This window comes from Apteryx mantelli, chromosome 3, assembly GCF_036417845.1.
Source record: "Apteryx mantelli isolate bAptMan1 chromosome 3, bAptMan1.hap1, whole genome shotgun sequence".
Classification (NCBI taxonomy): domain Eukaryota; kingdom Metazoa; phylum Chordata; class Aves; order Apterygiformes; family Apterygidae; genus Apteryx; species Apteryx mantelli.
The window spans coordinates 85,187,390-85,259,478 of NC_089980.1; positions in this window are offsets into that span (position 1 = coordinate 85,187,390).

Below are 72,089 nucleotides of genomic sequence, written 5' to 3' on the forward strand. Positions count from 1 at the left end.
CACGATCTCGCCCTTTGCAGAGAGCCTTGCACAGCCCAAACTGGACTCTTCCTTGTATGTATGCTGAGAGAAGAAACAAGAAGACTGTATGTAATAGCACCACTTCGTGACACCTGCCCTAAAAATATCATCATCAGAGTGGCTGTAACTACCTTAGTTGTGTTTAATATCTGTGAGAAGTCTAACCTCAGTTTTGAAGGGGTTATAAGTTTCTGAAAATGTCACTGGACTGAAATTTCCCTGATGGGCCTATTACTGTAGGTGCCCAGAAAGTTCAAGGAAAAATATTTCTCTTTTAACTACAAGGAAAACTCAAAAATCATTCTAATCATTAAAAAGCAAAAGACAAATATTTTTAACATCTGTGAAAAATGAGACTTCCAGGGCTGGAAAGCTGAAAAAGGCAAGACCAAAACCATTGCTCAAATAAATCTTACTTAAAATTAATTTCATCAGATGTCCACTGACATTTGGCTGAGTTACAGCTTTTCAAAAACTGTGTAGCGCATGTCTGTCTCTCCTCTGTATCAGATTTTTCTCTAGAACCACATATATCTTTAAGTCTATGTATGTTTTTGTAATAATTTGAAGTATACTGAGCATGCAATGGAAAGAGAGGAATCTTTTGTCTTCTGTATTTGCTATGAAGGATGCTCTAATGTGACTTTTCTCCTTTTCATTGAAGAAGAATACTATCTTGTGGATTGCTTACAGAAAATGGGATAGTCCATATTTGATATAGGCAGTCAAGTAACATTGTCTAATACATAGTCACCATATTTCAAGCTGAGAAATCTTTTTGTTTGTTTGTTTGTTTGTTAACTTCCTCTCATGATTTTCTTTAAAACAACATCAGACAACTTTGGAAAAATCCTGCTACAAGTACATACAATAAGAGAAAATTAAATCTATCATTGTGCAAAAACTTATGCTTAGTAAAAATAACATTTTTTTTCCTGAAAGTATTACCTCCTGATTTTCCATGTCCTGTGTTTTGGAAAAGGTCAGACTAAATTATCATATTGTTTCCTCCTGACCTTAAAATCTGTGTAAGCACATGTTTTTTCTTTCATTCTTTCTTTCCTTTTTTTTTTTTTAAACATGGCATCTGGCATTTCTCTGGTGCTTCTCTGAAGGTTCTATCTTTTCTATTTAAATAAAAGCAGAAAATCTGAAAAAGGTAAGTCTCTAGCTGTGACCATCATAAAGAAAACTTGAAAAAAAACCCTGAGTGAGATTATGTCTTCTTTGCAGACATGATGATTGGCACCTGGATTTTACTACCTGTCACAGTCTAATTTTAGGTGTGAATAGTCACACTGCAAAGCCATCTCTCTTTGTATCTGTGTTGCGCCTGAATTCTCCTTCACAATGTGCAAGGATTCTGGTTCCATACTCAGGGGCCTGAACCTTTTCTAAAACTGAGCTATTCCATACATATTTTCCAATTAATTGAGCATGTACTTCTGTGCCATAGGAGGCTTTCTGAGGAAATATGAAATAAAGAGAATTTAGGTATGGACTCAGAAAATAATCAGTATATCATCGTTCAGTTAGTTTTCCTGGAGATAATAATTCATAAAACCATGTTGTGACTTTCAGCATCATCTGATAAATGCTTTCAAATTCAGGATAATTCTCTAGCACACTCGTTGAATTTTCCAGAAACTACATTTATTGTTAAATTTTATTTGAACTGAGGAATTATTCCTAAAAAATCTTTTTTTTTTCATTTCATTCATTTCTGAGGTATAGGGATTAATTCTTAAAATATATTCAAAAATAAGCCAGAAACCATTACAGTTGGTTTCTCTGCCATGTTAAAGACACCTGGTCCTTTCTTTCTTTCTTTTTTTTAATCATTATATTTTAGTTTAATTATTCTACAGATTACAATGCTATTTGCTATTGTAACATTGATTGCAGTATCAAATCAAGTAAAAAGGTGAGGCTGTCTCCAAACTCTTCCCACATAAACTGTTCCTCTCTGTGAGCTTATAAAAACAGATGTTATTCATTTTTAATTGATGTTGTATTCAGAAAATTATCACAGGTTTTCTCTGTTTTTTCATATGAGCATGTACATGGGCCCTGCCAGTGTGAACGTCCTTACATGATATTAAATGCTTAGTCACATATTTCAGTTTTCTTTCTTCACATACATAAACCAATTCATGCACAGGCATATATTACATTTCAATATGAGTTGAGTTTCAGAAGGATGTTCAACTACTGCTACTTTAATATTTAATACTACTTTAAAAATGATATCTTTAAGTATTTTCAGTGTATAAATTGGCATAAAGTCTTCTAGACTTTCCTATTATTAAAACTCATTACTTTGTACATCCCCTTTGAATGTGCATTTGAACAAATTAGGTTTTCATCCAACTGAATTACTAAATTTATTTTCAGCTCTTTTATATATCTGCACATTTTCCTTTTTCAAAATATGTGCTATTCCCCAGAATTTATAAGGAGACATAAGATGCCTAATGGCACTGAAAGTGTTCCAATATTCAGTAAAAATTGCCACTACTTCACTAGTGGGAGGGAAATGTCTGTACTCAAAATGGTCACCATCTTCCATCATTATTTAATATAACTGAAGCCACAGGTTTCCTCCTCATAAGACAGACACTATTTCATAAAACTATCTTATCTCACACACCTACTAGTTGAAGGTGTGACCAGTGATTGGAACAAAGCAATTTTATTGGGCATTATGCCATAACTGGACCAAATGATGTTTTTTTAACGATAAGGAACCTGGATTCTAGATATTCTTTCACAATATGAATTTAAAATACATGTATTTTAAAGAAAAATAATGAAAAAAAGGAACTTTGCCATATCCAACCTAAGGACTCCTGTTTCCTTCAGATCATTTCTTGCATCTAACAAGAGAGAACTAACTAATTTTTTATTAAACTTTGCTATCCAGCAGTACTTGCTTGCTACAGGGAAATAAAATGCTACAGGAATAGAATGCTGCATATTTCATTCCTAGGCTGGTGATAGGAGCATAGTCCAGTGATTAGAGCATTGCTATTGTTAAATATAGAAACTGTTCCTTACTTTTGGAGGACATTGAGATATAAAGATTTGATCTATCTTGTAAAACTTTAATTACAGCTTCTGCAGTGTCAGTAGCAGTCATTCCATGTATAGGTAAAGGTAAAGTTAAAATCTAGGTTAAGATGTGTAGGCTTCTTTATAAGTTTGTGGAAGAATCCAATCCCATAGAGTTTTAACTTTGCTTATGTTGAAAACTGAAATGAGTGTGTGTGTTTAAGGTATAGTTACAATAATGAGGCAAGCTGTTGAATAGAGCCCACTACTGTTCATATTCATAATTCAGAAGCGCATGCATAGCTATCTTCATGCTGAACCTTGTTGTCACGCTTCTTAATGGGATATGAGACAAAGCCTATACAGAGCTGTAGATCATGCCGATGCTCACTGCCTGTGAGGATAAAGGCAGGAAAAATGACTGTAGACAGCCATTTTCCAACAACAGCTAACAAAGATGCCTGTACACATCTTTTCTTACTAGTTTCTTTCTTTTCAGCCCTGCTAGTTTGAATGTTTGTATGCACAGAGTTTAAACCATTGCTTGCCCATGGTCACTTCAGTTCCCTCTGTGCAGCTGCGCAGAGTAACAGATAATCACCAGAGTTGCAGCTCACAGAGAAGGATGTCCTGGGTGAGCAGAGCCATGACCTGCAGAAGAAGACCTGTGGTGGACACCACTGTCTGTGGCACAATTGTGAACATATGTGGCCAAGGAAGAGAGTGGATGTGTTCTGAGGATGCCAGGAGGAGCTAGCGAAGAGCAGGGTGCCAACTCACAGGAAGAGGCAGTGAACCTTTTGGTTCAGAATTAGCTGGTCAGAGCAGAAGGACCGGTGGGCACTCACTGTAACTTTCAAAGCACAATTTGAGACTAGATTAAGAGATGCATACGAATGCAAAGCAGATTTGCAGTCTGCTAACAACATCTGCCATTTTCATTATTACCTCAAAAGAGTCCATAGAATAACAGGGAAGCAGTTTTACTGTGTGACCAGAAAACCCAGCTCAAGACAGTAATATCCGTCATACCAATAATTTTATCCTCCTTTGATGACAGGATCCCCTTGTGCCATTTTGCCCAGTGTTTTGTGATCTGAAATGGGTTCCACGTGGGGTGACAATGTGAGAACATGCTGAGCTTGGTGCAGTCACGGCTCCCCAGCCGGCAGCACTTGAACCGATGTGATGACATGCACTACACCCCCAGCAGGGACTGCAGTGTAGACATCCCTTTGAGATTCCCAGGTAGGGCAAATTTTCAACAGCTGCTTTAGTAGCTAATTAGCCCTATCCATTCTTTGATATGTGGCTCAGTCACTGGATGATGAAAAATCTTATTTGCATATTTTCCACCTATGGTCTGTTTTTCTATCAGTTTAGGTTTTCTGAATATGTAATATAATGCCAGGCTTTCCCAGAGTGATACTATGTTTGAACCAGTGCTATTTAAAGAACTCCATTTTTATACAATTAAGACCCAAACCAGATGCCTCACAATTTTTTATTTGTTGACTGTATTAGGTATGGAGCTTTTACCTTGTTTTTCCTTAAGTCCTCTTTCCCAGGAGGAATTCTGAGTAGTCCAGGTTCAATAGAAGAAGAAATAAAAGCATATCAGCCAGATGGAAGTGACTTTTGCATTCTATTGACACTGAATATAAAGAAGAGATATACTATATTTCTTTATTCTTTGTTTTAAAAAAAAGGCAAATAAAAGGACTGAAAGTTAATATTCTTCTCATTCTCTTGCTGGCATTTATACTAGGTTGCTATAAAACATTCGCGCGCGAAGGGACATGCGAAGGGACCTTTGTTTCTGTTCCCTGTGGTGTACATTTCCTCAGGTATGGTCGTGACACGCCGCACAGCACGTTCCCCAGTGGCTGTTGGAGTTGCTGTGTCAGAGGCTTGGACCCAGACCGACCCTCTGACAGTAGATGCAGCTCTACAGGTCTCAGGCTGCAGGGAGTGCTTGGGGCCTCTCCGGGAGGCCTGGGCTGGCAGCCAGCTCTCCTGCAGGAGGTGTGCTGCTGTTGGCGAGCTGTGTTGTCAGGTAAGGGAGTTACGGGAGGAAGTCAGTAGGCTGCGCAGCATCCGAGAAGCAGAGCAAGAGATAGACAGGGTATTCTCGGAGACTGTGCAGCTCCAGGAGTCCCAACCCCCTGCAGCAGTGGAGTTGCCAGAGGGCTCTGTGCCATGTGAAACGGTACATCATAACATCACAGAAGAAGGCTGGAAACTGGTCACTGCTCGTGGGAGGAGAAAGGCTCCTACTCCTCCTGAAGACCTGAAGCTGAAGAACAGGTTCAGTGCCCTCCAGGATGAGGAGGAGATGGGCATAGCTGCAAGGGAAGTACCTGGGACAACAGACCCTGTGCCCTGCCGGAACGCCCGGAAAAAGCGGCGGGTGATTGTTGTGGGGGACTCCCTGCTGCAGGGGACGGAGGCATCTATCTGCCGACCTGACCTCTTGTCTAGAGAGGTTTGTGGCCTGCCGGGGGCTCGTGTGAGAGATGTCATGCAAAGACTGCCAAGGCTTGTCCACGCTTCGGACTATTACCCACTGCTGCTCTTTCATGTGGGCGCCAATGACACCAAGGGCAAACTGGAGACCATCAAGCAGGATTTCAGAGCTCTGGGGATGGTGGTCAAGGGTCTGGGAGCCCAGGTCATCTTCTCCTCAATCCTGCCAGTGAGGGGGATGGATGAGAGGAGGAGGAGATGGACTTTCCAGGTTAACGACTGGCTGCGCAGCTGGTGTTGGCAACAGGGTTTTGGTTTCTACGACCATGGGACCCTGTTTGAAGATTGACAACTGATGGCGAGAGATGGGATCCACCTCACGAGGCGGGGCACGCGGGTCTTTGCCAACAGGTTGGCCAACCTGGTAAGGAGGGCTTTAAACTAGGAAAGATGGGGGAAGGGGAGAGTTATAGTGCCAGGGTAGTTGGCAAAAGACTGCTCAAGTCAGGATGCCTCCAACAGGTGAATGCAGCCAGGGAAGTGCGCATGGGATGTGGCTATGGAGGACCCTCTTTTACCCCTCCTGGGAAACCTGCATGCTCGATCACCTCCCTGAAATGCCTGTGCACCAATGCACGCAGCTTGGGGAACAAACAGGAAGAACTAGAGATATGTGTGCGGTCGCAGGGCCATGATCTTATTGCCATTACAGAGACATGGTGGGATAGCTCGCATGACTGGAGTGCTGTCATGGATGGCTACGTGCTTTTTAGGAAAGACAGGCCAGGAAAGTGAGGTGGTGGAGTTGCTCTTTATGTGAGAGAGCAACTGGAATGTATGGAGCTGTGCCTAGGGGTGGATGAAGAGCGAGTCGAGAGCTTATGGGTAAGGATCAAAGGGCAGGCTAACAGAGGTGACACTGTTGTGGGTGTTTACTACAGGCCACGTGATCAGGATGAGGAAGTCGATGAGGCCTTCTACAGACAGCTGGAAGTAGCCTCACGATCCCAGGCCCTGGTTCTCATGGGGGACTTCAACCACCCCGATATCTGCTGGAAAGACAACACAGCTAGGCACAAACAGTCCCGGAGGTTCCTGCAGAGCATTGGTGACAACTTCTTGACACAGGTGGTGGAGGAGCCAACAAGGAGAGGTGTGCTGCTGGACCTCGTACTAACAAACAAAGAAGGACTGGTGGAAGATGTGAAGGTTGGGGGCAGCCTTGGCTGCAGTGACCATGAGATGGTGGAGTTCAGGATCCTGCGAGGAGGCAGCAGGGCACCAAGTAGGATCGCAACCCTGGACTTCAGGAGAGCAAACTTTGGCCTCTTCAGGGACCTACTTGGAGGAATCCCATGGGTGAGGGCCCTAGAAGGAAGGAGTGTTCAAGAGAGCTGGTTAATATTCAAACATCACTTCCTCCAGGCTCAAGAGCGGTGCATCCCTATGAGTAGGAAGTCAAGCAAAGGAGGCAGGAGACCTGCATGGATGAGCAAGGAGCTCCTGGCAAAACTCAACCAGAAGAAGGAAGTATACAGAAAGTGGAAAGGGGGACAGGCCACTTGGGAGGAATATAGGAATGTTGTCAGAATATGCAGAGATGCGACGAGGAAGGCTAAGGCCCATTTGGAATTAAATCTGGCTAGAGATGTCAAGGACAGCAAGAAGGGCTTCTTCAAATACATCAGCAGTAAGAGGAAGACTAGGGAAAATGTGGGCCCTTTGCTGAATGGGGTGGGTGCCCTGGTGACGAAGGATGCAGAGAAGGCAGAGTTACTGAATGCTGCCTTTGCTTCAGTCTTTACTGCTCAGGCCAGCCCTCAGGAACCCCAGACCCTGGAGGCAAGAGAGAAAGTCTGGAGAAAGGAAGACTTTCCCTTGGTGGGGGAGGAGTGGGTTAGAGATCATTTAAGCAAACTTGACACCCACAAATCCATGGGCCCTGATGGGATGCACCCACGAGTGCTGAGGGAGCTGGCGGACATTATTGCTAAGCCACTCTCCATCATCTTTGAAAGGTCATGGAGAACAGGAGAGGTGCCCGAGGACTGGAAGAAAGCCAATGTCACCCCAGTCTTCAAAAAGGGCAAGAAGGAGGACCCAGGGAACTACAGGCCAGTCAGCCTCACCTCCATCCCTGGAAAGGTGATGGAGCAGCTCATCCTGGAAGCCATCTCCACGCATGTGGAGGACAAGAAGGTGATCAGGAGTAGTCAGCATGGCTTCACCAAGGGGAAATCATGCCTAACCAATCTGATAGCCTTCTATGATGGAATGACTGCCTGGGTAGATGAGGGGAGAGCAGTGGATGTTGTCTACCTAGACTTCAGCAAGGCTTTTGACACTGTCTCCCATAGCATCCTCATAGACAAGCTCAGGAAGTGTGGGCTAGATGAGTGGAGAGTGAGGTGGATTGAGAACTGGCTGAATGGCAGAGCTCAGAGAGTTGTGATAAGCGGCACAGAGTCTAGTTGGAGGCCTGTAGCTAGCAGTGTCCCCCAGGGGTCAGTACTGGGTCCAGTCTTGTTCAACTTCTTCATCAATGACCTGGATGAAGGCACAGAGTGCACCCTCAGCAAGTTTGCTGATGATACAAAACTGGGAGGAGTGGCTGATACACCAGAGGGCTGTGCTGCCATTCAGAGAGACCTGGAGAGGCTGGAGAGGTGGGCGGAGAGGAACCTCATGAAGTTCAACAAAGGGAAGTGCAGGGTCCTGCACCTGGGGAGGAATAACCCCATGCGCCAGTACAGGTTGGGGGTTGACCTGCTGGAAAGCAGCTCTGCTGAGAAGGACCTGGGAGTGCTGGTGGACACCAAGTTAAGCATGAGGCAGCAATGTGCCCTTGTGGCCAAGAAGGCCAATGGTCTCCTGGGGTGCATCAGGAAGAGTGTTGCCAGCAGGTCGAGGGAGGTGATTCTCCCCCTCTACTCAGCCCTGGTGAGGCCACATCTGGAGTACTGCGTCCAGTTCTGGGCTCCCCAGTACAAGAGGGAAGTGGCACTACTGGAGAGAGTCCAGCAAAGGGCTGCAAAGATGATTAGGGGACTGGAGCATCTCTCTTATGAGGAAAGGCTGAGAGAGCTGGGCCTGTTTAGCTTGGAGAAGAGAAGGCTGAGAGGAGATCTTATCAACATGTACAAGTATCTGAAGGGAGAGCGTCAAGAGGATGGGGCCAGACTCTTTTCAGTGGTGCCCAGCGACAGGACGCGAGGCAATGGGCACAAACTGAAACACAGACGCTTCCATCTGAACATGAGGAAAAACTTTTTCACTGTGAGGGTGACAGAGCACTGGAACAGGTTGCCCAGAGAGGTGGTGGAGTCTCCTTCTCTGGAGATATTCAAAACGCGCCTGGATGCAATCCTGTGCAATGTGCTCTAGGTGACCCTGCTTGAGCAGGGGGGTTGGACTAGATGATCTCCAGAGGTCCCTTCCAACCTCAGTGATTCTGTGATTCTGTGTGATTCTGTGATTCAGAGGTCTTGAACTCAGAAAATGCCCATGATGGTCAAGGGGCCAGCTGTGAGTCCTTCCTTGCTTGGAAACTTTGAACTTTTATTTCCTTTACATATTTATGTCCCTTCTGCAATTATACACAGGTAACTGATATTTATGCTAAATCCTAACAGTTAATAGGTTTGAACAGTAAGTTGGCGCTTGAGTTTTAAAGAAGGAGGAAAAGACAGGAAATTGTTTTTATGAGGTATTAAAGCATTCTAAAATCGTACAAAAAAAACAGCCCCCAAATGGGTGTATTTCTCATAGTCATCTACACACTGAGGCATTCCCAAATTATAGTGGGATATCTTTCATTTCCCACAGAAGCTTACCCTGCCATGCATTAAAATAAAGTGTGTAAAATACAATTATTTCCTTTGCTAGTGTTCCTCACCCTCTGTAATAATTGCTGCACTTCCTTGCTTACTGTACTAAGTCTGCAAACACCGTTGATGATTATGTCACTGGGAAGGAATGAAGTCCCTGCTTGTCCTTACAGATGAATGCTACCGTATTTTGTACTTTCCTGTGCATTTCACAGAGTCATAAGTCTGCCCCTATGATTAACTGCAACCTGCAAGTTACTATTACCATTTTGTGATTGACATACTCACTCTTTCTGCCATGGAAATTGTATGTTAGCTGCAGTTAAACTAGAAGACCTGACAATTCTCTTAGCTCAGAAATTAGAAGTAAAAATCTTGTCCTGAACACAAATTGAGGGTAGACCTGAATCCAGACCAGTACAGCCTAGCAATAAACCACAGAATAACTTCTCTCTCAGACCGTCAGCGGCGCAACATTTACAGTTCACTAGATGACAAAAACTCACCTGCTGTGGATCTACAGCAGACCACTGTAGGCCATTTCCACACAGTTATTAACAGCTTCTTTCTGGATTGGGATGGTCTTATTCACTTGCATGTCCTAGCAAATTCTGAAAATCTCTCTTTTCTTTAGTTTTAGAGTCCTTGCTGGTTATCCTACCCCTGCAAGATGATGATAAGATGGCACATGTGTGGTTTTGCAGCCTGGCAGCTTGGAAGCAGGCTTGGCCTGCACACATCCACATGCTCATGATTATACTTACATGTAGTCTGCAGTGTGGATGCACCCTGAAGGTTGGGGAAGATTCTTTGTCTCAGAATCGATGCAGGTGTACAGGGAGAGAGACATTAGGGAACTAGCTAGCCTGGAATTCCTTGAATGTTCCTTTTTTTTTTTTTTTTTGAGTTTGTCACACATGAATGACTTTATTTTCCTATAAATTAGTTGCGTTTTTTTTTTAACTTTTGCATTGTCTGCAGCAGAACATATTTCCCCAAGAAATCTGTTAGTTGACTTTAAATATCTAAATATATTTTTGAACAATTTCCTTTGTCTACAAATCCTCTTCGACACAGGCTTTTTTTTTTAAATTAAGTATTAATTTTGTAATTCATGTATAACTTTCCATAATCATGTAAATGTACATTCTAATTAACACTGTAGAGATCAAATTATTCTGTTAATCTGTGACATACCATTAAATCTGATATTTTAACCATGATGAACTATAATTAGATGAATGTAATTAGATCAAAATACTGCCCTGAACATTTGGTATAAGTGCAAAAAATATATGGCTGCTTACATATACACCATTATGATAAATTTATTATAAAAGAATATAAGCTAGTGTATTCTAGGCTGGTTTAGCAATCTTCCTTAGAACATAGCAGGAGTAATTCAAAAAGGAGTTCTCCATCAGTTTTATCTGCATTATGCATAATGAAACTGTCAACTTGAGTCATTGGTATACTAATTTTGACTCTCTTAATAATCCTTTTGTATCATGTAATCTGTTCACTTTTTCTTTTTTTTTTTTACAATGATGAGAAGTGTATATAATTGTTGGTTGCAGTAACAACTTCTCTGTATAAAAGAAGAGATTTCAAAAATAGCCACTGCTTTCAGTAGCGCAGTTTGAGAAATCTGTTTTAGTCATCCACAAAAGCAGAAGAAACCGTAATCAGGGATCATGACATCAAACCAGTAACTTGTCTTTTTAACCAAATTATAAGCATGTAAGAATCCACATAACAAATGGCAAATACTTTAAAATATTAGGAAGACTGCAAAAGCAAGCACTAAAATGTTAGGAAATGTCACAATTAGGGCACTTTGCTTTCAGCGCTCTTACATGGATACATCATGATTCAGGCTTTAATTACATGAGCAGATAGTACTTTTTCTGAGGGAATCTTGCCTCATTTGGTACAATAATTAGAGTAAGCTCTCTAATAAGCAACATTTCAGTATTTTTTTTTCTTTTTATTGTTTACTGAGTGAACCTCTGCTTCATTCACTTTGCGCTCTCAATACCTTACTTTAAAGACAGAAATTCTGATTTTTCTCTTTGGCTTTTTCCTGTGTTCATCTTTAAAAGATGCAAATAATTCACTAATTTAATTAATTAATTTTCATGAACCCTGAAGAGGAAACAGGATATCATTATCCCCAGCTTCAAAGTTCAGAATCAAAACTCAGGAACTGAATATAAGAATACCAACTCATTTTGGTTGTTCAGCTTCAAATTCTGCAGTATAGATATGAAGAGCTCAGAGGATAAAAAGAAAGGAGAAGGTGGAGAAGATGGCTGGATCTCTTTAGGTAAGAAAAATATAACTCCTGCCAGGAACATTCTAGTTACTCACATGTTCAGTTACTGAACATGACACATTCAAGCAAATTCCTTATATTTAAAACTAAAATCAAACAACTGATTTGACTTCTTCTGCTAAAATAGAAAACTGAGAGCTCCATTCATTGAAATAGGGAATTCTGGCAGGTTGTATGTGTTGGAAAAGTGGAATGGTACTTCTCTAATTCATAAAGTCATAACCAGACCAGGAAAGGTATAAGAGTAGATGTGTGTGTGTGTTGGATTATATATTATACTGTTAAAATGATAGTCTATTTTTTCTTATGTTATATTTAATTATATGCTTTACTAGAGTCCAGAAAAGTCCAAACCAGCAAACTGTGATAAGATCTTTCAAAGATCTAGAGATCTATCAAAGATCTATATGGAAGATATATTCTCATTTTAAAATGCTTGGAAGTTAAATGCTTGTTTAAATGCTCGCCTTTTTTCCTTCATATTTTAAAGGTGTATTTCATCAGTATGCTGGAGAAATATAAGATATGTTTTCAATAATTATTTCTAACTCCCTTGTTGCCACATATACTGTGTTAGAAATAGCCAATATAGCCCTTTACACTTCCAAAAGTTCTTGATTTGAAAGAATCCTTTCTGTTTTATTCATTGTATTATTGATTTCCAGTTATTACTGAATTTTGATGTGATTAGAGAAGCTAAAAAATCCCTAATCTTCCAAGTAGTTGTTTCTAACAGTGCATTTTTGTTTTCTTATAAGCAACTATTGAAACAATGTCCTAGTATGGAATTTTCTTTTGCTTTCACTTGGGCAGTACTCTGCAAAGGCATCAGCCCCTCATATCATAGAAAAAAATGTATTATGGTACTTTTTACAAGACAAGGGATATTAACTCTGGTGTCCTGGCTATGCTTCAGGTCGGTTAATTAATTTTCTGCGTACAGTTTCTCAAAAATTTCAAATTAAAAGATTATTCTTTATTTAGACTTCTAATACAGTATGGCTTGTACATGAAGAATGGCTGGTGTTTGCTCTCCAGAAAAGTCTGCATTTCTTATAGCAGTTAAATTTTATAAAGCATTTTCAACTTTGAGGATAGAAGAATAGTAGTATAAGTATAATGTTGGTATGTCATGAGAAACTAAGGTTGGATATTCAGAGCAGCGCTTACCTGTTGGATGTATCAGGTCTCTCATGGTGAATTCAACTCTATTAAGAGACCAAGACTTAAATGAGAAATGAGTGATACAGCAACATGGCAGTGCTGCCATGTAAAGATGGACCGTGATGTATTTGAAGATTCCCATGACCTTACTGACCCCTGTGAGGACAGGAGCAATCTGAGTCCTTGAGCACTGGTGACTGCCTGGCGATGTTAAGTGCCACTCTCAACTCAGAAAGAGAAGGGATGTTACACACTCTTTCCTTTGCATTGAACAGCACAGGTGGCCCGTGCAGACCAGGGCATCTGCTGCACCCTCTGAAATGTTGCTGCAACCCCTTCACCACAAGCTCTGTGTCCTGTCTGATCCCTACATCTACTACTTGGATAATATAACTGTGAGTTACACCAATGCAAGACAGAAAATACGTGATGTAATCCAGAACAGTAAATTTACCATTTTAAAGCCAACTAGATCATCGTATAAATAGAGCTGGGATTAAAAATACAGTCATACAGATGTGTTTCATTTTGTATTTTAGGAGACAACAAAGGATAGGTATGCCATCACTGAAGGGGTTCTCTATCTCCCTCTGTCTCTTATCTTGCAAAATAAATACTCAGTAATCCTACTGCAGGAGATGCTGAAGTTCAAAATCTTTTTATTCAAAGTTATTGAGTCTTTTTCTGTGATATGAGTAGGAGGAGGAATCTGTGGAAGGATCTGAGAGTCATTAGCCAAAGAACTGATGAATTCACTTGGATTAGGTTCTACTGATGTGATTTTGAAAGAAGGTTTTTCTGATATATTGTCGGGATTGTCAAATGCCAGCCATGTCATATTGTGGACATACCATGTATTTGTGAATTACATAGTCACACAAATGAGGATAACTAGGCACAATGTGATGGAACTGAGATGGAGGAAAAAATAAGGGCTAAGGCCTTGGCTTCTTTCATCACCTGTGAAATTTGAACAGGCTTGGGCCGGAGAGCTGTCAGCTAGTCTTTACAGATGACTCTTTTCTTTACTGCTGCCATGTTGGCATGCTTGAGCTTCTGTAGCCTTCCTGGGTGTACCGGAGCTGGGAGGATCAAATATCATAAAGAGATCTGAAAAATGTTCCTGGAGACTAGAGCTGTCAGCCCATTGGTACCTGAATTTTGAGAATTAGTGACACATTCATTTTGTCTGAATCAGTCTCCAAATGCTAAGTGCTAGGGATAAATTAGCATTGCATAATGCTAGGGAATCTCGAAGCTTCACCTGCTTTAGCACAGACAATTAAATGGCTTGGTCCTTATCCATTCCTCCCCTTCACAGAGTGCTCTCTAAGTAGACAGTGATTTGAGGAAAGATTCTTGCTAAGAGAAAGGATTTGAAGACAGAGTCTTGTCATAAGAAAAAAGGAGTAAGGTAAGAAAGGTAGGAGGCCATTATGTGGCAGTTTAACATGGCTCACCAAGAGCTCGTTACTTCTCTCCTTGGAGAATGAAAGCAAGCAGGAAATAAAATCACTGAGGAGATGTAGCATAGCACTTGTTTGGGCTTGTAGTGTTTTTTTGTGTCCCTGAGGTAGGCAGGAGTAAATCTCTGAGGGCTGAAGTTAAAACAGAGGGCCTCAATGCTACCTCATGTTGCAGCCTACCTTAGTTTTAGCTTATATCAAGGCAGGATTATCTGCAGGCTGGAAGGTTAGTGGGGGGAAGGAGAGACCCCCTGCCCCTATTTATGATCTCCCCAAACTCTAATGACACTTGCCCAAAAGTTTTAATAGCATCATGATCCTTGAAGATACTGTTTGTTTTGCCTTTTTTTTTTAATATCTGGATTTTGAGACACTCAAATGTTTTACCCATCACAACTACCTGTTCCTTGTAGCTGCTGACTGAAAGTCCCCAAAGCAATACTTTGACTCAGAAAAGCTAAAAAAAGTGTTTACTACAATATGTTGTCCTTTGGAAGGATTGTTTATTTAGTGCAAGTGTCATGAATCTTTATCTGATGAAGAAGAGAAAGCAATATATTCCTCCAACGTGGACAAAAGGTTCTTATGTCATCATCTCCTGCTACAGTTACCAAGGTGGCTGAGTCTCTTGAAAACTCCAGACTGACAGCAGGTATAATTAATGCAAAGAGTCCAGTCCAGATTTATCAAGGCTGTGCAGAGCCTGACTGCAGAACACCATACATAGGAAAGCTTGAATATTGAGAAGTGTGATGACTATACAGGGCCTCTCATTCAGGTCACAGAACCTGTATGACTGACATGAGAAATAATGTATAAGAACAGGACTCTGCCACTGGAATACTACTCTGCCAGAGTCCCTGATGTGTCCAAAGCCAGCTGTACAATTTAGGGATGCCTGTCACAAGATATAAAATTCAAAAGGACCAATTCCAGCTCCATGACACACCTCACTCCTCTCTCTTCTGTTTAGGAGAGAATATAATTATCTGGGTCATATGTTGCCATCATATATAGGAAATGAACTGTGACTGCTAACATTTTCTTGTTATATACCCAGTGTCTAACAATGAGTGGTTTCTTTTCTGGTGTTTTAAGTTTTGGGGCATTTTTTTTCCTTTTTTTTTTTTTAATACTCCTGTCATAGTATAAAGGTTGTGGTGAGTGAGTGACAGTGCTAGAGACCAGGGATAGGAAAGGACAGACAGTAATATTTCTTAGGTGGCATGAGTATTAGCTTATATCACTGTAACACCAATTCATTTCATATAGCCTTTTTTAAAGTTTAGACTAAGAAAAATATTTGTAAATAAACACTTGAAAGAGAATATAAATTTCTGGAACTTTATGGGCTAATTTCACTCTTGTACCATTTATAACAAGTGCCCCAATTTCTAAAGTCCCTGTATAGCTGTTCATTAGGAAAAATGGAATGTATTCATTGACAATAAGGCAAATCATCTTAAACTGGAAAAATGCCAGAGTTTCATACCATAAGTCGCTATATGAAACTACTGTGTTATCATGAAAAAAAACCACAATAAACTAATGTCTTGTGAAGATGTAGAAAAAAAAATGTGATTACAGTTTTGAAAGTTTCATTTAATTAATCCATATTCTTTTTTGAATGATGCCAACTCTTTAAGAAATTTACAAGTTGCTTTAATGATAGCTGTGATCACTGTATTGCATTATGTATTCAGTAACAGTAGTGGAATATTGCGTGTTAGTCTGAATAACTTAAAGCTGAAAGATACATTTATGCAGTAGACAAATGCATTATGAAAGTACTTAATCTGAAGCAAACACAACTGTATATGGTCTTATTATGTACTCATTCGGATTTAGCTGTGACAGAGTATCTTAGAGAACATTCTAAGACATTAGGCAAAATTAAGTATATTCCCTCAATTCATTCTAATTTTAAGTAGGTATATCCTGCTTTTTTAAACAAAGCTTTTCCTAGGGAATACAGAAACCAACTTTAGGTGGTACACCATACTACCACTTCTTTTAGGCAAATAGCTGTATTCTGAATGGCATTTTTTTTTTCCCCTCTGAGTTTGCTTAATGATTTTATTCATAGAGTGATAATTTGTCACAGTGTGAGGCTGCCTGCTCCAGAGGAACTCAGCAGGAGCTGGGAGTCGCTGCCTCTCTCAGGTCACTCCGCCAGGAGGCAACAGCTTGTATGCCTATAGGAACTTGCTAAAACCCCCACCACCCAAAGAAATATCACCCATCAGTTCCCTCTTTTACTCTTTATTTTAAGTACTGGATAGCATCTCAAAAAAACCTCAGAGAAATAGGCAATAAATTTCTGAACAGTGATGTCTCCACCCAAATACAGATTTTAAAATGGAATGAGTATTTCATGTTCTTCTTGAATGATAAAATAATTATTTGACACTTTAATCTATAGCCACCAACAGATAACCAAAATATTAAAGAAGATGATATTTTCTGTGATCAAGGTGCTGGTCTAAAAGTCAAAAGTGATTACTTTTATTATTGTACTATTGTATTATTTTATTATTGAAGTCTGCAGTTTGTCTATAAAAGGTAACAACAAAAAAAAGAGGCTGCCTTTCCCGCTGCCTGCCTCACATATCTAGACACAGTGACTGTGCCTACATAACTACTACTTGGTGCTGCCTGACACCAATATTATTTGAAGTGTTATGGTCAGACAAACACCTATCTTTGGCCCATCTATTTTTTTGACTTAATTTCTCGAATTTGTCTGATTGTTAACTCTCAGAATTTTTTGTTAGTGGCCATTTTTAAAAACAGATGGAAGCTTTTCATCGTATTTTATCAGCCAGATGTACCAGAAGATTATCAACAGCTTAATGAATGATTCCTCCACCGTTACACAATAAATTGTACATGGCTGAATGGCTCATTTTATAAAGTGAGCATTGTAACATGTTCATTTAGTATTTCCTAATGACTTCAGAGGGCTCAGAAACATAATACTTTATTAGGAGAAGCTGCAATAAGGTGTATAATGCAAAACTGAAGATCCTAGTTGGGAAAAACTGCTTTGGAGCCAGGAATAAAAACATCTCAAACTCTTCTGCCTTGCAAGGCCTTTTGGAATATAATGTCTCTGTGTGATCTCCCTTTCTTCTCTCTGTTTTCTTTAGTTAGCAGCACTGTCTACCTACTGAAACCTTCAGCAACAAAGTATTGTTAAGTGCATAACTGCCTTAGTAACAGGTTATAAAATTATGCTTTTTAAATTACACTTCAGGGTCATTATGCCTTTGGATTTCCTGAAGGCCACAAAGATGCTAATTCAGGGAGAGATGGCCTAGGCATTCATTCTTAGAGCGAGAGACTGGGAAACCAGGCCATAGGCAGTTTTTTAAAGCAAGGAATCAGGAGTTATCGTAGACCTATGGCTTCCCTTGCAGTAGCATTACTCCATTAGGACGAATGGGAGACGTACAGGTTCAGTGACTCTGAAAGTGAGGTTATATGAACTCTGCAGGGTTCCTTGCTTTCTGTCATGCCCTCATTCCCAGTGCCATGCAGAAGCCATGTGTGTCAAAGAGATTATAGTTTCCTGTTTCCTAATGCTTTCTGTTTTCTCTGCTTTCCTATCTTGAAATCCAGAATGCTCCCATTGTTTTGGACTGTGGATTTTTCACACATGCCTCACAGTGTTTAATATGCAGCTATGTTTAGCCAGAAACATATACTTTTTTTTCAACTATAGCTTATGCTGTTCAGCACTGAAGTTCTCAATAATTTTATCTGATGTCGTGTAGCTTTTTGTACAGTTCCAGAAAGCTGTGCTTTTTCTCCTCTCTGTGAGAAAGAAGGGTAAATTACATTTTTTTCTAGCACTGACTTGTTGGGAGAGTGTGAGTTGTTTTGTTTTTCTTTATTGGCTTATCTGAAGGCAGTTTCTGCAAGAATTAATAATTTAGACTCATATTAACTTACTTCTTAAAACTAATTGTTAATTCCTGTATATCACAAGAATTACCCCAAATGATGGCAAATTCACCATGAATTGACTTATTACAAATCATGGACATATGTATGTATGTGTTATGTGTGGAAAATGAGATTTTTATAGAGACTATTTAAGTGTGGTCTTACACACTTAAATTCAACAGTTGTAGTCCAATAAAGAATTCTTAAAATTATAGAAAAGTTTGCATGCATGTATTCCATTATGCTAGTATATTTTAGTAGAATATTTAAAATCTGAGTTTATCTTAATTCTGGTAGTTCTGTAGGCCAACGTAGGCAATACTGAGTGAGCTATCTAATTTTTCATTACTAGCAGAATCATTTACTTAAGTTCCAGTCAATTACACCTATGCAATTCCATTGCAGGCCTAATTTAAAGACAGTGGGGTGGCCCAGCGTTGTCTTGGGGTTTAATTTTGCCTTCAGCATCTTTAATACTCGTGATGATGTGTGAAAAGGAAAAAGCACGGCTTTGCTTTCAGAGCCAGGGTGAGTTTGTTTGGCTGATACTTAGAAACAATGACAAACAAAGCCCTTGTAAAACGTTCACATCTGACGTGGAAGTCACTAGAACATAAAAACCATGGATTTCTACTAAGTAATTCTTCCATTTTTAGAATATATCCCTAGTTTAACTTGCAGGTGCTGCAGAATTTGTGTTTGCAAGTGATTATAAAATATTTATTTACACAACACAAGTTAAACAAATGCAAAGAGCTAGGTAATACTAAACAAAAGAAAATGCACCAAGTGTTATCTTGTTCCTCACTGAAGTTAGTGGTAAGACCTCCACTGAGAATTAGGTCCACAATGACTAACTTCACAGAATCACAGAATCGCGGAATGGCTGAGGTTGGAAGGGACCTCTGGAGATCGTCTAAGTCCAACCCCCCTGCTCAAGCAGGGTCACCTAGAGCACGTTGCACAGGATTGCATCCAGGCGCGTTTTGAATATCTCCAGAGAAGGAGACTCCACCACCTCTCTGGGCAACCTGTTCCAGGGCTCTGTCACCCTCACAGTGAAAAAGTTTTTCCTCATGTTCAGATGGAAGCGTCTGTGTTTCAGTTTGTGCCCGTTGCCTCGCGTCCTGTCGCTGGGCACCACTGAAAAGAGTCTGGTCCCATCCTCTTGACACCTTCCCTTCAGATACTTGTACACATTGATAAGATCTCCTCTCAGCCTTCTCTTCTCCAAGCTAAACGGGCCCAGCTCTCTCAGCCTTTCCTCATAAGAGAGATGCTCCAGTCCCCTAATCATCTTCATAGCCCTTTGCTGCACTTACTCCAGTAGTGCCACATCCCTCTTGTACTGGGGAGCCCAGAACTGGATGCAGTACTCCAGATGTGGCCTCACCAGGGCTGAGTAGAGGGGGAGAATCACCTCCCTCGACCTGCTGGCAACACTCTTCCTGATGCACCCCAGGAGACCATTGGCCTTCTTGGCCACAAGGGCACATTGCTGCCTCATGCTTAACTCGGTGTCCACCAGCACTCCCAGGTCCTTCTCAGCAGAGCTGCTTTCCAGCAGGTCAGCCCCCAACCTGTACTGGTGACTGGGGTTATTCCTCCCCAGGTGCAGGACCCTGCACTTCCCTTTGTTGAACTTCATGAGGTTCCTCTCCGCCCACCTCTCCAGCCTCTCCAGGTCTCTCTGAATGGCAGCACAGCCCTCTGGTGTATCGGCCACTCCTCCCAGTTTTGTATCATCAGCAAACTTGCTGAGGGTGCACTCTGTGCCTTCATCCAGGTCATTGATGAAGAAGTTGAACAAGACTGGACCCAGTACTGACCCCTGGGGAACACTGCTAGCTACAGGCCTCCAACTAGACTCTGCACCGCTGATCACAACTCTCTGAGCTCTGCCATTCAGCCAGTTCTCAATCCACCTCACTCTCCACTCATCTAACCCACACTTCCTGAGCTTACCTATGAGGATGTTATGGGAGACAGTGTCAAAAGCCTTGCTGAAGTCAAGGTAGACAACATCCACTGCTCTCCCCTCATCTACCCAGGCAGTCATTCCATCATAGAAGGCTATCAGATTGGTTAGGCATGATTTCCCCTTGGTGAAGCCATGCTGACTACTCCTGATCACCTTCTTGTCCTCCACATGCTTGGAGATGGCCTCCAGGATGAGCTGCTCCATCACCTTTCCAGGGATGGAGGTGAGGCTGACTGGCCTGTAGTTCCCTGGGTCCTCCTTCTTGCCCTTTTTGAAGACTGGGGTGACACTGACTTTCTTCCAGTCTTCAGGCACCTCTCCTGTTCTCCATGACCTTTCAAAGATGATGGAGAGTGGCCTAGCAATAACATCCGCCAGCTCCCTCAGCACTCGTGGGTGCATCCCATCAGGGCCCATGGATTTGTGGGTGTCAAGTTTGCTTAAATGATCTCTAACCCAATCCTCCTCGACCAAGGAAAAGTCTTCCTTTCTCCAGACTTTCTCTCTTGCCTCCAGGGTCTGGGGTTCCTGAGGGCTGGCCTGAGCAGTAAAGACTGAAGCAAAGGCAGCATTCAGTAACTCTGCCTTCTCTGCATCCTTTGTCACCAGGGCACCCACCCCATTCAGCAAAGGGCCCACATTTTCCCTAGTCTTTCTTTTGCTCCTGACAACAAGAAGCCCTTCTTGTTGTCCTTGACATCCCTTGCCAGATTTAATTCCAAATGGGCCTTAGCCTTCCTCGTCACATCTCTGCATACTCTGACAACATTCCTACATTCCTCCCAAGTGGCCTGTCCCCCTTTCCACTTTCTGTATACTTCCTTCTTCTGGTTGAGTTTTGCCAGGAGCTCCTTGCTCATCCATGCAGGTCTCCTGCCTCCTTTGCTTGACTTCCTACTCATAGGGATGCACCGCTCTTGAGCCTGGAGGAAGTGATGTTTGAATATTAACCAGCTCTCTTGAACGCCCCTTCCTTCTAGGGCCCTCACCCATGGGATTCCTCCAAGTAGGTCCCTGAAGAGGCCAAAGTTTGCTCTCCTGAAGTCCAGGGTTGCGATCCTACTTGGTGCCCTGCTGCCTCCTCGCAGGATCCTGAACTCCACCATCTCATGGTCACTGCAGCCAAGGCTGCCCCCGACCTTCACATCTCCAACCAGTCCTTCCTTGTTTGTTAGTGCAAGGTCCAGCAGCACACCTCTCCTCGTTGGCTCCTCCACCACCTGTGTCAAAAAGTCATCACCAATGCTCTGCAGGAATCTCCTGGACCCTCATAGATCCTCTTGAAAAAACACCTGTTAACTGTCCTGAGAATAAAATGTCTAACTGCTTGCACTGTCACCAGTTTTCCAAAGAAATACATGGTGTTTAACTACATGGTGTTGTTTAATGATTTAAAAGGATGAATTTAAAGTTAAATTAGCCTCTTGATACCCCTTTAAAGACTTACAATAAGGGTATCCTATGGAAATTTTGGGGCAAGACAGAAGTGTGTGCACTTGTCAAACTCTACTGTTTGTAAAGCACTTCCATGACTGACTTCTCCATGTCCCATTCCTACTCTGTAAGGGTCCTGTATACCAACGTCCCTTTTCCCTTTTATTTCAGGGACCACTCACGATTTTTCTTTCTTTGCTTTGTTTTCACTAGAGGCATTTATCACACTTTGCTTCTCCGTTCTTCTCATACCAGGCCTCTGCTTTTCACTTCACTGTATGATGTGCTTCCTTATACCACTCACACTGTGTTTTGTCCCCTTCTTTATTCCCAGTTTCCCTCTACCCTGCATGTATCTGTTCTCCTGCTTCGCTTGAATGAAGATTCATCATTCTCCTTCTCACAGACCTGGAGCTTTGGCTCCCCACTGCCAGCCTTGCTGTGTCCCCAGTTCTTTCTCAATTCCATGGATTTCTACCTGTCAATTCCTTAATTTCTATCTCTACCCCAGTTTTCTCCTCTCTGCTATGACTCTTTGGCAGCCTCTTCCCTCTCACTCCTCTTCTTGATATTTTTTTCCTTCCTCTCTGAAAAATATTTCATTCAGTAGGTCAGCCTAAATAAATCTATTGGGAAGATGGGTAGAAGCAAGGTGGAAGCATTGTTTTGCCGCAAGACATTAATTTATGTCAAGAGCCCCATGCTTTTAGCTGCAGATAATTGTAAAGGTGTTTGTTACTTCTTAAGTAAATAGATGGCAAAGACTTAATGTGTGATAAATTTTCCCTCTTTATGTTTTCCTTTTTTTTTCCTGAAAAATCAATACATTTTTTCACATAGACTATTTTCTGAAATTTAGGACACTGATCACACATGGTATGCAAAAGTGTGAGAAATCTATCAGGCTGAACCAAAGGCTTTATAAGCATGGCTGGTCAGTGAGCAAAGCTAATCTTGCTACCCGACTTCCTCCATTCATGGGTGAGCAGTATGTTACAGGTACTTTGAGTGAAAAAGATGTTGTCCTCCTCTGTTCTTAGTTTATTCACTGAGGCTTTCTTCTCACAGATTGATTTATGAAGTTTGCTCAGATTACCTTCTCACTCTTCATGAACAAGTCTGTCTTTCTGTTCATTGTTGCCTTTTATCTTGTGATAGTTATAGATAGTAGGGTTGGAATTCATCTCACCTAAATTTAAACATCTACAGTATCTCAGTTAGATGTCCCCCTTTAGGGAAAGAAAGACACATTTTTAGGGTATGATTCGTTTGACCTGTTTCAGACGTCTACTTCAGAAAGAGACAAAACATGCCATAGAAGTACCTATTTCTCTTCACTAACTGTAGAGAAAGCCTAGTGAGACTAGATCAAATGTAACCCCTTATTGTAGTGCCTACTTTTAACAAATTAGAAATCTTACTTTAGTGATTGGAGTTAATTAATATGACACCCACTTCTATAAAGAGTTGGCATACAAGTCATTTTTATCATGTATACCTTAACTTGAGAATGTGTTCCTCTTTTTTCATGCAAGGTAGAACATTCTTATTTGTATCTTTTCCCACAAATGAACCCTGCCTTCAAAGACAGCACACTGTTACAAAGGAGTTGGGAAAAAGGGAGAAAAAGACTGACAGGATGAAGCAGAAGAATAGCTGCAGGAATTGCATGAAATCCAAAGTATAATTTATAATGATATTTTACAAACCAAATGTAATACAACAAAGATAAAAACATTTCCAATGACTAAAACAAGCAGATCTTAAAATGGGGGGGAAAAAAAAGTCTCTGATAGTTTCTTTACTTTGACCAGGTTTGCCCTTAAAACAATTTGCTGACATAGCTGGGTCAGGGAGGGTGAGATTTTTTCACCATCCTGACTGACATAAGTATGATAGCAACTCCATGGCTGTATAAATTCTTTTAAAACAGCAAAAAAGCCATATTGCAGGTACAGCTTATTCTGTTCCAGGAAAGGGTTTCCTTTGCTGTTGCTCTGTCTCCATCAGTAGGATTTGCAATGGCAAATAGTAGTAGTAGTATATGGCTCTATCAGCACACCCTTGTAAATCTAGAGGTTTTCCTGCCCTTCAGAAAAATCAGCCCTTATATTCTTGCTTTTTGGTAATCTTATGAATCATTTCCAATGAGCAACCCTTTTTCTTAAAAATATATCCATGTAGTCTTCCGACAAGTTCATCTGACCTTTGGTTGAAGACCTTTTCTGCTATACAGCCAATTTATACTGGTCTCTTGAGTGGTCACTTATCATATATGTATATTCATTCAATAAAGATGCGCTGTCTAGCTGAACACGTGCCAAAATTTTATGACTTGCCCTCTTCATCTCTGCCTAACAGTATGAAACTACTTAATAATTTCTGGCATACTGTGTTTTGTCACTATGTATGACCTGAATGTATTAAGACATATGTTATACAAAGCCTTTACCTCTTCCTTTTCAGTGGGTGGGAGAAAGCCAATTACTTATCAGGAAACTGCCATGTTAAATTCTTGGGGGTATTTAGTTCCAGAATACTGTAGTACTTCCATATTTAAGGCATTTATTTTATGGTATCTAGGCAATAACTTGTTTTGTGACCTTCTGCAGCATTCACAGAGGCATGGCATTATGGGAGGAAGGTGCGTGTTACTCTGTGAGCTGGACAGGACCAGCTGTGCATTTTGCATGCTGTTCTGAGTCTATCAGCTCTCACTCATGTCAGAATACAGTGAGGTTGCTAAGCCTTATAGTTTTACCAGCTTAGGGAAAGTACACCAGTGTAAGCAAGGATGGGGTTTTAAAATGCTGTAAATCTGCTGCTGTAAGTCCACTTTGTAAATTCTCTCATCTTGACAGTTTAAAGTTCTTTTTTTTTTGGGGGGGGGGGGAGTAAATTGAAATTACAAAAAAAAACAGGACAAACTTGAAACTTAAACCATTAAGGTTAGCATCTCCAGTATGAGAGTGTTCATATGAAGAGTTATATCGGTGAGCTACACTGTTGTAAGAACATCTGTGTTCAGACAAGCCCTTAGAGAGGAACATTTTATATCTCACCAAGCCTCCTCTGCTGTTCCAACTGTGTCAAAGCTGTGATGCTATGCTCAAGGGCCGATCCTGATTTGTACACTGTGCCAAAATAAGGCCCTGTTGTAGATGTGATTATAACAGGATTTCCTGTGTAAAGTTGTCTCAATGGCTGGCTTTACTCTGTCTATACAAAAAATAGCTCTGCTGGTAGAAATACCTCCCCAGTTACAACTTGCCTACAAGCTGCCTGTAACAAAATAGATAAGCACAGTAAGGCTGTGGTTACTCAAACTTTTCTGCCAGGAGCAAATCTTGTTTAAATCAACACTGCTCTCAGCCTTCTCATAGCTGTTTGGACTCACTCTTCCATCAGATTATACTGTCTCCTCAATTACTCTAGCATGACCATTTGACTGCTCTCTACATTAAATCTATAAAAATGATCTAGACTAAAGTTAGAGCAGTGGATGTGGTTCTGCAGAATAGAAGCATGGCACTGTTCCAGCTGACCTGAGACTTCTCTGGGATTCGTGCATTTTAGCAAGGAATTACTAATCTTTTTGTGAACCGTAGCAAAAGGTGAAGTGCAAACTCAGTGTGATGAGAGTGTAGCCTTGTAAAAAAACAACAGGGTCCCACTTGCTGAAATCTCATTTAGTTACGTCTAATAGTTTGTTGGGCTTTTTGGTTTTTTTTTAATGAAAGGTATGCAGAAAATCTTGTATTCTGCCAAGCCCTTAATGGTGTTTGCTCTTCTTACTAAATATTGCAAAATCCCTCTGGGGGAACTCTAATACATAGCCAACATAACATTACATATATTATCCTAGAGATTCCTCACAATTTACTGCCTCTGTTCTTTCGCCTTACGTTTTCTGAGTTAACTTTTTCATATCCAGCAGCATATGAGAAGAAACACGTTTTCTATGCTATTATTATGTTACATTATTGCTAATTGTCGACTGTTGTGTCATTTAGGTCAAACACTATAATCCACACTATCACTGTTACAAGCCAGGACTGAAACAGAGGAACAAGTTCCTGCACATGTCGAAGATTTCTGTAGGCAGTGAAAATGGCAGGAACTAGAGATATGCCATGCCACTTATGCCAATTCAACTGGAAGGTTTAATTACCTCTAATTGTGTTACACTGTAGAACAGCAATACAAACAGGTATTTGCTGTGTTGCTGTTGGCTAGAAGAGCTGAGGAACTGACCAAAACAAGATAAGTTATTGCAAACAGCATTCTGTCTGGCACCTGGGGCTCTTTAATTAGCCAGGAGACCAAACTCTAATGAGAACAAATCGCAAGAGGAGACAGCTTCCTCATTTTTCTCTCTTCTCACTGAGCACTTCTACCGTGGGTAAAAGGTAGCATGAGGTAAAGTTCATATAGAAGCTTGGGATTTTTCAGTCCATAACAACCAGAACAATTTTTTTTTATTTTTCCTTTTTGTATTATCCTTGTAGTCCTACAGCAGTATATGGAAGCTTTAGGCCACAGAGAATTGAACTGGCAAATGGGTCCTTCCTGAGGCAGCTATGAGCTCTGGCTCCTCCACATTTGTCACTGCCCCTCCATCATCCCCAGCTCTGACTGGGAGGTGACAACTCCTTAGAGAGCTTCCAGGGCAAAATGAGATAGGCTACTTTAACAACTAAAACTGAGCCAGCTCAGAACCGAGCCAGCTGCTTCTATCAGTAGCAAATTAGGGAGCAGTGGTATGAACTGCTCTATTGACTTTGTGGCAGGGGCAAAATTTTTGACCAAAGTTGAAGAAGCAGCAAAAAGAGACAGGTTCTCTACAGATCCCAGCAGATAACTTTTTTCTCCAGTAAGCATCATAGCTGAGTTGTGGTTCAGTTCTGTGTAATTTGTTTAGCATTTAGTAAATATGATATTGCTGTACTGTTAATACACATATAAAATAAGTGTATGAAGAAGAGTCAGCCCCACATGTAGCCAGTCATTTTGAGGAATATTAAGCAAAGGCTAACTTGAGCCACAGAAAAGCTGGTCTACAGTCATCGAGAAGAGAGAGACCATTCTACGAGTTTGACTTCTGATCTGAATCACTACCTTAAGTAATTACTTATCTAGGAATCCCAGCCAATTAGTTATTTGCTTGTATCACTCTTTTTTTGAGAGAGATGCATTTATACAATTGTAGAAGTGGACTGAAATACGTTAGCAGCACAGATTAGGCACTAATTAAGCTGAATTTAGAACTATGCTCGTGCTAAATTTGTTCTGGTTGTAATATTTGCTCTTCTTCTATTTGATGGCAATCAAATGTCCACACTGACATTCAAGCTTCTAGTATGAGACTACTTAAGACTGGTGCACTTCTTTTCTGAGAAAATTTGCATATCTCAATGAGTCATTGACCATTCCAGCTATCGCATGCAAAGAAATAAAATAGTTGGTGATATCACTGTCTTTCCATTCTCCTCCTTTCATTCATTTTTACATGACAGTGAAGTTGTTAAAAAAAAGGCATATTTTGTTACCACTTCTGGATTCGTGCTTGGACAACAATTCACGTTTTCCAAAATGAGAGCAAAATAGCTTGTAAAATACTATAATGGCTTATTTTGCAGTTACTGTCCCAGCACATATAATTGTATGAAATACAGAATATTTCAGAGTCAGCCCAACAGTGAGTCCAAAATATACAGGTACTTTAGCAATACATCCACTGCATTCATTCTAGCCATACGGGTTAGGTGAGACAGTGCTGTTCAGATAATTTCTCCCCCAACAAACACTTGCAAAACAACTCCACAGAAGATCCTCCTGCTTGAGGCAGCATGACTTCAAAATCTCTCCCTTTGCTTAGCATTTAAGGCAGGATTTTAGTGGCAGTGACCAAAAAGATCTTGCAGATTCAGGGTCTTCAGTCTTTACTCATTCTGTTAGAAGGACAGAAAATCACCTTTCCACCTCTGTGCTTAACCAAAACAAACAAACAAACAAACAAAACCCCCCACACTTCTGTGGAAAGTGCTAAAAGGATAATCTGGAGTTGTTTTGCTGGACATGGTTTATCTGAGCAAATTTGCTTCATACTTGAAGAATGATGTGATTATATGTAATTTGGCTTCCTTTTCCATTTCAGAACTTCAGTCAGACAAGAGAGTTTCTCTGGCTCATGGATAAGGACTAGATCAATTCCACTGGAGAATTATTTAATTGGATCTTTACAGCAAGTAACCAGTCTCTAATAGCATTACTTTGATAGAAACTCCATTAAAGGCTATTTCTTTTCTCTTAAATATCTACTTTATAAATACATTAGTACCACTGCTCAGACATGTAAGCTTGCTCAAGTAAAGGTTTCTGTGCCTGAAATTTAAATACAGACAATACTAAATTATTCTAATATTTATTTAATATTTAAATAGGTGGAGTTTTACATGTAGAAAGAATACAAGAAAAATGTTTGTGAGAAACAAGCCTCCGTTCTTTACCTTGTAAGCAAGTGTTACTAAATATCAGTCAAAATTCTCCATTTTGGACTGATGCAATATGTTAGTTATTCACTACTTGAGATTTGCGCTTAGAAATCACAAATAGAATTAACTTAATTGACTTAGTAGCAAATATTTATGTGTTAGTAGCAAATATTTATGTGTATCACAAGACTATCACAGACCTAGGCATTATTTGCAAAACAGCAGAGTTGTTGATAAGCCTGTTTAATGTCTTTTGGCGGGCTTTTCTGAGGAAACTTGCACAATATTGTGTCTACATTATGCTATTCCCACATCTAGTTAATGAGTTTCCCATTACTGCCACAGGAGGTCCAAGAGCTCCTTAAAATCTCTAAATTCAGTCAGAATTCCCAAATGTAAATAGGATATTCAACTATAAAGTTGTAAGGTTCAGGAAATAAATATTTTCTTTGTTTTGTCTTTTAAATAAAATTAATTTAACCATTCGAGGGACTCTGTAATTTGTCTGTCTTACCTAAGATATTTTCTTTAATATGAATATTCTTGTAGATTCTTATAGATTTTTTAGTCTTGTGGTCGCGATTCACCTGTGTATTTTATTACTTAAGAGAAAAGTTCAGCAGAGCTTTCAAGAAACTAAGTCTCTTTTGGCGGTCTTTATTTTCATATTTTTTAATTAGAATTTGAGTCTTAAGTTTAAGTAATTTCTCTGATTAAATGAATCCTGTAAACTTGAGAGCACAGAAACTTGAAAGCAGTTCAGCTTGAAAACAGATCACAGGACTTTGCATTTTAGCAGTGTGAGTCAGCACTGTATATATCGATTCCAAACAACGCAAGAATTGGAGCCACATGATGGCAGTTTTGAAATGCATATTGTTGATTAGAATGGGTCATTTTGTTTCTGTGGCAGAATGAACAATACTGGACCACTTCCAGGCCCTTAAAACAGTTAATGGCCTCCCTCCTCCAACAGATGGCCACTGTGTTCTTTTCATGGGAGAGTCTGGACCCGTGCAGCTTACTGCATCACCAGTTTGTTGCAACTAGTTGTGCCACATACAGCTGGAAGAGCCACTTCCACAAGCTGATGACATGATGGTGTAGTTTATACAAATAATTTTCAGCACCCAGTCAAACTACTGTAATGAAAGGATTCATTTCTAGTGACTTGAAGAAAGGGATGCCGTCAAAGAGGGTCAGTGATTACCAGTTGCTCATTCACTGATGGCCTAATTTATTTTGTATTATAATAAATTTGGTAATAGTTGATAGAAAAAGTCATACACACATGCCTATTTCCATTTATCTTAATGGCACTGCAACATTAGATTGCAGCATGAATGAAAAGCTGGTGTGTTTTCAAAGCTTTGGCAGCTTGCGGTGACCTTCAGGAGAAATGAAATGCTCTGTTGGCTAGGGAAACAATTGAGCTGAAACCAGTCAGGCGCAGTAAACTCAGAGATAGTCTCTCCAAATTAAAAGCTGTTAGAAGCAGCTCAAAACAAGGCAAAAAGTGAGACTATAACATCTTCCTGTAAGGTGATTTTATGTGCAGATTAAAACAGGAGAAAAAAGGCAAAGTTCATATCTAAAGGAATTCCCATTAACTTGAAGAATTTGGAGATTAGATTGGACATTAGTATCTGACGGTAGCTGATGTATGAACACACTCTAGAAGCCATAACCTGTTGAAAAGCACTGAGATAAATTTAGGCCACTGACCTTTTAGCGCATTAGGGCATGAAATAAATCACTGGCTGCAAGTAGTAAATTTGCTACAATCAGAATGCTTTCCAAGTACTTCTAGTTATATAATTTTGCAGTCAAGAGCACTGTGTATCTGGAATAACCTTTTAATATTTGAATTATGCCTGAATATTATGGACCCAATCCTGCATTGTTGCATATCCAAAATTCTTATTAATGTCAATGGATGTTTTAGAGGATAAGAAAGAAAAGGTCAGGCTTTAAATCAGTCATAATGTATTCATAAATTCACAAACTGATAAACAAATAAAGATCCCAGATTAATCTCTAATAAAATTCCACAGATTGTAACTGGAATGCCTTAGGTATACATTATTTGGCGTTAAAATATTGTTCAACAAGATCCCTTTCTTTATCACATGGGGATTGCTTCTTAGGTGGACATGAGGCTTCATGTATCCTGAGAAGGCCTGCACAGAGCACCAGGAGTAGCTACTGCTGCAAGTTCCAGGCCATGCTTCAAAGTTTTGCTGGCATAAGTGCGCCAAGCTGTATTTAAGAAGCTATGTTTTCATCTGCTCTAGCAATACACAGCTGTATCAAGTCACTTCAAGTGTAGACAATGCGTTGGCTTTCTTTCTGCCCTTTCCAGATCCTTTCTATGATGATATATAAATGCTTACACAGTGTTAAAGGAAGAGAGAGTGATGATTACATGTATTTGGAGGAAGGAATTATACCTTCTTGTCTCCCTGTGCATTTTCCTGGCTCTGATCCCACTTAGACACGTTTCTTTTTGCAGAAGAAATAATAGTATAAACACTATGGCACATTTTCATCCGTAAATGTCAAAGTGTGTTCCAAAATGTAGCAAAAACTTCGTTCTTTCCCTCTATAGTTTGGATAGGTAGACCACTGATTGGCCAAGGATAGGCTTTTTCAGAGGTTCCCTGGTGCTGCTGTTCTCCTGAACGTTTGTAAGAGCTAGTGGTGTTCAGCATCTTTCAAGACCAGAGTTTGGAAAAGATAGGGTGAAGTACTGTCTCATTGCAGTATGAGATAATGTTGATTTTAGTACTGTTAGGCTCAGTTACATCCTCTTTGTTAAGAGAATTTGAAACTGTATGGAAGGAGCACAGCTCTGCTTTGCCTGCTGGAGGTCAAAGCTCCCTCACTTCACTGGGTCAGCAGCATTTTCTGACCACAGCAACCCTGCCCTGGGCCTCTTGGTGGCTGGAGCAGTGAGTACTCTACCTTCTCTTCCAGAGAACTCTTTCAGACATTTTAACTGGTGGATAATCAGTTTTTATTAAAAGTAACTGATTTATTGAGCCATCTTTTGTGGTGTCCTGGGTAGAGTCTTGCATATCAAAGATCTCACTGAATGACAGAAATTATCTAATTAGCAAATTGTTTTTATAAGGCCTTTTTTTCCCCCCCCTTCAGTCTCCAAGAGGTCTGTCTAGTCATGTCTGACTTGTGCTGTTACACTCTCAGTACATTTTTCTTTCCCTGAAATATATATTCAAGGCATATGTTTTTACAGTGCTCAGGGGAGTACTTCTCCCCAGACACAGCTCTGTTGTGAAACTTTCATGGAATAGCATGCAGGAAGTGATTTTTCTGCACAAATGTCTTAGCAAACCGGGAAGGCTGAAATTAGCAGGCTTCCTTCATTTCTGAGGTCATACTAGCATCTGAAGTGATGAGGAGAGGTCAGCCACCCTACACTGGGTGTTTTTTAAAAAAAGAAAAAAAAAAGCCCTGGGAGTTGAATTCAGTTTCCTAGTTTTCTATTTTTAAGATCAGATGCGCCATGAAATCTGCGCTTATTCCTAATAGTCTTGCTTGCATTTGAGATGCCATCCACTGCTAGGCCTACTATCATACAGTGAGATCTCTTTAACTTTACACTAACATGTCATGCAATGGAAATCTTTTTATTTCACATTATTAATTCGGAAAAAAATAAGCCTTTGTCTCTATATTTTTTAACTGACTTCCAGTCTGCTTATCAGCAGCTTTTTGAATTACTTCACAAAATTACAAAATCTTTTCTTGTAGCTCCTTTATTTGGCCTTTCTACAGATATTGACTTATATGACGTCCGCAGAAACTCTAAATGCAAAAACGTCATGCACTGCCACTCTCAGCATATTGTTGGAGTTCAGAGCTCTGTAGAGCTTACTTGGCGCTCTGCATAATCTCCTGTTTGGTAAAGATATTCAGATAGCATGTCCCATTTATAAAGAATGTTCTCAGAGCCTGGGTAAGTAGAGAGTGGGAGGATATGGGAGGATACAGTGATACTAGCTGACCTTGCATGCAGTGGTCAAGGACATAAGCAAGTTACAAACATTGTAAGGTACACAGAAAGGAAACATAGAAGAGGAGAAGGAAGGTTCAAACCAAAAATTAACATAAGAAAGATGAAAACTGAAGATCTTTCACATTGAACATGATCACTGTACATATATTCCTTTTATCTGAAGCTAATTTTTACAGGGCGCAAAGAAGAGTTTTTTCATCCTGTCCTCCACTTCTTTTATTGGTTATTGTACTCTTCTCGTCTTTTTTTTTTCTTTGTTTTTAGTCTTTTTATTCTTCATCTTTTGGGGATATTTTTTGAAGATGTGTGTAACATGATCCTTTCATGTTTTCCTGCCCAGTTTGGTAGCCTGTGAACTACCAAAATTTAATCAAGCTTTCAGATTATCTGATGTTGCTTCAGGTGCATATATCATTGCAAGGAAAACAAGTGTTTTATCTGTAAATTTTCAGTATTACCTGTATCATTATCCAGCAATAAATGAGAGATAAAGAAGTAATTTCCAGTTAGGGGATCATTTGTCAGTGTTACTGGAGAAAATATTTGCAGTTGTGATGTCCCTCTCAAATAGCAGATTTGATAGTTAATGTATCTTTTCATTGGATCAGCAAATTACTACTAAGCACACAGGTTTTGCAAAAGAAAAGACAGATAATACCCTCCCTGTTATGTCCTTTCTCTTAGGCACACTGACAAGTGTTCTTCCTTAAGAACACAGGGTACAGACAATAAAAAAGGCCACAAATTGAATCATAGGTCAATACAAATTGAAAGTCTGCTACGTGTGCAAAAGAACATTTGTCCTGAACACACATATGTCAAGCATCCGTAATTTGTTCTCACATTGAGAATGTAAAGACTACTGACAGAAGCCCAGGTTTTCTGAAAAGCAACACCTGAATAATAACTCTGATGTCTTCTGCAAGTCCAGCTTCTAATATCCATGAGAGTCCAATTTTTATGAAGTCCTGAGCATAGACCTTTAAGAATAAATTTCCTGATGTGTGCCAATTTTGGCAAACAAGATTTTAGGTACAGAAAAAGTTAGTGTTTGAAAATCTGCATGTAGACAGAATTCTGAGTTTAAGATCCCTAATATACTTGGTCTCAAGTGAAAGAGAAGATTTTTTTTCTCCTTTGTTGAAGTACATAACTCAGACTTTCTAACTTGCAATCAGAAATTGAATTTTGGTACAGGGCTTTTAACACCCTTGACAAGTAGACCTTTCTGCATTATTAAGTATATTACAATCTTCAGTAGTTTTCTGAAGAGGATCACCACTAACAAGAAGGCTGACACTATCTTCAATCTTGCACATGTATAGTAAGTGAATTACATGAAGCATACAGTCCATGCTCCAAGGGAACATTAAATGTGTATAATGTGCTTTTAAAATACTTGCTTTATTTGTTTATTTATTGATGTAAATGCCTTATTTTTGTAGTGGTGTTTATTAATTTAAAGGGAAGTACTTCCGTGCGTGAGTGGAAGTATTCTTTTGGAATCCCCAGCAGAAGCTACTGCACGTTCCATTATTTAAAGCTGCTCTACTTCTCCTTCATGTTCCCTGTTGTCCTTTGTGAATTCACTCTCTCTCTGTTGCATACTTTTTTTGAGAGGAGAGCTGTCCTCCTGCTCTTACTGATCTGTAAATGAGGAATCAGTACTGGAAAGTCAAGCAACTAAATTAAAATCTAAACCCTTTGCCTTGAGGGTTTGAACGTACCCGGTATTATTTACTCTTGTAAGCAGGGCAGAGCTGGGCTGACTTAGCATTCAGAAAGGAAACATGAGATTCCTCCTTTAGCACAAACCAAAGAATTATGGTGAAACACTTGGTAAAAGTCAGCCTACCAAACCTGGAGGAGCAGAAAGGCTTCATTTCGTCCCTTTGTCACTATTAAACAAATAGTGGGAATCCAAGCAAAAAGCTAAAAGGAATTCAAAACAAAAACATATCTGAAGTGGCAAATCAAATACACACAGCTGAGAAACAGGTCTGTTATTGCATTGTCTTTAGCAAAATATCATCATAATTAAAAGACTTCTCTAATCAGTAACCACACAGAAATTCAGCCACCTTCAACCAAGACTACTCATTCATTTCAGAGGAAGAGAAGGAAGACAGGAAGATATGTCCTCTCCTCTTCTCTCCTGCAAAACCTTTCCTACAGACCTTCCTGAGCCCTTCCCAGAGCCACCCCTTCCTATTGCTCATCCTTCCACCAAGAGTCCTCTTCCATGCTGATATTCTTTGTGGTCACTCTTGGCAGCTCAGATATGACCTTAGCAGCTCAGGCTCATGACAGCAGAGGACTAATTTATTTATTTTTCATTTCCAGCTGTTTAAGCTATGTTCCTGTTTTAGATGCAGTAGTTAAAAAACTAAATTTTTCTGAATCCAAAATGAGCAGTGGGCAGCATCTGAAAGGTTTCTAAATATGAAAAGAAAATTGAATTCATCATTTAGTAGCACTAATTAAAATTTTTGTTTGTTCAGTGCCTTCATTGTTTATTTTAATATCAATATTTTATTAGACATTGAGAAAAAACCTGCAGTTCTTAGTAAAATGCAAATTCAGTTTTTGTTCCTTTAAATAAAAATGCAAATTCCTTCTTCCCACTTATCTCTTCAAAAAGAGAGCACAGCAATAAAAAAAGGAATAATCCCTTCCACCACCTGCATTTCCTTCTCAAGTCTTGTCCACACAGTAAAGTTGTACAGGTATAACCGAAAAGGTGAATTATAATGAACTTACTAAATAGGTGAGAATCTGTCTGTGGACATTAGTTTCATTTTAACATTTTATGAGTCATTTTATTTTATAGGTCAGCTGGGACCAGACTTATGAATGAAATCACCCTTGCACTGATATAAGGCAATGGACATATGAACAAAGACATTGAGGTCAAGGCATAATCCAAACTACTCCACAAAAACTTCATGCAAAAAATGTCTTATTAGCCGTCATTCAGGGCAGTGTGGGCACCTACCACTTTGAGAAGCTGCTTCATGACTCTAAAGTTTCAAGTTCTTCAGAATGAGGATGTCATCCCTTGTCACAAATTAATGTGTTCATATGCTTAAAGATTAAAGGATATGTCTGCAGTGCAGCTATAGAGGCAAATGCAGTTTGATATGGAGACACAGATCTAGGATTAAATAGTACAGACTGAATATTGTTAGCAGCAACATAAAGCTTGAGGTAGACTAATTTACCTTTTTTGTATGAATGCAAAGTATTTAGATATGGTCTTTTTGAATGTCCATGCAGGTGCCTACCATATCTATCAGCTTTGAAATATTAGCAAGTAACCAGGAGACAATATGTTCCTAGGCATCAGCAACACCATGATAACTGTACATTGTGCATGCTCCATTGCCTCATGATGAATGTGAGGTATTTGATATGTTACTCTTCAGTAAGGAGGGTAAGCTTCTTGACATATACAGAAGATGCTTCAGAGTAAGATTATGTATAAGAACATCAAAGCAGTCAATTCATAGGACTACATTTGTGTGCTAAAGCTTTATGCTAGTTAGAAATCCAATTTAAGTTAAATCAGTGCAATTCTGCCTTGTAGGCAAGACATTAAGATTAGCGCATTAGTACTCACTAAAAGCTACATTGGTACAACTAATGATTTATACAGTCACCCAGTGTAAATGGGCATGTATCAGTTCAACCCCATATGGGAAAGGAATAAGTCACACAAGTCTAAAGCCAGATTTGCATCACAGGTTTTGCCAGCATGACTGCATCGGCCAAAAGCCTGAGAGTGCACACTCTGGTTGACACAGCTATAGGAATAAAAGCACCTAAAAGCAAATAAAGAAGCAGTTAAGCCAAGTTTTGCCAGTAGTAGTCTACATTCAAAGGTGTTACATTGCTGGCCACTCTAGATATAACACCCCTAAGTGATGCAGTAAGGAAGGCAGAAGTGCTAGTTCAAGAGCAGTTATACTGGAAAAAAACTGTTTTGATAGTATATTTTATTCCATGCAAGGAACTGGCTTAAGCTGTATCTGCAAAGAAAGCTGTTATATCAGAATGATCTATTCTTGCACCACAAAGGAGTGGCTGGTGTAATTCTATCAGTGTAGCTCTTATCACCAAACCTGTTAAGCACAGCCAGGTTCCCAAGATAACTTATTTATCTTGGGAAGAGGAAAGGTGTGCTGAAGTGAAGTGTACTGGCTGAAGTACATTTTTGCTGGTTTAAGTTGCCTTCTCAAGAGGAGTATTTTGCTTGTCATATTCTAGCACAAAGTGCTCCTATAGTAGCACTGACCTTAGACAACTTTTTACCATCAAGTGTTCTTATCTGCTCTTGTATCAATAAATCTCTCTCTACAAAAAAAGTTAAAGTACTAGTTGCTGCAGCTGTGTAAAACTGTACAAAAAACTCTGTGCAGTCCAGAATTTAGCTCCAGATAGTTTTCTTGGGCAATGGCTGAAATTTTCTGTGGATTAGCACAAAAGTGTTGTGTTTGGTCCTGTTGGTTAACTTCCTGTATAATATAGGGTATTTGTAACTTGTTCTTTACTGGAAGAAGTAAAGATCTGATTGGTGAGACCTAAGAGAGCACCTGGAGCTTCTGCTCTCCTCTGCTGTGTCCTCCTTTGCCTGAGGTCTTACTCATGTGCTGCATTTTGAGAATTCCAAATTTTTTTATTCAAATTTTATGTAAAACAACTTTTACAGAGATACGTAGACATATAACTATTGGGAAGATACATATAAATAACTACAAAATGATTTTTTTATCATAACATCAAGTTTGGGGGATTATTTTTTTCTTGTTTGTTTGATTTTTTCCAGGAAAAAAGTCACCTGCAGGCTGATTTTAATTGCAATGGTAGAAGAGAATGCTCAAAGGAAACTTGTCTCTTCAGAGACAAATGTTTAGTTTTGGCAAGAATTTTCCCTTTTGTGCCTTTCTTCCTCATTTCTATCCAATGTTTATCAGCTATTACTTTAACCACCATGTCTTTTCAGGACTCTTGCCCTTAAGTGTTTTTCCCTGGGCTGAAGGGTGCTTGAATAAGCTAGCAATATTATTGCACCAGATGACGTTTACTCAGTTGTTCTGGAAGATGAGATACTTTATCTCAGTTCTCACATTTATCAAATTGAAAAAAAGAGACATCCTCTGTCTTCAATGGCATAAATAGTCAGGGTCCTGTGGTTATTGTACCTCTTTGAAAATAATCACCTACTATGATGATTACATGATCTTGGCATTTCTAACTCATACTTCAGATGCCTTTATAATTGACTGTATACTTTTGTAGAGTTACTATATTTTTATGTATATTCCATACCTCAGAAAACCCACACTCCAGTAACAGCATTGGCCCTTTAAAGTAATGCTTGCCTTTGAATAGTCTGTACAAAATCAGATGCATTGGCAGGAGGGGCTTCTTGGAGAGGGGGAGGACTCTGTGGTAATCATCTTCTTCTACTCCTTTCAGTTCATATGCATGAAAATATTGTGCCTGTCGGCCACCACAACTTGGGTACTTCGTCAATAATTATGGATTAGTATAGTTCACATGATGCTGGAGGAATCATATCAAGGATAAATAAATTTATACTGTTTTAACTGTAGGAACTATTTATACTGTGATGTGTTTAAGAACTATTTATAGAGTCTATAAACCTTCTTTACTCAAGCAGTTGTCATTTGTGTTTTGTGTTGTGGCAGACTTTTCTCCTGGAAGGAAGTGTAGAAAATTTGGAAAAGTCAGTTTGTTAATACTAATGAATGGACTATTCATCAAAATTTAGCCAGTACTATGTTTCCATTTATACTTAAAATACTGTCATGAGAAGTTTTTGTTTGTTTGTCTTTTAACATAAATTTTGCTGAGGGATTTTACAGAATCTCAGCCGGTGAGGTTTTGCATCCTAACCTGAAACACTTGTTGTAACAGCTCCGCAAACTGAGGAGTCCCGATATATAGACCAACGACTTTAATTGTGGACATTTTATTTACTATTAGGTAGTGGCTGAAGAGTTCTATTGCTTAAAAACATTAAGTGGTAAAACAAGTGGGAAGTATTACTTGTTGAATCACTTCAAAGTTCACTGTAATATGACTAGTTTAAGTACCTTGCCAGAGATTCACTATTGTGTCTACTACTGTTCATAGTTTTCCCCTTTGAAGACACTTGATAACTGAAGCAAATCATCACAGGCTTAGCAAAGCAATTTTTAAAACAATCACTTGGGGATAGACAAGAAATGGATACAGATCTCTGCAAAAATAAAGGAAATGTGTAACAGTGAGAAATATAGAATGGAACTTTTCCCTGGTGCAAAGCTGATCAGGTATATTCTGGATTGCCACTGTTTCTTGAGTTTTTAGAGATGGGCTGCCACGAGGATAGCGTACTGGATCTTACTGACCAGTAATTTGAGATGGTGTAAAGAATTTTTTCCTGTGATCAGTCTTATTCACATACCTCAGCCTAAACTGTTCATGAGATTAGGAAGGAATGAATCATACAGTAAGATTATCTGGGCATATCAAACTTAATAAAATCCCTGTTATTGGGAAGGTTTTGAGTAACTGTGGCACCTTAGTTTCTTGCCTTGCCCACAACAGGTTAATCACCTGCAGATTGGAACAGTTCAGCCTAGTCAAAATACTAGTTTCTAAACTGGCAGATGAATGACTTTTAATGGGCTGTGATATTCAGGAGGTAGAACTAGATGATCAAATGCTCTTTCTGGCATTAAATTGCCTGAAATCAATGACACATGAGCAAGCAGTGATGGTGAACTGAGTTACAGATAATTTTCATAAAACAATACAGAAGTCTCATACACTCTTCACAATCAGTCAGTTCAAGGAGAAAACTGTAAGCTACTTAAAACTTATGTGAGAATTAAATAGTGTCATTTTTAATTCAAGCTCTGTAGAATTTAACTGCAGCACACTTTGTGAGCACAGTTAAAAGTAAAACATAGCCCTTAATCTCTTACAAATGTTTTTAGCAGTCCAGAGAGTTCATTGGTATCTTTTGCCCTCAGCTATTTTTGCTCAACCAAATGCTTAATGTGTTTTTTAGCCATACAAGTCAATTTTATACTAATGGCAATGTGGGGAGACAAATGTACTTTAATTATTGTGATATTAGTCTTATAAAAAGCCAAGATGTCACTAATAGAGAGGTTTTTGGCAGGCTACATTACTTAGGAAAAACTCATTTTGATCTGAATGTACTGACTGTCTTTAAAATCAGCCTTTGGAGTCCTTTTAAGCCAATGTCTCCCACTTGTGACTCAAAGTAAATGTGTGAAAATGGAGTAACAATTCAACCTGTTCAAAGCAAAGACTTTTTTGTGAATTGCAAAATAGAAGATTTTTTAATAGAGGTCAGGGATTAGATAACTAGAATTTTAGCAAATTGTATACACATATTAGAGATATTTTTAATGCTATGTTTAATTTAAAGGAAGCTCTTTTTTGCTTTGTAGAGAGATCAAAGTATTTTGAGCTGCAAGATGTGTGAATAGGTTACTCAAAGTAAAATTGTTTCAGAAGCTGCAGGCAGTTTTTAATCTACCTCCCTTCTCTACCATAAAGTTAACGTTGTTCAGTCAATTCCGGGAAGGCTCAGGGGAACAAACCAAGCAGTTAAGTGGCTGTAGAAGACAGTGGTTCATCATGGGGATTGCTACTCAGTTGTATGATAGACGGAAATTAACTTGTAGGTGGTTTCAAGGGTGTCCTCGTAATTTAGGGCCTCAGCAGCCCTAGCTTGTTTCTTCCCATAACTGGGACCTTTCATTATGCTGGCGGTCTTACTGCTGTCACACTGTATACTCCCTGTATGGGAGCCACACTTGAACTGCTCAAAAACCGCAAGTTAGTCACCCATGAATAAATCAGCTTGATTTGGGGGCCACTTAATTTCTCATTTATGTCAATCTAAGATTCTTGTAGTTCAGCTACAGCAACAGTCAATCACTTGATTTCCAATTAAGATTTTGATTGTGCCACTTTGCATGGTGGACGTTGCAGACAACAAATCCCCATTCCTTGTATCATATCCTAAAATAACTTCAAAATTAATCCCTAGATGCTAGGTAGTTTCACTCTCTGCTAGAAAATACTTAATTGTAGAGTGAAGTTGATTAATAACGGGAGTCCATGAGAACCACTGCATATTGGAAATGTCTTTCTATAAATGGAGGAGAGGGATTTAATCAGGACAGACTGGCAATTTCTGTGGAGATAGTGTTCTGAGGTGATTTGTCCTATCATTAACGTTTGATGAGCAGAATAGAAATATATACATCTGAGTTACCACACACTTACATAAACACCGGCTCAGACAGTTATACTTGCAATTACATTGCACAGAAACACACACACACACATGCACACACCACCTCTTCACAGAGAAATGGTATTCTGGGAAATGACAGAATTAAGATGTTTATGCCATCTTAATTCAGTTCTCCAGAGTGTATTGGGATAAGCAATCACATGATTGCAGCCTGTTTTCCCTGCACTCTTTCAGTGCACACGACAGTTGCATGTTATAAGAAACTGCACTGTACAGTTCTTTCTCCTCACTGTGTAGTCTGTGTCTTTATCCAGTATTTACTGTGTACTACTTACGCCTATTCTGAATATGGTATTATGCTTTTCCTCATGTTGTTTTTCTACTCAGATACTCGTTACTGTTTTGTCTGATTGATTCACATGTATTCATGCATCTTCTCCATAATGTCCTGCAAGATGTGGGTATATTCTTAGTTCCATTTTACAGACAGGGGAATGGTGTGTGTAGAGATTGAGATTAAAAATGTCCACTGATTTTGGAAATCCAGTTTGAAGTGTTGAAGACCTGTGGGGTCTTTTTCGCAGCATTTGCCAGCCTTTTACAGCAGTTTAAATTCTAAAAACCCATCATTTTTTACAACTGTAATTGTCAGTGCTTCTGCAAATCTGGTACCAGGAAAACAAGGAACATCTGAGCCATCTCTTCACCCATTTGGTATCTGTTTTTTCCTATCTCACTCTCCCCTTTCTCTCCTTTCCCTTAGATTCCTCAGCTTTCAGTTTAGCTTGGCCATTTCAACATTTTATCCTGTTTGCATCTCTCCACTTCTTATATTCCTGGCACCACATCTGCTTCGTCTTTGGCTTTGCAGGTATTCCTGCTGAGTGAGTTATATCTCTGAGGCCCACTGGGGCTCAGTCAGTCCTTGCTATCTCATGGACAGACTCCACAACTGAAACCAGTCCCCATCTCCTAACCCTTCATCTGGGCTTTTTTGTTGACAGCCTCCTGCCCCATGCCGAAATTGTTTGCTCAGTTTACCTCCTCTCTTCCCAACCACCTTCTTGCTTTACACGCACGCCTGCATCAGCACACACACAGGCATGCAGCGTGCCCAGCCCTTGTCACTTGAATTAAGCAGCCCCCTTCATGCTGCCAGGAATGACTCTTCTCGGTGCTCAGTTCATGTGTTCAGATCTGCCCTGGGGATGGGCCACACCGCAGCCCAGATCTGATGCGTGTCTACCAAGAACAGGACCTTCAAAAAGAAATGCAGCTACGAAAATCTAATTTACTACGTATATGGTTATTGATTTTTTTTTCTCCCCACAAAAATGTATGCTTTGGACATAAGAAAAGGCAAAAGACATCTTTGGCACAAAGGTTGTATCTGTATGAGATTTTAGGGTCTTGCTCCTAAAACTTTATAGACCCTGGAATCTATAAAATGAATTGTGCACACTGGCTTTTTTTAGCATTGTTGTTTGCCTAAATTCTTTCCATCAAACAGGTGAAATTTACCAAATATTTCAGTCTAAGGCAGATATTTAGCATGAACACTTTAAATCATTATCACCCAAGTCTGAGAAGGTTACAAACAAATGAAATTAAGGTTTTATTATGGAAAGTATTAGACAACTTTACATTCTCTGTGATTGAAGCAAACTTCAGACTTTCACCTGGTTAATAACTGTAGAGTTAATGCTTATGCAGAAGGCATAAAAAGAATCAATCAACCCTCCATGGACCCTTTTGAATGGCTCAATAGCCTTGGCACGAATTTATAATGTGCTGTTGCTTTTTGAAATGCTGTACACATGAGAGAAGGCTGGGGCAATGATCCTGCCCCACTTACAATATTGCTAATTCTTTTTCTTTTTCTTTTTCTCTTTCTTTTTCTTTTTTCTTAATATCACATGCCTCAAGAGTGATATTTGCAGGGTTGGGTTTTTTTGGTTTTATGAATCTATTTGCTTCTGGGTTTCTTTCCTTCAGTCTCTAATTTAGTGCAAATTCTTTCAGTAAACAAGAATATGATACTGCAAATGGAAGGTTGTGTTTTGGGGTAAGATATAAGCAGTGTAACAAATGGGGCACAAGTCCCAGCTTTACACACACCTAAAATCTAGAGAATGTTTATACATTTAAAATGATATTTACAAAAGCTCTGTAAATTATAGATACATACATGTTCTCATCACTTAATTTATCAATAATACCCAACTTCTTTTTTATGTTGACACTCTTAGTAGCCAGAAAGATTTGAAACTGCATATATTAGTTATATATAAGAGGACCAATTTTTGGTATTCAAATATGACTCTCAAATATCTAGCACTCCTGAAACTGTTCCTTAAGAATTCAAAGGAACCTCAAGTAATCAGATCTTTCACTTGTAAAAATAAGTCATGTTGTTAAAAAAAAAAAAAGTCTTCTGTAAAGATTTGCTCTCTAGAGAAACAATCGAGCTAGAAAAGGATTAGCCTTTTAAACAATGCACTCTTCTGTGCTTCATAAGCTCCTATATGAGAGCTGCAAAATGTAGAGTATATGTCCAGATTAGCTCAAACTTCTTTAGATGAAACACTGAAATCACTAACTCTGTGCTAATCTATCACAATTATTTTGAGTATTTCAGGTATTGATATATGGGACTTTCCAAAGTAGCTTGATTTTTCGTGAACTGTCTATCTGCACTTGGGGCCTGAAATTCAGCCCCAGACACCTGAAATGAATACCCAGTATCACATTTAACAACATAGGTGAAGCCATATTTTTCTGTAAAGCTCACTTTTCTTATGATGAATATCATATTGCCCACTCCATTGCAACAGGTTTTTACAGTGTAACTCCAATGATATGGACACAAGCCAAGTGTACATAAATGTGGAAATTCAAGTTCAAAATGTTTTGGATTCCTTCTTCTTCAAGATGAAGTAGGTATTCATTTATGGCTTTGTAATCACTTTGCTAAAAAGAGTATTCATGGAAATACAGGACCGATAAAATGATAGGACATTGTAGCACATTTTTTGCTACTTCATAAGTTACGTAAATAAACATTTTTGTTAATTTGAAAAAATATATATTAGGAATATAGAAATAACCAAATATTTCAGACCACTTCACTAACTGGTACAAAACAAGACTAAAGCACCCCAATCCTCAAGCTCAGATAAACTATGCATAGGACGGTTGTGACAGGTTCTTGACTAATCTGTTCCTGAAAATCTTCAGCAAACAAGATTCGATAACCTCCCGAAACAGCCTGATCTGCTGTCCGTCTACACTGTTCAAAAGTTTTAACTAATGCTTGAACTAAGCCTGTAGTATTTTCATGCTCCTATTCCGTCAGGATGTAAGATGTGTTCCTTCCTCTCCTGACAAGTTGCCATGCATTCCTGTCTCCCTTTGAGACCTGTCAGCTATTTATGCCAATTCAGCAGTTTTTGTGCCCTGACAAGCCAGTGAAACTGTATGTTTTTATTTTAAGTCAAGATCTCTCTTTCTTTCTTTCTTTTTTTTTTTTTAAGAGCATTTCACAGATCCAGTTTAGAGCACAGCCACATTGAGTTGAATCAGCACAACTGAGGAGAGAAATCTCCAGGGGGGAACGGGAACGAGTGGCTTAAGAGAGAGAAGGTGAATAGTGTACTGGGCTATTATAAATGGCATGGTTAATGTTAAACCACAGTCTGCAGGTTCCTCATTATAAGATCAGCCCATTACTTTCATCTCTGTTCCCAGTAGATTCCTGATCAGAAGTTAAGTTAGAGACCTTTGAAATATAAAGCAGTTAGGAGGTTGTAATGCAGGCGCAGGAAGATGATGGAGCTGAACAAATGTAACCACAGAGTGATCATGAAAGAGGTGGTCCCAAACTACCTGCTCCCTCTTCCACTCATCTTGCCCTCTCCCTTGTACAAGTTCTGGTGCACCTCTAACCTCACAATAGGCTTATTCAGCTCACTAATCTGACAGAAAATTACTCACTCTTTTTGCTGGTCTAATGAGAAGCACTGATTCATCCAACTGTCAGACACGCCACAGCAGGCAAGTCAGCAGCGTGTAGCAGGGTGCAGGAGTGGGGAGCTGTGCTGCAGCTGGGTGCAGCCACCCCATTAGAAAGCTCTGGAACTCCCTTTTCTCACAGGTAACAGCAAAATGCTATTCAGCCCTTGTGTTAAATAAAGCATGTGCTAATAATGCTCTTTTATCTGTAGGGCATATTACAAGCAAAATCTAAAGAACTGTAAAGTTATGACTGCTGGGGTTGAAGCATAGTTCAGTCACACTTTACTCTCATTTGTGCAACTAGACCAATTGACTTCAGGTAAACTCTGCAGAGTTAATAATTATGCTGGAAAAGACTAGGGAGAGGGTCATTATTTTAATCAATAGAATGAAACTAATTTTGCTTAAACTCAAGAGGAACACACTGCAAAACAAACAAAAACTCTCAACAAAAGAGGAAATGTCAAATCTGAAAAGAAGTGTTTGAAGTGAAGTCCTGGATGTGCTTCTTTCCCTGAAGGAAGTGAGAGACTTGAGTTCAATCCCATGTCTTGCCCTAGGATAAGTGTCACCATACCCCCAAGTCTTAATTTAGGATTTTGGTAGCTGGGTGGCCTCTCTTATTCATCGTGTTAGACCTAATCAGCTGTGAGGGAAACAACACAAGTCATCAGGTCAGAAGGAGAAACACTGAGAAGACCTCCAGTCTGAGTAGGGCATCCTACTCTGAGGCCCTAAGAGGGTAGACCTGGGCTCTAATCCTGAAGCTTTTATGTTCTATTAAGAAATAGGAATAACACTGCATATACCAATACCAATACCTCACATCCTCCTTCCCTCCCAATTCCAGCTTTTTATTATAAACATTGGCTTTCTTTTTCTCCCTCTTCACCTAATGTTTGAATTTCTTTTTGCACGAGATGAGTGTATTTCTACACTCCTAAACCTTCAAAAGCTTGAGCTCTGTCTTTGTGCTTGGGCTACCTCGTTTTGGTCAAAACATAACAAATACGTATGTCAAGAAACACATATAACTTCCCAACAGGCTTGATCTTGCATGAATGATTAATGAGGTGCTCTTTTTTTCTTTCTCATTTGACTTCAAGTTGCTGGCAACCTTAACAGCTAAAGGTTATGCTTATTATTTATTTGGTTGATATTTCACATTTGTCCTCAAGTTTCTATTTTACTTGGGAAAAGTGGATTGTATGTATGGAAAGTAATAGCTAGATATAGTCACTGATTTATTATTTCTCTCCTTTGAAATTTTTGCTAGAATTAGATTGGTAATGTGGATAGTTCTTCCTATAGAGTTAATGCTTTCTGTTAGACTGATTTTACACATAATGAGATTAAAAAAAAAAAATCTAGCTTGTTGAAATCTTGAGGTTGTGGACTCTGTTGCTGAAGTGACAGAGAAAAATCCGTATTTATATTGTACTTATCTGTGGCAACTACACTACATTTTGCCACAATTACTGGGTGAACTTTTCATTGTGTGGGAACTAAAACAAAAACTCCTGCACAGGAAGTATTTCTGCAGCAAAACTAAAGCAAAACATAATTTCAAAAAAGCAACAGAAAAAACTGACAAAATAAAGATAACTCATCTGGCCTCTCAAGAATAAGATTTTAACAGCACAACCGATTCTGCATGTAGTATTAGCCTGTTACTTATTTGCTTGCTTGTTATGGCAGGATTCCCTTATATGGGTAATAATGCTTTCCACACTCATGTAGGTAAAAAGGTATTTCTTACATGCAAAACTCATTTTTGTTGTTGAATCAATTAATTACTATAATTCAATCGTGTTTCACAAACATGTTTCTTTTCAGTAGCTTCAGAGAGACACTGATTATGTTCAGTGACCAGATTTGCCCCTAGATTGAGGCTTACCTTTTAACAAGCAGTATACTCCATCTAGTAGTCTACTCACCTCCGTACAAGCAGTGTAGAGGAAAAACTTCTCAGTCCATGAAAGCCATACTGCTGGGCATATGAGTGATGAGAGACGTTTTAGAAGCATGTCTGTGATGATTGACATTCCTTGTGCATTTTCAGATGCCATATGCTTAAATATCAGTGACAGGTAAATCTGGATGAAAACTTTCATTGAATAATAGAGGAAATATCTCCTAATTTAAAAATAAATAATATTATTAATCAAATGTCTTTTGATTAGTTTGACAGAAGAGAAGATATTTAGGTCATTCCCTTCTGAAACAGAAAATGCCATCACTCAGCTTTCCTAGAGCAAGAAAGGAATAAGGGGCTTGAGTAAAAACACCAGACTCAGATCTCATCCAACCAACACAGATTATACTGAGTAGCAAGAAGAGGTATTTAAAGCTCCCTCTAGTTTCCACTGACAATAGCATTTGTCTCCTATTTTCATGGCTACAGGTTCATAGTAAATATTCTACTATTATTGGGCAGACATATTTAGACATGTCTTTTGCAGCTCCCTTTTGCAAAACAACTACACCTGTTTTTCATGGATAAGTATGCAACTGTAGTGACCTTTGCCATTATCACTTAAATCAGGGTTACTTTTGTGCCCTCTACAGATGGCTAACTGATTCTGTCTTCATGTTATGTGTATGTGTTAGGTACAGTTGACTGGAAAAAGTAGCTTGCTATCAATGCAGGCTGCATCGAAAGACCGTGAGTCTATGAGAGGGACTGTGAGTACATACAGGGGTAAGTGAAAAGACCCTCCCTCCCCCTGGCTTCTCTTCAGTCTTGGACCAAATTTGTTCCTCTTTTTTGAGGCAGCACATGTCTCTTTCCTCTTCTGCCTTTGAGGTTGTTAGCTACAAAATGCTGTGATCAAAAGATAGAACTGAACTGCCAGTACCCAAAGTCAGATTTAACTAGTGAAGAGAACCTAGCAGAATTCAACAATTAAATATTAGGACAGGCTCGGTCTCCAGCAAAATTCATTCTGAAGTCAAGCTTCTTGTACTAAGAATTTCTCACCCAAGGTAGCCAAACGCAGTTCCAGCTTCTCGCTCTGCACACACACAAATTTTGGAAAAAGAATCCAAGAGGTAGATGAGAGCAGAAAAAATACTTCCAAGCCACATTAGTGTCGGAAAGTTTGTTTGTTGTGTAAGATGGTACAGTGATTGCAGTGCAATAAATTCATAAAATATAAAATACATGGAATTTCCAGTTGGGATATTCTCACTCTACACATAATGATGAACTAGAGATTATATGGATTGTTCTGGGTGTTGTTTCAATTCTGGAGGAAGTATATAATGTTGCAAAATGTCACTTTAATAATAATAAAAATAAAAAAACAGATTCTATTCCTAATATGTATTTGCATAGTGATATTTCTGTTAGGATTTTTACTGGAAGAAAAAATTGTATCTGTAGTGTACAAATTCTTTGTTTAGCATCCTCTTGTTATCTCTCAGTTTTCTGAATCAAAGTCCAGTTCTATATAGGATTCTCACATGATTATAACTAAATTCAAATGTTGGATTTTACTATTAAAGTGACCATTCATTAAGCAAGGAATTGTTCCATTTACTTAATTGCTTTAAAATTTCCTGAAGCATTAATCAGTGAAAGATCATTTTTACTGATCATTTTACTGAAAATAACTTTATGTTTTCATTTAATATGTCTACCCAAAGATTTCCAAGATTTATCTTCTAATACGAGTGCAGACTGCTGTTGCTTCCTTTGAACTATATTTAATGTTATATTTGAATAGCAATTTTACTTTCATTGTTAAATACTACCAACAAGGATTCTTTATTCCCTGTTGCCCCTAGAGAACTGAAAGAAAAAAACAGAGGTAAATGACACTCAATAATCCTGATTGCTTATTAACAAAAGTGGATAGCTGCTTAACTTATGCAACCAAGAACACTTGGTAGTTAAAATCTAGCCTATTGTACTGTGTAATACATGCCATATGACAATATGAACATCTTTAAACATTGAACGAATATATAACTTATGTATTTTCATAGTTAAAATGGTTTTCTGAGGGCTGATTGTGTGTCAGTGAGTATATAAATGCTGGTTAAAATATATTTTTTTCTTTGTTATGCTGTCTTACCTGATTAGGTTCTTAGAGAAGAATGCAGGTTCAGCTTTATGCCAAGTTCAAGGTGAAAAGTGTAATTTGCAGAGGGCATTTAGAATCAAACTCTATTCCTATAATGATGTTTTCATAATTGCATCTGGAAGAAATCTTTGAATCCTCCCTTCTAAGTCTAATCAACTTCTAATGACTGCTAATTATTCAGAGGCTACAAAAAGAACAATAGCTTAAAGTATTTGTCATTTTAAGCCTGCAGCACTATATACAGCAGTTATTGTTTTTGGTACAGTGAACACTTTTAAAAGCTGATTCATGCAGTGTTTAGCACATCTTTCTACACTGCTTTTTGCATGTTAATTAGATTGAGTCTAAAAATGTACTAGCAATAGCTAACTACAGGAGAGGATTTATATATATCTTATCCCGTCATGCTGACACTGTACACATGTATGAAAGAGAGAAGAGAAGGAAGGTTAAAGTGAAGAGCGACTTGCAATTAACTACTGGATTTTAGTAACAGATAAAAGTAGCCTAGAAAGTTGCATCATCACACAGAGAAGGCTACAGTGATTTATGCAGTCATGAAGGCTTTGTCAAGAAATCTGTAGTTTATCTTTTTTAACAGAAGTTGATCCTTACTACTTTAAAATGAAGCCAAGAACAGTTCTGAATAGAAAAAATAATGTAAGCAGAGGGGCTGTTAAATCTTGAACATTGAAAAAGGTTTGGAAGCTGGACAAAATAAATGTAGATTTCATCTGCACTCCATTTAAACCTAACATCCTTGTATTCAGCTTACCATAGAAGCAAGTTGCTACTTATAAAAGAGTTCATTTTGTTATACTGTGATGAGATCTGCAACAAAACTCCACTAAGCCGGATGAGGAAAGAAGAGCTTTTGGAGGTTAAGGGTCCCTGTCTAAGAAATTCTTGAGTTTTTTTTCCTCTGTATTTAAAATAAGGAGATGACCTTTTGCTAATAACAATTGCTGTCCTGCACATGGGATAGCTGTTCTAGTAGCCAGAGCACAGGTTATTGTTCTCTTTACAAGAAAAATTAAACTCCAGAACTTCACTCAGAAATCACATGGCAGCTCTGGCCAGGGAGTCTGGGGATACTCTTCTGACAGAAAATACCACTTAACCTGTCAGAAACTCTCTGTACTAGCTGCATTTTCAATCTTAAGATACAGCCCAGTATAGAGCAAGTTACAATTTTCTAGGGCAGAGAATTTCATTTAAATCAAATGCAAGTTAGGTGTTTTGCTCATTTAAACTGAATGATGTCCTTGGTTATTATTAACACTTTCTAGTATAGCTGAAATTAAAAAAAAAAAAAAAGAAGAAGTCACAGACATCTGAAAATGAAGAATACCTGCAGAGATATCTAGAGAATCAAGAAAATTTAGAGGGTAAAGTTTTTGCAAGGTAGCAAAGAGAGAAGAAAGAAAGTGCCTTCTTCTAATTAGTCAATCTTCTCCAAGGACTCTCAAAGTAACTTAACATTTAATTCTCAGTTTTGGCTGCTCTTAAAAATTTAGGTGACAGAATAGATCTCACAGGTATGCTCTATACAAGATCACAAATTTACTGCTGAGCCAAGCTCTGCACTTGTATCTTTCTCCTTAATGAAAACCAAATTAAGACTTTAGAATTTGGTCTATGATTTGTCAAGAATAGCCCTTTTTATGTTGGGTGATTATAACAGATATATTGCTAGGTAAGGGATAAAACACATTAAAATTTCCAAAACTTTACGACTTTTCCTGAGAATTCTCATTTAATTTATTTTTATTGATGAATTCTTATTGCACCTGTCAGTTTTAGAAGGTGCATATATTTTAGTATTTAAAAAAGTCCATTTAAAATACAGGGTTATTTGTTGATGATCTGATGAACAATCAGCTTACTTAGGAACCTTTGATAAAATGAATTGTTACGGTTGTCTCAGAGTTAAGACGACTGTGAGACTGCCAACCAAATACAAATGCAATCAAATTTAAAGGTCATGCAACTGTGGTGATATAAAGTGGCTGAAATGTTTGTTTAGTGTATAAAAATATGAAAGCATTCCAAAAATGGGATAAGTTAAAATCAGACTGTAGACTGTGTTTTTCTGCAACTCTGAATAAAGTTGTGTTTTGATTACCTTATCTCAGAAATGAAATATTACAGCAGGGCAGAAAAATAAAATGCTTTATAAGGAAGGCTAATTAATTGACAGCCAGTGGAATAAGGGAGATGGTCGTTGTCTGGTACAACACAAATGTTTTCTTTTGACTTTGGACCTGAGTCACTAGACTAATAGACCTACTATAGATCAGGTGGATGAAGCTCTTTGTGAGTATTCGTAATGAGTATGTGGCAGAATTACCCAGTGGGATTACCAATATGAGGTTTTAACTATTGATAAAGAATACTGCAGGGATGTGGATGTTCAGCAGGTTCTCAGAATGTGTCTGTGACAAGAATTGGATACAAAAATTCAAGAAGGGATTTAAAGGGAGAGATTTTTCAATACTGATTCCAGGCAAAAGAAAGATGTGCATTGATACAGTGAAAGCTGAAGATTACTTGTGTGAGAGTGACTGTGAATTGAGAGAGTTCACAACTTTTAGGAAGAGATCCCAAGGAGCAGAATGGCAAAATAAAAATAAGCAGGCAAAGTCAACAAACACTGAGAGTTGAGAAAGAAGTTAAGACAGTTCTTTTAAGAAGCAATTTTAAAAGTAGCAGTTCAAATTGCCCCATTACTAAGGAATCAAAGTAAAAGACCAACTTGGCTAAGTGACAAGGTATTTATTCATACACACACACACACACACACACACACACACACACACACAAACATGCACGTGCACAAGAAAATGATAGCTGTTTATTGACATAGAAGAAAAACTAAGGAAAGGAGAAAGTAGATTGGTTTACCATGAATGAAGTGTAGGAACAAAGAAGAGACCACAGGGCAGAAATACAGTTAGGAGGGACACCGAAGCATCACAAAAAAAGCCCAAACAAACAAACCCCCCCAAAAAACAAAAGTTGTCAAGTATATCTAAAATAAGATGAACAAGTCATATCTGATATCAAAAAGGAGAGAAAGCTACCAGTAGATGATGCTAGGAAGGCCAAAAAGTTTAATACTTTCACCAAAAAAAAAGACCATTTAACACATTGATTATCAGTGACAAAGATCAGGGTAGGACAGAAAACAAATAGGTTGGAGAATATTAAACGAGTAGCATTTGACGTCTTACTAATGTTTTTACATTAGCTGGCCTTAAAGACTTTAGGAACCAGCTGTTGAAATGCTAGAATTATTAGCTCATGGTTTTGAGAACTTTTGGAAGACAGGTATGGACACATGATATATGCCTCTCTCTAATAAGGGGAGAAGGAAAGAACTCAAAAATTATAAACCTGTCATTTTACATTCTAATTCCAAAGCCCAAAATAAGTCTAATTGTTTCTAAGTACTTGGCTGATAATAGAAAAATGAGTAGAAATTGGCGTAAATTTGTAAAGAAGACACTGTATTTACTTTTTATTCCTACAGAACAGTGAGCCCTATGAAGAGAGGGTAATGCTTTAGCAAAGTTTGTGACATTATCTCTTATGATGTTTGAAAAAATGAGCTTTTTTTTTTCTATAATTCCATAATAAAGTTACATAAAATATGCACAGTCATCTGGACATTTCTATTTGCCTTTGGTTGGAAGATTTGAAATAGATACATTTCAAACAATATTTAAAAAATAAAATTTCTAGAACTCAATGCTCCAAAATCATAAGTGAGATTCAAACCAAAAAATATAGCAAAATAAAATTAGTTTGTCTATCATTATCATGATTTCAGAGATAAACTAATTTAAATTTAGGACATGTAGGAAATGTTCTTTTGCTTAATTACACATACATGTATATGTGTGAATATGTAGCTGAAGTGGATTGTCTTCTTCCAAAACACGTGGGATTGATCACTATTGGAAACATCTCTTCTATTTAACCTAGAAATTCTATCAGTCAAGCTAGATACATTTTGATTGGATGCATCAGAATGAAATTTTCTATTGTTTGTGTGTACTTGCTGAGCAGTACTGTATGGAAAAGAGAAATCTCAAATGCTGAAATCTTTTTCTATGGGAGAGCTGCAACATCACTTCTCTTGTCTGGTATCAGAGATGCCTGCTACCTAACAACCATTTGGGATTTGTGTGAAACAACATAGCCCAAAACACAGGCGGCCTTTAATATGTTTTACACACAAACTATTTTTTGTGACTCAGATTCATATCACAGTCTCCAGAGGTGAGATGCAAGTAATTGAAATCAGGGTTCTTAACACTTTTGATTTGCATTGGACCATGTAATTGATTTGTTGTTGATGCAGTCAAAGTCTAGCCATGCCAAAATCTGATTCCCTTCTCCCACGCTGCTTTTCTGTTAGTTTGTTCTCTGAAACCATTACTCTGATTTTTTGATATCTTTGATGACTTACAAGAGAGAACAGTAAGTTGGGCCAAAGTATTTGTCAGAAGAAAATTTATTTCACAGCCTAAAAAACTCCTGTTGGGATGATTCATCAGAAGCATGTTTTCCATTTTATTTTCCCTTAAGATCATAGTTCTTAGGAAAAGCAAACAAGCAAACAAATAAATGGAATCACTTTTTAAATGTATTTGTCAACTGGTTACTCATTAGCAAACTACATTCACTCTACCGCTACTCACTTGTCAAAATCAAGAAGACATAGACATGAATCACAGTGGCATGTGAAAGACAAACAGTTCTGTGGAGTATTTATGGCAGAAGGAATAACAAGAAAAAAATGGGACAGAAAAGTAAGATAAATCCCAGGGGAAAATATCTGACTTTCCTGTTCATCCTGTTCACTTGTTACAACTTATTTAATTTGGTATATACAAATGAGATTTAAATTATATTACCTGTAGCCTAAAGCCATAAGCATTTATTTTAATTTATAAAAGGATAAACTATATTTTGCTGTCTACTTAGTTCTGTGTTATCTAATTTTTGGTAAATATTGACTAAAGAAAGAACTCAATCTACTTCCATTATTCCTCAATGTTCTTCTCTTCTAACATGAATACAGATGAAATAATATTAATCTTTTTCAAAATCTAGTCTATGGTCAAAATCTAGTGTATGGCTCAATGCATGGATTTAAGTTCTTTAGCTGTATCTGGAAAAACATCTATTGATGATTCCTTTGGCAATTTGGTTTATACAAGGTAGTTACAATTACACAAAAGAAGCCTCTTTTGCAACTGTCAGTATTCTGACTTTATATTCTACTCACAAAAATGATTTGGACATGTTTTACATCATTTTGGAATAGAAGGAAATTAAATAGTTACTATTCAAGAGTCACTAATTCAGAAGCAAATTGCGTTTTTCTTCCAGTGAAAGAGGTTAGAGCCAAAAGCGTATTGCAGAGATTGTTGTGGGTTCTTGGTTTCTACTAAGACCGTTAGCAGCCACTGGTGATTACTCAGGACAAAGATACTAGATTTATCATAATATTTAAACTACTCATTGTAATAGGGAAACTATTAAAAAGTTTGGCATGATCCTAATACACCAGAAACCATAAAGTTGCAATACAGTTGAATTACCCAGAGAAGAATACGTTATAGAAGATAAGAGGGAAGCTTAAAAACATTCTATGAAAGATGAGAGAAGAGCAGAGGCCTCACATTCTAGTGAAATTTAATAAGGAGTATAATTCTGTGTACTCAGGTACCCCTAATTTGAGTGCAAAGTGTTGCTATGAGTTTTGTGAATGTGCTGGAAGTAGACCATTCCCCAACAAAACTGTAGAACGTGCTTGTACCTTTCAGCACGTGGATAAGCCATTAGAAGCAACTGAACAGTTCATAAAATTCCACTAGCTGCTATATTGCCTGTGTAATCCAGCTGTCTCCAAATACCTCACTCCTCCCAGCTTGCTTCCCTTTCTTAAACCGTCTATATTTCTACTGTTACAGAACATTCCCTACCTTGGAGCAAATAATGCTGAAGTAGGAGAAAGGAGAGATTTTTCTGCTTAGGAAGGTCATCACTAGGGATAGTTGGAAATATTCTATCCATTTTTCTTCCTGGAAAATATTGGCTTTATGCCCAAGATGTGTGGTGTAATTTGATCAATAATATTTTTAATCACTGAAAAAATAGAAGCTCTGATCTATTTTTGAATCTTTTATTTTTGGTAAAGTTGTGTAACTGTTATTCAAACATGTTTGGAAAACTAGCCACATATCCTCCCCAAGCCAAAGGAAACTTTTCCCCTATTGTTTTTCTAAGAAAACCTAAAGATATTATCCAGCTACATTTAGGAGGAAAAACAATGTTCAAAGTTTCCTACATTAAATAATTAACAATTTTCAACCATATCTGATTGTGATATTGCAAATAAGTTCTATAAAATTCTACACTCCAAGGGTTTTGTTTGCTGGTGTGTTTATTTTCTGAATATATTGACACTGTAAGTTCTGTGATATCTGTTGGGTATGAAAAAATTTCACAACTTCTAATGCCACCAAACCAGAGAACACTGCCTAAAACAGGAACCCTAAACTAAGGGGTTAGGAGCAAAAGTAGTCATTTAATTTAAAAACATACTTAAAATAACTTGGAAAAGAGTAAAAAGAGCAGTTTGTTTGTTTGTTTTTTATGATGTCTGAGATAGAAAGCCTATTATTAGAGCACATATTTACCATTAAAAAATTCCAAAGCTATAAAATAAAACTAAAAAAGCCTCTACACAGTGCACTAGATAATCTCAAAATCCTCACATTTTACTAAAGGTGAAAAAATCCTAAATATTATAAAGTCTAGAATACCCTAAATATTATGTTCAGTTTAGTATCCTTCTCATCAGCTTCTCTCTTCATAGCTTTCCCTTCAGCTGCTTATAGTGTTTATAAACAGTAACACTAATTACTAATTGGAAGTTAAAGAACAGACCTTGCCAGTATATTTAGTCCTATGATACTTCCAGCCTTAAGTGTTTGTAAGCTCTCTAAAGCAAATATTTCTCAAGTTGCTTCATCTATTCAGTTGAGGAGGGCTCTGACTGTACATTTAGTTTATAGGTGGTGAAAGCCGCATTAAAACTTGACAGAAGATGTTCAGTTGCAAAATATAGACATCTGGTGCCATTTTAGATGCTCTAAGTTTACCACCCAGTGTCCACCTCCTGCTGGATGAAGGTATTCCTTAGGTTTACATGGCAGCATTTTGTAAATGTTTGTGATACCACTAGAGGTGTTTCTGATGTCAGTAGATCACCCTGAGTGTCATTTAGATCTAATAACAAAGGTTTATATAGTAATATTTTTTTTGCAAGTAATTATTAGAATAATTTAAAAGGCAAATGGATAGGTCACCTTAAGTTCATACCAATTGGTTTGCAAAAACATTTTCTAGGTCTGCCATAAATTATGGCCTTGATCATATTTATGTGGTTAAAAAAATTATGAAATTCTATGAGTGAAAAAAAAAATCTAGTTGTGTGAATAGGAGAAAGGTTGGAGACCTGAGCAGCCCTAATACAGACCTACCTTACTATGATATAACTCAGGTGAAAACAACTCAAGTCCTAGATATACTCAAAACTTACAGAGAAAAAGACAGTTTGTCTGGATCTTAATAATTGGGGCATTAGAAGTTCAAACTCATTTCTTAAATTAAAAACCAATGCAGTTTCTGAACTGTTGTACGTGTGTGTTCATAATAGGATTTGCCCCATAAGATTCAAGGAACAGCATTCGTAACTTGCTTTAGCTTCCAAATGATCTCACAAATATGTCACTTCACACAGGCTGTATTTTGGCAGCCTCATCTCAAGGTGACAGAAGCACAGTTAACTGAAGCAACACTCTCGTCTGAAAGAAATGTTCTCTTTATCTCACCACACAAAGGTGGAAGAACTCACTGTTACTTAGCTGCTATGAGAAAACTTAAGAGCAATAGAAAATCTGGCAAGCTTCACGCGTTTTGGATACGCATAACCTTATGCAGGCAGGTACAGATATGGTGTTAGCCACAATTCCAATTTGTTTCTTTCACTTTATTAATATCAGCATTCATCCAAGTTCCAGGGTCCATATGAGTACTCTGCACATATTAAAGACAATAAATTCCTTTTTTTCTATCCCTTTGAGAAGCCTCATATTCCATATGATGGACAGGAAAGCAATTTAGTGTAGAATTAATAGTTGCAGTTATCTTAAAGTTTAACCTTCCACATCCTTTAAGACATAGCTGTCTCTCAAAGGCATTTAAATAACCATTCTCTTTTACCTTTATGTTTACAACAAAAGCTAAAAACTCAGCTAAACAAAATAAATAATTGGATAGCCTTCCACCTTTCCCTTCAAGCAATAGCCACATTGTGGAAAGAAAGGATAAACTAGAAAAGGACACACACCTGTATGTGAGCTGCAATTAGAGAGACAGGTGTTGTCTCAGCCACAGCCTGCAAGGAGGATCCTAAAATTCAATCCCTGCCACTTAAAAGATTGGACCTGCATTATATATTAGCATGATCAGCAATGTGCGACTTGAGTCAGCTCTGTGCCCTTGCAGCAATGAAGGCTAACCACATGCAGGCTGCATTAGCAAGTTATGGCCAGCTGGTCAAGTAAAGTGACTGTTTCCCTATAGTTGGTGCCTGTGAGACTGTATCTGGAGAAATGTGTCCAGTTTTGGGCCCCCAATACATAAAAGACATTGGTGGAGCAAGTCAAAATGATGGTCGCCAAGATGATGGGGCTGGAGCATGTGATGTATGTGGAAAGGCAGAGTCTGTTTAGACTTAAGAAGACTAAGAGAGGTGGTGTCTTCAACTGCCTAATGGAAGGATACAGAGAAGATGGAGCCAGGCTCTTCTCCAAGGTGCCAAACAAAAGGATGAGAGGCAAGGGACACAAGTTGCAACAGGTGAAAGTCCAGTTCGATACCAGGACAGATGTTCTTTAAATGAAGGTGGCCAAACATGGCACTGGTTGCACAGGGCAGCTGTGGAATCTCATTCTTTGGAGATATTCCAAACTGTACTGTATATGACCCTGAACAACCTGATCTAAATTCAAAGTTGGATCTAACCTGAAGTTGGTCGTGCTTTGAGCAAGGAGTTGTACCAAATGAACTCCAATGGTCCCTTCAAACCTAAGTGACTGTGTGATTCTACTATATAAAACTATGCTTCCCAACTGATCTTCCTTTATAATCTTTCTCTACCAGTGCCCTTCAGTCTTTTTTCTCTGTAAACTTATGAAAGACCTCTTTGTTTCCTCTCACAATAACTTAAAACTCTCATAAAAAAAATCCACAAATTACTTTTTTTGCTACCTCCTGTTTTTTTGTTGTTTTGTTTTTTTTTAACACACACAAAATTGAAATTCTCAGTCACTTTCTGTTGTCAATGAAAATGCCTACAAGCTATATTCAATTTGTCTCCAGATAAGGTCTTTGATTCCAGACAAGTCAGCTATCCAGGCTGCCTTTTTGACCTAATTATATGCTGCAAAATCCAGAGTGCATCCTTTTCTAAAGCACATTTGACAGGCTATGAATTTATTATCTGTTCCACATACAGAACAGGGAGAAACCAACTTACTGGCCTTCTAATAGCTGATAATAAAAAAATGAAAAGTCAAAGTACTGACCGTACATTCATATTTACTGTCCAATATGTGGTCTGTGCAGTGTGAAAGAATAATGGAAGGGAGAATGAAAGTTGTTTGTGAATGTTTAAGGGAGATCGTCTGCTAGTATAAATTATTTAAACACCCCTGGAGTCAATAGAGCTATGAAAATTTGCAGCAGCTAAGGACCTATCCCTTCCAAGTCTTAATTTTTTTGTATTTTAGTAAGATTTTGAATCAAAGCACATTAATGATCTTCTTTGGAGCTGAACCTAGGCTCACTGAGGTCAATGAAAATTTTCCCAGCAATGGCAAGGGGCTTTGTATCAGAACTATTGCATATTGCATTGCAATTGTTACCTCAATTCTGTGAAAATGACTTTTTTATTTGGAAAAAAAAAAACATACAGGAGCTCTAGGATATGCAGAAGAATGTTTCTAACAGATGTAAATGTAAGAAGCTAATGTTAAGATTGATTCAATGCTGCCTTCTCAATTTAAAGAATGAGACCTCATTACGTCAAACTGATGCTTTCTGAAAATCATCTTTATGGAAGATGCCTCTCTTTTTGGTCACATTATGCCAATATTTCTCTCTCTCTCTCTCTCTCTTTTTTTTTTCTTTTCCTTTTAAGAGTCAAGTTTCTTCAATGAAGTCCTAATGGATACATCTTTTGACGGCAGTGTTAGCAGCAAAGTGACATAGTGATAACAAAGAGGATGTTCAGTATCCCCCTGGAGACAGTATCCCACACAGGGAGAAAATAAAGTTCAGTCAGAGAAGCCATCATGTTTCAGATATGGATAATGGAAGAAACAGCATTAAAAATATTTTCTGTTCTTCCATAGAAAATAGACCTAGAAACCTACCTCTTTCTTTTTTTTCTAACTATGAGGCTAACTAGAATAGCTTCCCAGGTAGCCACAAGGGAAAGAAAGATGTGATTAGAGAGGAGGCAGTATTTCAGTTTTCTTTTTTTTTCCCAAGACCAATTACACTTTAGATCATAATATTTTTAAATGTTAAGTGATAAAACTGCCATATGAAAGCTGGCTATCACGCCACATAGAAGCTTGTTAAACATAGTCCTTTTTTTTCAGTATAACATAAACACTTGACACTAATTTCACATTAAATAGATGAGTCATGAAAGAAATAGAATTGAAATTTGTGCGCTGTCAGTGCTCTGCTGATATATAACTATTAAGAGAATGATGGACATATTAAAACAGCATGAAGGGGAAACCTACATTTGCTTTTTAAGGATATTTCCATCTAGAGTATTTCTGTATTATTATTCCTAGTATTAGCAAATTTTATATAAATGAAGACTTAAAAAAAAAAAAAAACTTCAAAAGGCAGCTTTGTGAATTCCCTTCTCTTTTAGGAGAAGTCTCACATGGAAACAGCAATTGTGTCCTCTACAATGGCTTTAGGTATTGGAGTGGTTTCAAAGTTTTTCTAAAAAAAATCCTCTTTAAGCATAATAAAAAAAGAGCATTTGAAGCTTTTGATTTCAATGGGACTATTCTCAAGGACTAATGTCTGCAGGATTGGGGTGACAGTTTATTAGCCCCTGATGTCAAATTGTGAAAGAACTCTCTTGGCTGCCAGACTTCCTCCTACTAGTAAAACTTCACTGCAATGGATATCTTTTTTTTTTTTGGCTATTTGTGGAGTGTGTGTGTCTGTAGTATTACATTACAGTCTTGAATAATGATATATATGACAACTTACATAGCAGATATAATGATCTTTTTCTAAATAAATTATTTGAATTCTTACTCTAATATTGATATACTTTGTAAAAATTAACAAATAATTATCAAAAGTATGGATTCAGAATTCTGTGACTAAGAAGGAAGTAATGGGGCTTTTTTTTTTTTTCTCCCAGAATGTACTTGTTAAAACTATTAAGGTAGCACATAAATTCTTCAAGTAGAACATTATTTCAGCTAGATTTTGTTTCATAGAGTATTTTGTAGGGAAAATTGATCCAGTCTGTTGCCTGCAGAAGACTAGTTTTAATTTCCTCAATTCTTTCTCAGTCTTTCAGTCAGCAGAATTCAGATATCCTGAGTTTGTAAGGACTGAACTACATTTTAATGGTTTCCTTTTTCAAAAGATTAGGACAGATCACTGGATTTTGAAGGGATTTAAACGCAGTCTTGTGTGCTAAAAGGATGACTGAAATGGGAAGAAGATGCTGAAAATGACTGGTGTCAAAATGGATAGTACTTTACGTTCAAAAGTGAACAAATAAGACCTGTGTTTTCCAGCTGTGGCAAAGTCTGCCTGGTGCATGAGCACGGCAACCAACAGAGTTACAGGTCTGTTTTGTACACATTGATCCAGAGAAAGATTTGAGTCTGCCTATTCAAACCAATGCCAGCTGTCTGCAGTACCCCAGGGACAAATACGCCAGATGGAGATTGCCAGAACACTATAACCATGTCCCTTCCCTACCAATATGTTCCTTTACGCCACTGGGACTTGGGGAAAGCACTTGAGCTAACTATGTCACAGGGGAACTCCTCCACTGGGGCTTTCCCCCCGCCCCCCTTTGTCCAGAAGAAGCAGTGGAAAAGGGAAAAAAATGAAGTCAGTGACTACATGCCTGCATCTATCTGACCATATTTAACAGTATCTTCACCAAAAGTCTGGCACAAATTGATTGCAAATTTCTAAAGGTGTTGCAAAGAGCGTTGCAAAGCTGCAAATTACAGTTTCTCCTTTGTTCTTATTCTGACAATGTTTTCTTAGCATTTTATCAGTTAATATTGTGTTTCAGCGTGTTGTCTCTGTGTTGCTTATTTTGCTAAAAAATAAGACTCCAATATGGTCTCATTAGCATAGCCTGCAATTTAATTACAGTTTAAATGTTCTATGTATGATTTTTCTCAGGACTTAGTTTTCTGAATTTTAATTTGGTTGCACTGAATTGCTCTTGATTTCCAATTCATCAGGGAGTGGACTATATAAAACCACTAGTAAACGTGACCATTCCTTACTCCTTTCCACTTTTATATACTACACTTCATTCCCTGTACTAAAGGGAGCACAGCTTTAGTGCAGGCTAAAGAGCCATGGATGTCCAGGTGATCCTCTTTAATGTTCCTTAACTGTTGACAGGAGAGGACTATACCATGGGCATTTGGTCAGGTTTAATAGATTCAGCTGTTAACACAGCCAGTCGCCAATGAGTGGCTAAAATACTTCATACAAGCTTAGTTCTTTTTTGTCATTCTGGGACTTTGGCTTTCCCCATTCTTAAAAGGTTCTTTTCTAAGTTTGCAGCTACCTGGAAAGCACAGATGTTGTTTCTTCTTGTCCCTAGCATGGGTGCATGGGAAATTGTGATCTAATAGTGTGTCATTATGTTAAAAAATTCTGCTGTCTGCTTCTGAGGTGCACAAGACAAAGTGACTAAGCCTTCATGGCTTTTCTTTTAAGTAGCTGTTTGTTACGAGAGGCAAAATGCATCTCTGATATCCAGCCATATAAAGGCTTTTTTTTTTTCTTCCCTTCCCTTCCCTTCTCTCTTCTCTTCCCTTCTCTTCTCTTCCCTTCTCTTCCCTTCCCTTCTCTTCTCTTCTCTTCTCTTCTCTTCTCTTCTCTTCTCTTCTCTTCTCTTCTCTTCTCTTCTCTTCTCTTCTCTTCTCTTCTCTTCTCTTCTCTTCTCTTCTCTTCCCTTCCCTTCCCTTCCCTTCCCTTCCCTTCCCTTCCCTTCCCTTCCCTTCCCTTCCCTTCCCTTCCCTTCCCTTCTCTATATTCAGTGAGAGAGAAGGATAACTGCAACTCTCCATAGTTATCGGGACAAACATACTGTGTACTCCTGATTGGAAGACAGAGATTTGAAACAAAATAAATATGCTTCTAAATAGGCAAGTTATCTCTCTTGCAGATTAACTCTACCATAGAGGACATGATACTCTGTATTTTATTGCTTCCTAATGCAAGTCACCATTTCCACATCACTTAGCATATCTGAGATCCACAGCCAATAGTGTGTTGATAAGTTTTCTTTTCTACCTTTCATTTTAATTGTATATTCTTATAGCTACATATGCTCTGTGTTGTTCATGTTTTGGATTGTCTGGGACCCTCCATTATTCCAGAAGATCAAAAGCTAAGCATAATGAGTCTGTGGATGTGTGTGCATTTGTACCAAAGCAGTAATAGGCTGTCTTACTGAACATGTTCTTGCAGGAGGTTAGAATGGCAAACAGCAGTAAATTCCCAGTGAGTCTGTCCAACATACAAATGTTTGCCTAGTGAAACTACTTTTACTCTGTATTACTGTGAGAGAGTTAGAAATTTTCCACAAAGAATACAGACTTTTGAGGAGAACATGTTCCCATTGCTCCATTCATAAAAAATAAAGAAGCCAGGAGCTATTGAGGGGAACTGTCTTAGTGAGAAGTACATGGGCAAAGTTGCAAAAGTCCTTGAGGACCCGGGCATGTAGATCATCTAGAAGCCAGTGGCCTATGGACCTCCACATAGAGAATGTCAAGGAATACGGCATATTTGTATATTTACCTGCTCATATGTATTTTACATTCATATGGAAGAGTTTGCTGAAGTTCTACAGTCTCCAAATAAGCCCATTTCAAGACAAGAGACTGTATGATGAACTCAGCCTCTATTGCAGGCCCTAACTGATTAGCAGCATTCAGCTACAATGCTAGTGTCTCTTGCCCTGTTGCAATGTTCTTTCCCTCATTTTGGTAAAAAGAAAATAAGCAAGCTTAGTGGCAAATAGCAAGGTATATTATGGTGGTAACTTAAGACTTCTTTACACACTGTTGGGTTTTTGTTTCCCTTCTACCCTTTTCCTTGTGAGCGGTAAGCTACTGGAGAGCTATGTGGATTGTCGGGCTCTCTGCAGGCTATTTCCCATTACTTCACTTTTCATTTTGAAATATATGCAAACTTCCATCTGTTTCTTGAACAGAAGCCTTCTGAGATCTATGTATGCATGAGATTTTCATGCTGAAGAGGCAGGTTTCTTAGGTTTGTATCATTTTATGTAAATGCATTTTGACTTTGGTTTTCCACATTCACATACTCATCTGACTGGAATGTTGTGTTTTGGGTGCCACTCAATGTAATCATTAAACTTCTATAATGTTTGTAATGCAATTAGACATCAATGTTATGTACAAGTCAGGGCACAGCTGATCAACAATAAAATCTCAGGTTTCTGTTTTCAGCCAGAGTGTATATGCCTGTGCTATACAGCAGATGTTTCTGCCTTTGAGGCAATTACAGTGCTGAGCTATTTTAAAGACAAAATATTCTACATGAACAAGTAATTTCATAATTAATTTTACTTTCAGCTTTTCAAGACTGTTCTTTTTTGTCATTGAGGAAAATCAGTTACTACCACAAAAAAAAAGAATGTTCATATAATTCTTGTTTCATCAGATGGTGTTTCAGTAGCAAATGATAATGCATTCTGACCAGAGGTGCCTTTTGGAATGATTCTTACCTGACACTAAGAGGCAGGATGTAAGTCGGAAGACTAAAGGCTGTCATTATATAACTAAGCAATGCATGTCAACCTGACCCCATTAGAGTGCATTGCTTAGAAAATTTGTCTCTCTCTGAGACAGGTGATGTTAGCATGACTTTTCTTCTGCCTTCTCTCCCCTGCCTGTCCATATCAACTGTGTTTAATAATTAAGCCTGGGACAAGACTCTCTCAGTTCAGAGACCCTGTCTATGCAACCTCTCCTCAGAACCATCTGTCAGATTTGTTGCTGTTTTAGGATAAGCAAGCTACTTGGACTTCGGTAATAGACGCTCAAGTTAGCCTTGTGTGTACAAGAGGCCACTCTGCAGAGCAGAAATAAGTGGTGCTGGCAGCTCATTGTGTGTGCTTCTAGCATTTCTGGAGGAATATTTTTATAGTTTCTTGCAATGTGGTAAATATGAGTTACTGTGGTGACTTGTGATAGCACTTTCCTATTCTGGTTGCCTGAAGTGAAGTCGGGGGAAATTCTGGAATGGCAAAAGGTGTTATCAGCTCTTGAGTGCCTTAGTCTGTTTCCTCACTGCAAAATGAGAGCATTACTGGCTCAAATGAATCCCCCTCTGGATTTTAGGCAGTCTCATTTGATCATCCAGGTAGCATAGGTTTAAACACTAACAAATTTGGGTGACATTTCTAAAGTGCAGCAACACAGTACAAAACAGGGCAGTGCTGAGCTGAGGCGCACAAGCTCCAGGTGAGCTGAAATGTCTATGTAGCGCTATGAGAGGTATTTGGTTGGTTGCCGGAAGCTGTACAGTTGCACCAAAGTGCCAAAGGGAGAAGTAGAGCAAACTACCCTATGTGTATGGCTATATTGGTACAATTAGAACATCTCTGGTTCCAGAGGTAGATCTTTTTTAGCTCAAAAAACTCAGCAGAGCAGTGTGACACTACACAAGTATACTTTTGATGTTAGGCACTCTTTTCACATCCTCACAACTCTCACTGCTTTGACTTTGACTTTTTCTTTCCCTCCTCAGTGGATGGGTTTTTAAGTATGCTTTTCATGCAGTTTTTAAAGTGATGTGATTTTTTTTTTTTCATTTGTGAGCTCTTAAGGGTTGTTGGGGTACAGATCGTAGTATACAGAATAATTATTGTAGTATAAAAATTACCAAATGAACATTTAATCTGAATAATGTGATCTTGTGGATACAAACACACCTCTGAATGGGGCAAAGTAAATTTTGGGTCTTGAAATAGCTTCTTTCATTAGATCAGCAGAAGATAGTGGTGCTGCAGAGCTTTATCAATCTTCCCTTAGGGAAGAAGGGAAAAATCACTAATGCTGACAGCAGGAGCAATTGTTCTGTGTGGCCTTATGGATTTAAATTTCTTTTTTATTGCTCCATTGTGTATGTTCACAGTGTGCACATTCCTGAGAATTTGTGTTTTGGACTGTAAATGCAGTTTAGATAATATAGCAACATTTTCTGCTCGTCTGTTGCTAAAGCAAAAATGCTTCTGAGGTTTTATCTCTTTGCAATATTCCAAAAGTTCTATATTCTAAAAAAGTGGTAGTGGCGGGGGTGGGAGGAGGGAGGGAAATTTCAGGACTTTATAGTTCTGGTCCTCTTTTATGTAGGTCAAAATTTCTTTTTCAAACAGATGTATCAATATCTTCCGCAAATATTAAGGGAGTATTGATTCCAGCAGTCAAATAGAGGTCATATCAATTAATTTAAGGCCCAAAGCTGAAGTTTTGGTGTCACTCTTTCCTTCCTGAATGCTATTCTTCTTGGAGAATAGAAATTAGTAAGTGAAGTGAAGATGGAAGGGTGGGAGTATAAAGAAGCAAAAGTGTTTTTGGAAAACATTACCTGCATATCCTTTGTCTAAACCAGGCAGTAACAAATCAACATTATTTCATTAGATATATGTGGTAGAGAACAAACTTGTAAGTGTTGTGTTTGCATAACTCCGAATCAATGAATGACTCAATATCAAAGACTTTGTATTCTGTTTCAGGAGCTGCTGTTTCAGGCACAGGCTAATTCCTGGCAGCAGCCATTCATCCAAATGTAATTTGTAGACCAAAATGAATGGGGTTTAGTCTTAATAGGAAGGAAAAATAAGTGTGTGGAAATAGGAGAGAGCTCCTCTGTCCCCCTCCCCGCAAAAAAAAAAACAGCTTTTGCTTTGAATTAGCTTTATTAATTCTGTATTGAGTTAAGTGCACTGTCAAACTTCTTGTCCAAATTGTTCAAAACAGTATTTGGTCAAGTTGACAGCTACTACAAAAGCCTTTACTTGAGTCCAAATCATCTTTTCATTGCTGCTGAAGTGCCTCAGAGAATATGAAACAAAATTGAATAGGTTGCATTTTATAACTATTAATGAGCCTTCTTTCTAGGTATATAAACTGTCAGAAATGGTAAAACATTATACAAAGTCTCTGCCTATTTAATATTTCCTAACCTTGCCAGATCCCATCAGCTTTTGACATTCATTCATGTTATGTCAGTTTTAATGCTGTTGAACATGGTACAAGATTTCCCTTGGCTTTAACCTACTTTTACCATTTATGTGAAGTAACTTTCTGTTAAAATAAATGAAAGCTATTTTTTTCCACATACTTTGTAGCTTATTTTTATTTTTCAGATACATGCTGTATTGTAACTTTTTTTTTATTTTTACTTTTCCACTAATTCTATTGTTATTCTTGAAAAATTTGAATAAATTAATATATAACTGAGATTTTACATAAATAAAATCTAAATTATCTTCTGCAAAAGACAGACTAAGTCCTAATTCAAGAAAGTCTTTGAGAATGACCTTAATTTTAAGGATATACTTAGGTCTTAGTCATGCCGGTTCACTTTCCTGGTGTAAACCAAATTTCAATTCAAGTTTAAGGTAAACTTAACCACATACCTATATACTCTGCTAATCCAAACTGTTCAAAAATCATGAACCAAAACTTAAAAATCATTAGATGTAAAAATAAGTCAAAATAAGCCAGCAACATTTGCACTTGTTTTTATCTGTTTTCTGTTCTTATATACTCTGATAATATTTTACATTTTTAACCACAGCTATCAAGGCTAGCAACATGCTTAACAACTGTAAATTAATTAAGGAAACAAAACTTCCAGAAGCTAGTCCTTTAAGAAAAACACATCAGCTGACTCGTGACAAAATATGGGCACTCTCAACACAGTTATCTTCAAACAAAATACTTGATGGTGAATTATAGCTTACATCGATTAGCAAAATGAGGAAGCAAATGTTTTAACAGACTGCTTCTACTAGGCTAGCCTTTTTCCTAAGCTTCTCTTAGGCTGGATGTGAATCAGCTCTGGTCCAGAAACTACAGAACTATGTCTGTGTGTCGCTAACTTGCTCTGCTGTGTCTTGCTGTCTCCCTCACTTGTGAGGCTGGTGGGTAAAATACCTAAACTCTCTAAAAGAGCAAAACTGAAGGGTTTGATGTTTTGCATATTTAATCTGAAAATTCTGGTAATTCACATTTCTTTCCTATTATTTTAAAAATGTTCTGATTCTCATTAAAATCTGTACCCTATGCTATAGTTGGTATTTTTGCAGTACTGACTGCCTTGAATTGGCTTCATTTTCATTAGACAATGGGTAACAAATCACTATGCTGAGGAGTTTCACTAGCAGCTACTGTTTTATAAATGCATGGCCATTAAGTATTGCAGGATCTTACTTTAAAAATAGTTCTTTTCATATTATGCCATATGATACAAAAGGGAGAATAAGAGGTAATTATGTGATGCTTCACAAATCTGTATTTAAAGTGCTTAAAAATTGGGATGATGTTTTCCATTGTGAATATTCATAGTGATGACAATTGATAATGAAAATACACAGTGAGTGGAATTAAATATTCTACATTCTTTTGCATGTTGTTTTTTGTTTGTTTGTTTGTTTTGTTTTTTCCAAACATCTAAATAATAGCTTAGATTTCCAATAACATTTTTCCTATTTATTTCTCTTTCGTGTTGTGGTTATTTTTATGGTGATCAAAGAAGCCTAGTAATCCTGATTTAAAAGTACTAAACTGGAGGATTTCCTTCTCCCAGCTCTGATTCTTCTGTGATTATGGTCTATTAATGTTCCCAAAGACTTAAAAGTGTTTGTGAGACTGAGGCTTACTTTCAAACCAAATAAAACAAAAACAGTGGGGAATACTGCAAAGAGTGAGCATAAACAATTAAATTATTTTGTCAGCACAGGCTATGACCCCATTGCTATTTTGTATTGGTTAACGATTTCAGGAGTGTGCACATCAGCTGAGTATTCAAAAGTCAGACGTTAGCAAGGGGCTCCTGTCAGCTCCCACCATCTCAGTATTGCCTGAGGGTGGGATTTGTTCCACCTAACTCCAACTGTCAGAAAATTAGATGTCTAAAAAATATCAGTCACCTATTATCACAAAAAGGATGTTGAGACAGATTCATGTACATAGAGATTTATTAGCAGGGTTTGGAGCTGGTGGTATACATTGAATCTAATAGAGTTGCTTTGGGGGAAAAATAAGAATGACAGAGGAGAAAGAGAGGAAAGGGAAAGGCTTGCTGAACTTTTAGGTCAGGTAACTCAGCATTTTTCCTAAAGAAAGCTAGGAGTGAGTCCTACTTTATGTATACACATCTGGCAACATGATATTTCTAATGTAAAGTAATGTTATATCTCTTCCTTCACAAACCCTTATAGGCCGTGCTACTGGTAATACTATATTTGCTGTTGGTATACTTGCAATTATCTTTACCTTAGCAGCTTTTAGTAGAATACTTCTATTTATGTCAAAATGACGTATTGTTTAAGGAATTGATTCTCTTCTAATATGATCTGAGAAAAAGACCTTGTCCACACGCAGCAGCTGTAGCACTCTGTCTCTGCCAGGAGCCTGAAAAGGGCCTGTATGCAGTAACTGAAAATGATGCCTAAATATTTCAGCAGCTCATGCCATTATGTCATCAGTTATTCCTTGCCTTTCGAGGCTCATTCCTGCAGGGTTTAATGAACCGCTTACACCGGTAGAACGGCAATCCCATTAGCAGCCGGACAGGTGGGACAACTTCAGCAGAAAGAATACCTTCCGTCACTGAAATAGCTACAGAGACAGACATACGTCATGTAGAGCCAGCTAAGAAACCATTGTAGCATGATTGCTGACTATAGCGCTGAGTTTTTGTTCTCTTCCCTGTCTTCTCCCACCTGCTATATCCGGTTTTTAAGTTGGATTTGTCTTTTGACAGAATATCACTCATGCAGATTGCTGTCCTGTTAAGGTTATTCTGATATATACTCCCTTTGTGCGACTCCCTCTCTGAAGATCAGGCTCTTTACCCAAGTCTGCGAGGTTGAGGAACTGCCTGCTGCTCCAGCTATGATTTCTAGTTCAGAAATGAAAGGAATAGCAGAGTGAAACTAGTCCCCATGCTTTTTAACATACAGTACCTCAAGTATGGCACACTGGCTCATCTGATCTCGTGTTGCTCATCTCTGCTTCATTTAGATGGCTGCTCTCATCTTTTGCAGGGTGTTGCATTAATCTGTAGTTCACAATACCCTGTCATGCACCTGCAAACACATGGATGCCAACACACTCTCTTGCAGCTGGGAATAAAGCTTTGATAGATTGACATAACCAGTAATCCACATACCAATCATTTTAATGTAGTTCTGTGGCAGTTTCTGTTCCTAAGGAGTATGCATCTTTATTTGTATATATACTATTTCTATCAGCAGTAAGACATACGCCTGATGACCAGTGGTGAGCTTCGCCAGTTTGTCTGAAATATGTAGATAGTCTTCAGCTGCCGTGTAGTAGCACTTTTTAAAACATTTTTGTCAAATAGTTATCAGTTTTGCAGGTATAAAGATTTAACAGAATAATGTTTTTTGACAGCTTAACTAAGTTTGAAAGCATCAAGCATCGGCACTTAGATAATGACACTGGCAGGGATGTTTTTATGGCACTAAATGCCAATTAAATTACTGATTTCATAATTATAAATCAGCATGTTACAGCAGATAATTAATGTTGTCACACTCAAGCTGAAATACTTTATATAAGCATAAGTCTTTCCTCTGTTGATTTGCTAATTCAGGAACCAGAAAATATTGCATATCATCTTTTAATATTTTAAGCTATATCTTTCAGGATTCTTGCTCCTGCCTGCAGCCATAGCAGCACACTCTGTTATTTAATGGCTCAGTTTTACAAATGTGGAAGTGTTCAGACTGGATATAATGATCTCCAGAGAGATAACTGTTCATATAAAATTAAGGCTAGATTTAGGGAAAAAAAATTAAAAATAATAATAATAGCCAGATTTATCATTTTAACCAAAAAAAGCCTCTTGGAAGAAAAACTAGTTGGCAAGTCACAGTAACAAGAACTCAGTGCAGCTAGTTTCACCTGCACTGACAATTCTTTGCAACCATTGCTAGCTAGTATGAAGCTGCTCTAAATTATGAAAGAGATGATAGAGAGGTAATCCTAGAATAAGGAAGCTGGAAAGCATAAATACTGTCCCCAGTATTCTTGGCTAAGTGGACTTACTTGTGGTCAAACTGATGGAGTCTTCCCATTGATAAGTCACACTTATAAATGGATACCAAACCTTACTGTAGAATAGAGGGCAAACTACATAATAAAAGACTATTTTCCATCTTTGGGCAGCAAATAGGGTCTGATAACATTTTTATTTTGCTCTAATGCCTGTAAGTCTGGATCTCAGCTCAGGTAAAAGTTTTATTCAGAAACAAAAAAACTAATGGTGGTTAACCGTGCATCAGACCAATGCTTCTACTTGTAACCGCAGATGTGTTCAATTGATTTTTGCTTAGGAAGCAGGAGGTCAAGTCTTGAGGCTGTTCTTCTTGATGGTATTAAAATCACAGCTTTCCCCACCTAGGAAAGCATCATCAGATGAGTGAACTTTCTGTGTGAAAGCATCTTCCAACTGTCTGTTGAAACTGGGCCGCTTTGCAACCAGGAATGCAAAAGTGGTGAGCCTAGAAGAAGAACAGTACAAGGAGCCTATTTCTGGTTTAAAATTAAAGATATTCAGTTGATATTAGCCAGATTTGGGATTCCAGCCTCTGCTCCCTTCGACTATTTATGCATCTTGTAGCCAATACTCTTGTATAAAAGCAGACCACAGCTGCCATTGTCACTGCTGTAAGAAGAAATGAAGCTTACATGAGCCTATCCAAAATTCCACATTCTGGATTGTAAGGGGATCAGGCATGCATGGGATCAAAATACAGTCAGAAGTCTTCTTAGGCGACCATTTGTCTTCACCATCTGTAGCAGCTAATACAGTCACCCACAGTGCCTGTAGCAACTGTCCTACTTTGCTTTACTTTCCTAGCTACTTTATTTCTTAGTTTTCTTTCTTTCCAAATTTAAGAATTCTGCTCTTAAAATAGTACTACTTTCCTGGCTGTTAAATAGGATCTTGAACCTTTCAAACCTTAGTTTTGGAATCAGGGAACTATGGGACTGCACATTATTAAAAACAGTGGAGAGTGGGACCTGCCAACACAATTGCTCACTTTTGCACCAAGGAAAATCAAAGGGAATACTTTAGGATTTTATAGATATAAAAAGACAGGATTGTATCGCCTTAGGGCTTTATGATAAGTGCATGAATCTGAAGAGGCAAAAAGTGAAAATAAAACTAGCCATTATATTAGAATGAAGTTTTCATTAATAAAGAGGTAAATTATTATTTTTTTTGTGAAATGTCTATATCTTCTTTAGCAAATATAGTGGAACGTGAATTGTGATGCTTTTATGGGTAAAAAAGAATATGACTGACTCTATTCTCAGTTTTCTACGTACACCTAGACTCACTTTTTTTTAAATTGATATAGCTTTAAAATACATCATTTAAAGTATTATTCTTGAGTTTTCCTTCCGTCACTAATAATTTGGCAGTCCGCAACTTCTAAAGTTAAAAAATAAGCATATTTTGATTATTAAAACAGAAACAACACTATAAATATGTATATACACCCCAAAGTTGATCAGTTCACTGTCCTGGAATTAGCTGACTTGTTTGCCTTGGTGTGTAGCCAATTAGCAGGAATCCAGGGACACTGTCAGTTGACAGCTGGAAAGAGATCCCTAGCTCTGCAGCATACGGTTCTCGATGTTGTACAAAACCCTGAGCTGATGGTATTAATGCATTACTGTTACTTATTAGAATTTTCATCAGCAATCTGTCTCCTATTTTTTAATGAGCAAACTGTACTGCTAGAACCTTTCAAGGAGCTGTGTTCCTCAGAA